This window comes from Cotesia glomerata, linkage group LG5 (genome assembly GCF_020080835.1).
Source record: "Cotesia glomerata isolate CgM1 linkage group LG5, MPM_Cglom_v2.3, whole genome shotgun sequence".
NCBI classification, from domain to species: domain Eukaryota; kingdom Metazoa; phylum Arthropoda; class Insecta; order Hymenoptera; family Braconidae; genus Cotesia; species Cotesia glomerata.
The window spans coordinates 12820878-12892966 of record NC_058162.1 but is presented as its reverse complement, the minus strand read 5'-3'; the positions used below and the strand labels follow the sequence as shown (position 1 = coordinate 12892966).

Sequence of the window (72089 nt, the reverse complement as noted above, 5' to 3'; positions counted from 1 at the left end):
TATGCACGGTGGTGTTATAATTTAACATTGCCATTGGGATATACCGATCCCAGTTACTGAATTTATCTACGTAAGCCCGGAGGTAATCGACTAAAGGCTGGTGAGATCGTTCCAAGGCTCCGTTCGATTGTGGATAATAAGAAGAAGTTGTTATTGGGGTTGGCCGATTTGGTTTCGGCCCTTTCGTTTATGGCTTCACCGTTTTCATCTACGATTTGGCCACTAGCATGGTCATAATGGATTCCCATGGCCGCTAATTCATCGGGAATGAGGACTCTTCCGAAAATTGGGGTTCGGGGTTCCGGACCGTCTCCTAAATATCCCGCGAATCGCGATCTGTTTACGTTACGGGGAGTGAGAGTATTTATGTTTGACTCATTTTTATCGTATGTATCGGTGACGTTTCTGAAATTGATGTCGTCTGCTGAGGTCGATGGTGCTGGCTCTATGATGGTGGGATGCTCCGCCGCGCTGGGATCTTCGCTTTTCTCGGTATCTTCTGGACTAATATCGCTACTTGATTTTTCCTCAGGGTTTTCGCTGTTGTCTCTGAGAAATTCGTCGACATTAATTTCGGTTGCGGTGTCATTGTCTAAGGAGTCTTCTTCATTACGCCAGAGTGGAGGCATTTTACTTAATGCTAGGCGTATTGTTTTCGCTGTCTCAGAACTCGTTCGTTTTATTTCAGCTAACTCTTGGGGAGTATAGTTGAATATCGCTTCTTCTCGACGGATTTTCTCTAGAACTCGCTCTCGATAGGTGTTTTCCTGTGGTGGCCGTCTTTTGAGGAGTTCGTCGAACATTTCTACTAATTCTTGAGTTGACCGTCGTTGTTTTTGTGGAACCCTCTTTTCGGCTTTATCGTCCTTCTCCGCCTCGTCATCCCCCTCTTGGCCAATGTCTGGTGTTTGGTTACTCGTACTTGGTCCTGGAAGGAAGACTTCGTCGTCCCCCTCCTCTTCATTTCTGGTTTCTTGAGACTTCGGATCTTCTGAAGTTAGGTCGAGATCGCTGGTCTCGTGATAATTCACCTTTGGTGGGACTCGCGTTTTTCCCATTTCTCTTTTTCTAAGTCGAGAGGCAATTGTCTCTCTTACTTCAGGAGCGCTGCTGACTCGTGGTCGATTTTTAGATTCGATAGGGCGACCGGGGCGTTTGACCGATTGGATCGCCTCTTCGTCCGAGAGGTTTTTGTTTGACCTTTTTAGTTTCGTTAAAGCAGAAATCGGTAACGCTAGAGAGTTATTTTCGGTATTATTATTTATTGAAAGTTCTGTGGATTCTGGACGCCCTTCTGGGTTATAAGAAAGCCCTTCCGCGTATTGCTCGGTGATTTTATGGCGGACTACGACGTTAAATTTGTATCTACTTAATTTAGAGCGCCATTTAGCTTGTCTTTCGGTGACAGTTGCGCTATCCCTTAACCAGGTAACGCAAGGGCTACTGGTTATTAGAGTAAAATGTTTTTGTAGATACGGTCGGAATTGTTGAATTGCGTAAACTACTGCCAGGCATTGTTTTTCTACGTCCGTATATCGGGTTTCGGTGTCGTGAAATACTCTTGAAACGCAAGAGACTATCTTTTCTCCATCTCCTTCTGGATCGTCGTCCCCCACTGTCGTTGCTTGACTCAGAATTCCGGATATTCCCGAGTCCGACGCATGGACAGCTAGGATGAAGGGTTTGTTAAAATCTGGGTATTTAAGAAAAGAGTCTTCGCAGAGGGCTTTTTTGATATCGTCAAATGCCGTTTGCGCTTCTTCGGTCCATATAAAAGGTTTTGTTTTTCGCGTAAGATCTGTTATGGGCTTAGCCCTTTCAACGAAATTTTGGATAAACCTTCGATAATAATTGGCGAGTCCCATAAATTTTCTGGCTTCCGTATGGTTTCTAGGTCGCGAGGCATTTTTTAGTGATGAAACCTTTTTCGGGTCTGGTTTTATGCCCTCTTTCGTTATTACGTGACCTAAATAATCTACTTCTGGACAGAGAAATTTACATTTTTCAGGTTGGAGGGTGAGACCCGCTTCTCTTAATCTGTTGAATAGTCTTTGAACTCTCACCCCATGTTCTTCTAGGGTTTTACCATAGCTAACTAAATCATCGATATAAATAAATAATTCTGTCCCTTTTAACCCGCTTAAGGTGGAATCCATCATTCGTTGGAAGATAGACGGAGCGCATTCTAGGCCAAACGGCATGCAACAATATTCCCAGTGGCCATCTGGGGTAGAAAATGCCGTTTTTGGCGCGTCAGCGGGGTGCATTGGGACCTGGTGGAAACCCATGGCGAGATCGAAGACGCTGAAGAAATTAGCGTCGCCTAACTGGTCTAAAATATCGATAATTAGGGGTAAAGGATAGGCATCCCCTCTAGTGATTTTATTTAATTGCCTAAAATCGATAACCATTCTATATTTTTTTATAGAAGGGTCATTAGATTTTTTTGGTACAATCCACAAAGGTGAATTGTACGGAGAGTTAGATTTTCGAACTATTCCCTGTTTTTCAAGATTTTCAACCTGCCTGGCGATTTCTTCCCGATGTTCTGGGGGAAATCGGTACTGTTTTATTCTCACCGGTTCATTGGTGGTAGTTTCAATCCGGCAGGTGAAATTTTTCGAGCAACCCAGTTTGTCTCCAGGGAGATGAAAGACATCGTGGTTGTATTTTATAAGCTCTTGAACTTGCTCTTTTTCTTCTTCATTTAGATGACCTAGGGGTATTTTCTGAAGTATGGTCTTAATACGTACTTCCGGATTGGCTATACGACTAGAATTTTCGATGGAAGGGTCATCGGACTCGTCCCCGTCTGAACTAGGGTTACTGAACTCGAAATCTTCAAGTGCTTGGGGTCCGATGTCTATGTCGACTGGATTTGAATTAAGATTAATGACCATACACGTGGCATACCCGTCCTCTACCTTGACAACGGCCTCAGGTTCATTCGAGGAAGATATCCCTCGCTCTTCTCGAAGTCCTGGACTGGTATTGCTACTACTATTTTCATACGAGGTGGTAGTGTATAGCTTGAATAAGGCTTTGTTTCAAGGCTAAAGGAGGTTGTTTTTGTTGGAGAAGATAATAGAACTAAGGTTTGATTGTCATAAGAAATTTCGGCTTTTTCGGTTTCAAGGAAATTGTTTCCCAAGATTCCCACTCCGGGGAATGGTAAATCCTCCCGGCAAACTTGAAATTCGACTTCGATGTTGAGAATTTTTAATTTAGCTACTCCTAGAGTCTCAAAGGTACTATCGCTGAGACCTCGGAATTTCCTAGCTTTTCCAGTGTCGATAATTGTTTCAGGTTTTAACGCGGATACATTGATGAGGCATACGTCCCCACCTGTATCGATAAGGAATCGCTGGAAATTACCTAGGAGCAGATTACACGAGATGTATACCTTTGGCCCGGTTCCTAGAGCGAGGATCTTTTGCTCGGGGAACCTTCGTGGGTTGATGATCGGTATTGGTTGTATAGGTCTGTTTTTCATTACTAGAGTGTTCCAGTAAAACGAGATGGTTACGCGATTTTGAATGAAAAATTCGTTTCCGAGAATAGCTCTATAACCGCCGGGTGGTTTTGGTACGAGATGGAACGTGATTTTAGCTCTGAATATTTTTAGGCTGATAGAACCGGTTATAGGCATTGAGCCTGTAGCAATACCTCCGACTACTCCCGTGTTTTCGATGTTACAGAGGGCTCCGTCGCATAGCTCTTCTATGCAGAGTAAGTTAAGGTCGGAACCGGTGTCGAGGAGGGCGTTTACTCCGCCTTTTCGAAGTGCTGGACTTCGTAGATGGACTGTTGGGCCTCTTCCTGTTGTTAGACACTTTGGTTCGTCCTCGCCTGGGCTCGTAGCTCTCCTGCGGTCATCATTTGAGGGCTCTGCTGCCCTGCTGGTGACATCGTGTTGCTCTGGATTGATGGTTGTTCCGGTCTCGGTAGAGACATTGGTTCCGTCATAGTCGATTGGTGTTCTAAGACCTGCTTCTGAGAATTTTGCAGAATTGGTCGAGGGTATTGATTCTGATAATTTCGATATTGACTCCTTGGATACTGCTGATAATTGCTGGGAGTCCTCGTTGAAGTAGACGGAGACTGGACGGGCATACTCGCCATTGCCTCCGGTTGACGAGCGCCCGATCCGTTTAAAGGATCGTACGCGTCTCGACGTTCTCCTTTTGGGCAGAATGGACAGTTACAAATTATCGTCGGGTCCGATTTGTGCCGTAATTTTGCTTCTTCCGAATCTTCGTCTTCTTCAAAGCGTACCGCTCTCTTTGTAGGACTTGGTACTCCCGGATGATAACGATTTTGGTTATAATTTTGAAAAGGTCGCGGTTGATAATAATTTTGTGTCTTAGGCATATATTGCGTGTTTCGCTCGGTTCCGAACGCGAAAGTAGAGCCCATCATTTGTTGTTCTACTCGATAACTTGGCCCGTAGTGACTGTCAGGAGCGTAGTCTTCATACGTGTCAGGGAATGGGTCTTCGTAATAGTCAGTAGTGTGTAATGGTCCAGAGGAGCTTGTCCTTGGAGGTTGACTGTATTCTTGGTATGTTAAAGTACGAGGCAGTTCGCGATAATTACCCCGATCATCATAATCTCGAGAAGATCTCGGCATTTGCGGGTAATGTCTGTTACCGTCTTGTCCAGATCGTCTGTGAAATTCTACTGAAGGTGGGAGAGTTTCTCCCGGTATGAGTCCGTCGTCTCTCGTAGGTCGTCTACGTTCTGGTCTTCTGTACGCATCATTTTCAATTGCTTTGTACATATCGTCTAGAGTTTCGGCTTTTTTTATTTTGCATAGGCATCTTAAAAAGTCTGGCAGATATTCGTACAGTGTAGTAGCTGCAGTCTTTTCGAATGTTCGTTTAACTACAGGTCTGTCATCTTCGGGAGCATTGAGTTCGATACGACGAACCATCTCGCTTAAACGATAATAAAAGTCTTCGATATTTTCGGAATCTTTTGGGGTTGCAGCGGCTAAATTTTTCTGCCAGGTGATATATGGGTCGCCCCTTTTGAGTTTTCGACCTAAAACGAGTAGGATATCTTCAACTGAGCTTAGTTCAACATGTTCGACCAGTCTTTTGGCTCGTCCGTATAGTTTTTGGGCTACACGGCGAGCAAAGAAGTCTTGTTTATCTGCTGGGATACTTGGTAACCAGTTTCTGACTATCTCGTCGAATAATTCAAAATCTTTGACGGCGTTTGGACCTTCTCCGTTGAAGTAGGGAAGGGCATCATGAAGTTCTTTAGCTAGGGTTTGTATCTGAGCATTAAGGTTTTCCTCGTTTATAGAGGCATCGATACGGAAAGTTCTCCTAGCCATGACTCCAAACGGAAAGTCGTTTGAACAAGGGACGAAAAACGTTCCTGACTCGTCCTCGAAGAGTTCCACGATTACAGGGTGGTCTACTTTGAGGGAAAATTTAGCTATTCCGGGTGAGGTTTGAATTTGAACGAAGTTTTAAGAAGAAAGTTTTCGCTCAAAGAACTCAAAATAAAGAAAAATAAAAATTGAATTGTATATGACTTAAATCGTGATGTATTTTTATCGGTCACTAGGTAAGTAGGTCACAGCTGTAGAGTACAATAACCGGAGAAAAAGATTAGTTATCGTGTGTATAGAGTTGCAGTATGTTGAGTACGGACGGATAGACACGGAAGAGTTGAAACACGTGTGTTTACTATAAGCAATTTCAAGGTAGTAATAAAAGAAGAATCGAATATTTTAATCAGACGGCAATAAAAAAAAATTTTTTTTTTTTTTCAGCGAATTTAATATTTAAATAAAAAAACGACAAAACACAAAAAAACTTTTTCTTTCTCTCCCGTTTTTTTTTTCAAAAAAAAAGGAAAATTTTATGTCAGCAAAGATGATAAAAAAAATTAAAAGGAAATTCTAACAGCTTGACCAATTCTTAGTTTCTAGCGCAAAAAAAAAAAAAAATTTTATTTTATTATTAATTTTATAAGATTGGAGTCAGTTTACACCAATGTATAAACGCTTAAGCTTGAAGCTAAATTTAAATTTTTCTTACTTGGCGGAATGTAAGATAGTGAATTAATGTAAGAGTTTTATAAAAATTTATAACGACAAGAAAGATTCTTAACAATTTTCTTTTTATATGAGCTCTTTCTGAGTTTGACTTTCTAAGATTTGAGAAAAAAAAAAAATAAAGGATGATCCAACAAAAATTTAAGGTTTTAGTTTCGGGGTGGAGATTTAGGGTCGATTGGATGAAGTTTGTACTCGAACGGCGCCTTGATAGGGGCTTGGGTTTGGCGAATTTTCAATATTGTTTCATAAAGTTCCGCGGCGGCTGTGATGTTTTCTATAATTTTCGGCCCACCAGCCTTTTTATCGGTTACGTTTCTCGCGGCCTCAGTATCTTCCTCCCAATATTTAGTTTCTATCAAGGGGCGGTGATATACCCTTCCGTTGATAAAATCTGAATGAACTTGTTTTAAATGGTGTCGATAGCCCGACCGTCTACTCTTTCCCATCGGCTTTTTAAAGTCTCAAAAAGATTTATTAAACGAAATTTTATTATTATATACCCGGGGGAAAAAAAAATTTCTATAGGATCGAAAAAAAAATTATAACAAAGAAAAAAATTTTTATAAATTCAATTTTTTTTTTTTTTTTTTCGATCCCGAAAATATAATTCGTTAGTTCGGGGGGGGGGGGACAAAACACCTTCTTACGATTTTCGGAATTGTATACCCAAAAACTATTAATATTATAAACGAGGGGGAAAAAGAATTTTGGGAAAAATTTTCAACAAAAATATTCAATATATAAAAAAAATTACATACAAAAAAAATTTTTGTTATTCAAATATTAGCATCTCGAGTCAACAGAAATTCTGAAGAGAAAAAAAAATTTTATATATATAAAAAAATTAAAAAAAAAAAAATTTTCGAATATTTAAGTTTTTTTTTTTTCTGACTTATTTTGGTAAAAAAAAATTTTATTTTTAGCCAAGTAAATGTGGTCAAGGGAAGGTGCTAAATTCAAAGCACCCTTCCCAAGAGTTGAGTTTTGTGAAAGTTTTCTCAGCTAAAGAAAGTGCTGTTAAGCACCTTTCCGGAACTGGAAACCTTCGTGTAGAGAAGGTGCTAAATTCAAAGCACCCTTCTCGTAATGTGTAGGTATAAGTGTAAAGGGTTCAAAATAAATTTTAGCCAAAATAAGTTCTTGTTAACTAATTTCTAGAAATAGATTAAAATGATGAAAGGCAAAAATAAACTTTTATAAATAAAATTTGAATAATATAATTTATAATAATACCCGTAAACTGCTTAATTAGCAAAATAATTCTTTAAACGGACGTACAATGTTTTTGCTGACAAGAGATGCACGTGGGAGTCCGCGTGATGCAAGCCGCACCTCGAATAAAGAAACGTCAGCGAATCTTTATTCTATTATTTAGACTAAGAGAAGAAAATTATTATAAAAGGTGAAAAAGATGGATTTTAAGATCGAAATTTAAATTACCCGCGCAGATAGAAGACTTCTCCATGCGCGAAAGCCACAATAAAATAGAAGCTACGTGACTGCTGGTTGACTAGCGGGGACTTCTGCAAACTCAGCACCGCAAGCATTTAAGAACGAGAAACGGAGACCACTCCCCGTCTTTGTTAATTAATTCGACTTCCGCGTTTAATTGACGGGCCCGTGCCTTGTAGAGTCCTTTGCTTTAATTTGCACTGCACTTAAAGGAAGTTTAGACGCGGTTTAACCGGCAGGCCACGTATTAATTTTAAGTATCTTAGAGAGTCGTATTCTCAAAGTTCTAATTTGCCCTGTACTTAGGCGAGAATTCGGCCAGTAAGTAAATCATAGAGAACCGTATTCTAAAAGTTCTAATTTGCCCTGCACTTAGGCGAGAATTCGGTCATTAAGTTTATTCAAAATTTCCTAAAAGCTAGTTTTGCGCACTTTACCCTACGGGGGACTGGAGGACGTTAGCTCAACCAAACCAATAAAATTCATTAAAATAAATTACGTTAAAATTAAAATTGTGAAAGTGTAAGTTTTGTGGTTATAAAAATAAATATCAAAAGAAGTGAAATCAGTTTCGAGTTAATTCATTTCTTAAAAATAAGAAGCCCTTAAAGTAAGCAGCCCCAAATCCATCCAACTCCATCCGCTGCAAGGACCAACCAGAGGGCCAATTCAAGGAAAAGGCGCTAAAAGCGGCCCCGGGATCACGGATCCGGTAACAAAAACAATCCTGCAAAGAGTAAGTACATCTATTCTTAATAAAATCCGTGTTCAGTCTCAAACGAAGGCGTGGTAAATTCGTCCGTCGAAAACGTCCCACATAAATAATTAAAACAACGGAATTAAAACTCCGTTGCGTATTCTTTAAACCGTTAGTCCAAACCTCCACCGTTTACGCTACCACTTAAACGCCCTTGGACATAACAACGCTAAAGATAGTGACGGAAGTATGAAGGACGCAAGAACGAGGATAAAGGCGGAAACGCAGCAAGAGTGGCAGGACCGATGGACATCGGGAGAGACAGGAAGATGGACAGCGCGCCTGATCCCAAACATCAACGTCTGGCTTTCTCGAAAGCACGGGGACATGGACCTCTTCCTGACCCAGCTATTGACGGGAAATGGGCAGTTCAATGCCTATCTTTTCAAAATGGGTTTGCACAGCACACAGCAAATACTGCCCAGACAAAATTGACAACGCTGAGCACACGTTTTTCGAGTGTGATCGGTGGAAGGACGACAGAATAAGCACCGAAGAAACAATAGGCACAAGGCTCTCCCTTGAGAGCTTGGTAACCTGCATGATCAAAAGAGTAGAAAACTGGTCAGCTGTTGCAGCCTACGCGCAGCGCTTTTTAAAAGAAAAAATCGCAGAAAGAGATTAGAAACCAGTAGTAACAAGAAGTAGATGTCGTGAGACACAACATGGACTGGATCGAAGTAATGCTAACGCGGTCCTGATCCAGTCTTCCCTGTAATATCGATTGGGAAAGGAGAGAAGAGGATGTTTAGTCGGTATTGTTGCAAAATAATATTGACTTCTGAGTCCGACATACCCAGGCACCAACACCTAGTCCTGGCACCAACACCAAGTCCTGGCATACGTAAATGTATTTTACCTCCTCTATTAAATTAAAAAAAAAATTAAAAAAAAAACACTCTCACACACACAAAAACACACACACCTGCGGCAGAGGAGGAACTGTTACCAGGCGCGTCTCCCCGTAGCAGATGGGAGAACGCTCGTTGTCCTTGGATGACGCTAAATCTCTTAGTCGATGAGGTACAGAGGGTAGGAGCAAAATAAAATACGCTCTCGTGGACAAAACTCCCCTATAATGGGTTGGTCACACTAACTGACCTAACAAGATGATCGTTCCCTGCTGTAACTCACTGGGATTGTCCGGAACCCTTGTCGATTATTTCTGACGATGCGGGCCTCGGCTGATGTGAGCTTGCTCTGCCGAGGTGTAAGTTGCAGCAATGGATCAGGAGCCAGTCACTTCCTTGATCAGGAAGTACGCAGTGAGTGTTAGAGATCGGAGTCTTCACCGCCCTGAGCGAGTCTAGTCCGTCCGTGTATTCCGGGACTGGCTAAGTGTCGACTAGGCCTTAGGGAACTGGGGTAGGAGTACTATCTCCGAGGGTACACCCGTTTCTACCTATGACAACCCGCTTCACTCCTTACGATGCGCTGGTAAATCAAAAAAGTATGATTAATTTACAGGAAACAAACAAGAGTAGTAACGGGCTTCATGCCCAACAAGCAGCGATTGAAGCAAGCGCTGAAATGAAGAAAACGCAAGCGCTGGAGCGCCTTGAAAAGCTGACCATTGAGCTGCAAGAGTTTGTCCAAACAAAGGTCAATATCCACAAGGAAGTAATGACCAAGACAACCGGTGTAGTCAATGCTCTTGGACGATTTAAGATACTGGACGAGGAATGGCAGTCATCACGACGACGCATTCAAAGTGAAGTTGAGACTGAAGAAGCAATGGACACTGGAGCCGATGGTGACGGCGAATCTGCTGAGGACAAAGGTGAAAATGGCACAAGGTCTGGAAAAAGAATAGACCGAAACTCGCCAGAGCCAACCGACAAAGTCACAAAGAAGAAGGACTTGAAAAAAAGCCCTCCGCAACGAGTGGCAGAGCAGAGTGACGATGCCCTATAAATTTAAATAACGTTGTGAAGCAGGAAAGAATGGGAGTTACGGTAATTATTACGTGAAGCGTTACACATTCACGTAACAGGATATTGGTAGGAAAGGATTGAGAAAGGAATGTGGAGAGGATCATCTTAATGTGAGTTCATAGAATATGCGAGAAAAAATTATTAGATAGCTCGGACTGGGATTCGAACCCAGAACCTTCCGAAGACATGTCGGCTACTTTACCATTTGAGCTATCCGGTCTATACTAAATTTCCTTTCAATTATTCTATATACATTAAGTCACACCGTCCATCTTACGGCAAGCATTTTTCACAAATATAAATAATGCTGTGAAGCGGGAAAGAATAGGAGTTACGGTAATTATTACGTGAAGCGTTCCACATTAACGTAACAGGATATTGGTAGGAAAGGATTGAGAAAGGAATGTGGAGAGGATCATCTTAATGTGAGTTTATTGAATATGCGAGAAAAAATTATTAGATAGCTCGGACTGGGATTCGAACCCAGAACCTTCCAAAGACATGTCGGCTACTCTACCATTTGAGCTATCCGGTCTATACTAAATTTCCTTTCGCTTATTCTATATACATTAAGCCACGCCATCCATCTTACGGTAAGCATTAGGGTTTAGTCAGTAAGGGCGTTAGCGTCGAGTTTTAGTATGATTGTGCGTCGAATCGTCACGTATCCAGGCGAAACAGCTATGCCTAGAATCCGTAAAAAGGATTCCCTCGCCTAAAAAAAACACACACACACACACGCACACGCACACACACACACACACACACACACACACACACACACACACACACACACACACACACACACACACACATAGTGACACCCTCGCGGGAATAGTAAAAAAAGCTTCTTAGGACCTCAAAACGTCGAGATCTGCTGAAAACTCGATTTTCGAAAAACGGGGTAAAACCAATAACTTCCCGATTTTCGAAAATTTTCAATTTTCTTAGCGGGAAGTTAAAAATTAAAAATTTTGAAAAAGTTCTCCTTCATGCCATTTTTAGCTAAAATTTTTTGTCAGAAAATTTATAAACTATAATCATGAAGTTTTAATGCCTTAAAATGCATCTTTTTATATTTGCAATGCGATCATTTTTCACTGAGATAAAGCAGGTCAAAAATCGGGAAAAATTCAGACTTTTTTTTGGGTAGTATGCATAGAAAATAATTCCAACCTCTAAATGATCACGGTTTTTTCTCACTATTAAATTTTTCATTTTCCATTATAGATACAATAATTACTAAAAAATACTATAAGTTTAAAAAAAAATTTGCCATATAAGTTCACTCTCATACTCATTAGGTCAAAAGTGAGTTTTTCTAGCAAAATTGCTCGCAAAATTTGACTTCTTCAAAGCTGATACTTATTTTGTGAAAAAATTATTTTTGACTTTTTTTAAGGAGTACCCCGTTTTGCCCTCAAAAATAAAAAATCTTTTTCTAAACGGCAGTTCAAAATTAATGCTATTTATCTCAAACAGAATTAAAATGAAGACGGTTTACAACATTTGGGTTCTCAAAAACTTAATATTTCCTCAGATAAATTCCGTTTTATCCTCCCTCTTCGCCGATACTTTTTTTGAATGAATTGTTTACTGCTTAATTCTAACGAATCTATGATGGAAAACCATTGCTCCAAAGTTACATCTATATCATGTAAAACCGTAACTCAACACTGACGCATCCTAATAGAAAAAAGTATGGCAAAAGAATTGAAAAGTATTAGTTTTTTTATAGCTGGTTTCTATTATCTTCAATTTTTAACTTCCCGCTAAAAATCTCAGATTTTCAAAAATCGGGAAGTTATTGTTTTTACCCCGTTTGGCAAAAATCGAGTTTTCATCAGATCTCGACGTTTGAAGGTCACAGGAAGCTTCCCTGACTACCCCCGCGATGTTGTCACTATGTCTGTATGTATGTGTGTGTGTGTGTGTGTGTGTGTGTGTGTGTGTGTGTGTGTGTGTGACTATGTGACTCGCTTATAACTTTTGAACGGTTGAACCGATTTCATCGCGGTTGGTGCCATTCGAAAGGGCTTCGCCATACTTAGATTTCCTGAGAATTTGAACCGATTCGGACCGATAGATTTTGAGAAATTTTGAAAAATCTCAAAAAAAATTAGAAAAAAATCATTTTTGAAAGTGGTTTTTTTGGAATATCTTTTAAACGGCTCGATCGATCAATTTCAAAAACTAATCAGCTCTTAACGTCAAAAAACCACGCCGATCGGCGCTAATCCGGTCAAAATCGGTTGATTCGTTCGAGAGATAGCGTGAACGAAATAAAACCGAAAAGTGTTTTTTCACATAACTTCGTCATTTCTTCTCGGATCGTTTTTGATGATATAGAATAATTTCAGAAGTTAAAAAACCGCGTCGATTGCCGCCAAAAACGTGAAAATCGGTTGATTAGTTCGAGAGATATCCTCGACGAAATATTTGGAAATAAGGATTTTTTCAACATAACTTCGACATTTTTTGGAATAACTTTCAAACAGCTCTACCGATCGATTCCAAAAACTAATCAGCTCTTAACATCATAAAACCACGTCGATTGCCACCAAGCTGGTCAAAATCGGTTGATTCGTTCGAGAGATATCGTGAACGAAAGAAAACCGAAAAAAGTGTTTTTCAGAGTTACTCCGAAATTTCTAGTTTGACCAATTGAAACTTAGAAATTATTTATAAGGCTTAAAAAACTACGTAGAATGCCGCCAACCGCGTAAAAATCGGTTCATTCATTCAAAAGTTATTGCGGTATGAACATTCAAAAAATAGTGTTCCATGAAACTTCTATCAGACTTTTGAGCTCAAAGAGCTCAAAAGCATAGAAAAGGTATCTTTTTGAGCTCGGAGACCTTAAAACAACACACAGATTGTACTTTTGAGCTCGAAGAGCTCAAAAAAGCGGCCAGGTATTAACGGAATTAGCGGGAAGTTGCAGGGATGGCCTTTAGGGTCAACCGTTTTCCTAATTTTTTTTTTTTTTTTAACAGGTATAAAGATGATTTCAAAATGAAATCAGCCTTACGTACGATCGTGACTTTTCACTAATTTAAGAAAAAAAGTTCAGAGTTACATCAGTATTAGGTACAATCAGAACTTTTCAGTGATGTAAAAAGATGACTTTAAACTTATGTCAATATTACGTACAACTGTGACTTTTAACTGATGTAAAATAGGGACTTGAAACTCACATCAGTATTTCAGTATCACAGGTTTTGACATCATAATAAGATCATAGGAAGGTCAGTTTTACGTCAAACTTATGTCAAAATCTTGTGACATTCTTATGACATTCGACTGACGTCAGATGAACATCATGTGTTCACTGAGTTATCCTTTATCATAGCATATATGAATACTACTTTATCAACATCAGTATTTGAAATGAGAATAGTTAATAGTGCTAAAGTGAATTTAGCAACATTTTCAAATCTTCTATTACCGTCTGAATCACGATCCTCATAAACATCTGATCAAAATAAAACTGTTTCATTCGCATTATCCTACTGCTTATTAGATAACATGTTCCATTCTTTGATAATATTATCTTTCGATTTATACAACGATTCCCTAGTAAATTGTTCCAACAATTTGTATGTATCAGGTTTTCTTTATGATCCAGCGTAAGTCTGTGTCAAGGCATTCATTGATTCCAATATATAAATTTTCATAGGCAGTCGTTCCTGAATTTCGGTACTTAGTTTCACTTGAAAATCTTCACACCGTGCTCGAATATCAGATATTTAATTTGATGGAACTGATTTAGCTACTTGATTAAAGTTATATCGAAAAAAATTGATCATGTATGCATTAGATAATCTTAAAACTTGAAAGTAACTAAATCGTCGTCCTCAAATTTCTGCAGTTGAGATGGAACAACAATTCTCTGCAGAATACTCTTATATAATAAAAATAAGTCTCCTAGCAGTTTAAATATATCGACGTTACTACTTTGAAACAGCTTATTAAAATTAGTTAATAATCTCACATGAGAATACAAAAAAACCATAAATATTTTATACGCTGGACGAACCACAAAATATCCCCGACAAAATATCCCCGCGACAAAATATCCCTGGACAAAATATCCCCGAACAAAATATCTCCGCGACAAAATATCTTCAGACAAAATATCACTGCAATCGAATATTAATAAACGAAATATCATGAGAATTATTTATGAAACGATCAATATCGAACAAACTTTTTTGTGTGTAGTAAACAATTCAAAATTTGTCTGTATTTATCTAAAAATAGGCCAACACATAAGCTTGCGACCGTGTTGTTCCCTTTTATCATGGTTTTTGTGTGTGTTTATTCGGACTCCTCGCCTTTATTAATCCTGCAATATTTCTCATGACAAAAATTTCTCATCACAAAAATTTCTCATCCCTAAAATTTCTCATGTAAATAATTTCTCATCCCTAAAATTTCTTATACCAATATTTTCTCAAACACTATAAATTTAACATAATCTGAAAGTGTGTTTATTCGACATTAGACCAAGACAAACGTGGTTAGTCGAGTTGCACCCTTTCAACATGGATTTTGTGTGTGTTTATTCGACATTAGACCAACACAAACGCGGGTAATCGTGTTGCGCCTTTTAACATGGTTTTTGTGTGTGATTATTCGACATTAAACCAACACAACCGAAGCATTAGCATTATAGCATTAAATTAAACATAAGATAAATTACGATATAATAAGTTTTGTCCTTGAGAAATTTTTTACTTAAGAGATTTTCTACTTGAGAAATTTTACTACATAAATTATGTCATGAGAAATTATTTCGTGTTGCGCCCTTTTATCATGGTTTTTGTGTGTGTTTATTCGACATTAGACCAACACATAAGCTTGTTACCATGTTATGCCCTTTTATCATAATTTTTGTGTGTGTTTATCTAAAAATAGGCCAACACGTAAGCTATAAATATTTAAATAAATTTTTGTATAAGAAAATAATATCGATTAAATTTTAACCTTGAGAAATTAAGCCTTTAAGAAAATATTGTACAAGAAATTATTTCTGAGAAATTTTTGCATGTTAAAAAAGAGATGGTTACCATAAGCTTGTTATCGTGTTGTGCCATTTAATAATAGATTTTGTGTGTTTATCTAAAAATAGGCCAACATATCTAGTGTCGAGGATATTTTGTCTGGAAATATTTTGTCCGGGGATATTTCGTCACGGAGATATTTTGTCTCAGGGATATTTTGTCCGGGGACATTTTGTCGGAGATATTTTGTCCGGGGATATTAACGCGTATCACCAGTAAATATATTCTAATTTTAATTTCAATCTTTAATTTCTCACTTAGAAAATTGCAAATTTTCTAAAATCGAAAAGTTATATTGTTTCACATATATAATTATATTATTTAATTTTAAAAATGCTTATCGTAAGATGGACGGTGTGGCTTAATCTATGTAGAATAAGCAAAAATAAAGTTTAGTATAGACCGGATAGCTCAAATGGTAGAGTAGCCGGCATGTCTTCAGGAGGTTCTGGGTTCGAATCCTATTCCGAGCATTATTAAATTTTACACCATTTTTTAAATATGGTTTTAATACAGTCATTTTACCACATTATTACCATAAGAATGCCGCATTTTCAGCGTAAATATTATAAATTTTTAGCGTAAATGTATCGCATTTTGAGCGTAAATATTCCTCAAGGGAATTATTACCCGAGCGTCACTCAGAGACCTTGTGGTGTAAATTTTGTGATAATTTATTTGTTTAACATTCAATTTACTCGGTTATTTATTAAATTATTGAATATCTGAAAACACTTTTGGATTGTACATTTTATACCGAACAATTTAATCAAATAAAAACCGAAGGTAAATTTTTCACAAAAATCCATTATCTTCTCGGGAATTCTAGTCAAGCGTCAGTTAAAATTTTACAACGTAGATAATCCGTACCCAAGGTCAAAACGATTAAGTACTAACGAATATTTGGCGTCCATTTTAAGTACGTAAATTCTTGTTACTTATTTTGCTGAATATTTTATTATAAACAATTTAATTATTATTTATTAACATTATATGATTGCAAATTATTATTAATATTATGACGCATTTAAGACTGGTTTACTCGTAGAAATTCTTTTGGTAATTTATTTTTGATATTGAGATAAATTAATACATAATTATTTAATTGAACTGAAAATTTCTACGTGGTTGATTTATTAATTTGAACTTAAGTTTTGGGAATTAATTAGATAATTAAATTTATCATTTTATTGCAAATTCTTTGTAAATTATTTATCAGCGTGGATATTAAATCCGAGAATATTTAGTTAAAATTTGTAACAGGCCGCTTTTAGCGCCACCTGTTAAGGTGTTGTTTCTCTAATTTTACCTTTTGAATTTAATTTTAAAGGAAAATTTAATTGAGTTCTTTTTTTTATTTTATTTTATGCCCATTGGTTGGATTCGCCGCGACCGAGTCGCCCTCGCGTGTAGAAACTCGAACGAAGCTCGATGGCGCGCGAAACCAAAATCTAATGCGATAAAATGTCATTTGAGTTAGTAAGTAAGTAGCGTTAAGGTAGATTTAAGTACTTAATTATTGTGACGGTACTAACGACGCCGGCCACGAACCCGCGAAGAGAAACAACGAGGATCATCGAAGTGGGTAACCTGCAAGATCATCAACGACGGAAGGATGGCTGTCTCGAGAGCGAGTGAAACGACGGACTGAGTGGAACTCGAAGTGAGCACTCGACGCATGCGTGAAGGGTAAAGCTAGCTGTCGAGCGCTCCAATGCTCCCGCCAATATATCAGTCAAAAAAAATCGATATCGGAAAATTGGACTTACGGCGCCATCTCTGGAGTTCACAGCTAACGACGGACCCAGCAGAGAGGGGAGAAAGAAAAGAATGCGACACGTGCTGATGTTTTTCTTCTTCCACGTTTCCGACTTGCCGTGTGCAGACACGTTTTTACGACTTAGTTTTCTTTGGTTATTTGTTTTGGGGAAAAGCCTTGAGTAATTCTTGCGTTGAAAGTTACGTAGATTTTGTTTTATTAGCCACGACGTATTGTGCTGATTTTTGTTTGCCAAATAAAAAAATAAAGGCAGGGCGAAATTAAGTAGCGATTGCTAATTAATTACTCGACGAGAGCATCATAAAGTACGACGTGTTTTTTGGTGATTGTTAGTCGACGTGTCCGTGTTCCGAAGGATCAATAATTGTCTTCTTCGAGGAAGCCAGTATCCAAGAGTACGACGTGGAAGCCGAGAGCGACTTGGTGGCAGAAACAACCCAGGAATAACTTCAGGGCAACGCTGTGACCAGGGTGAGTGGGTTTGTCTCAATAGAAATAGCTCGTGGGATTCGATTTTGTTAGTTAAAACAGTTGGATGTGTTCATTACATCCTACTTTATTTATTAATAATTGTACTCGACACTAGTCGAGTCATCGTGTAAACACGTCAAGGCTAAGTTGAGTTAGTCAGCCGAGATAATCCCACGAGGTATTTAGGTACCGTCATAATTTATCGGTGTGTGTGTACGATCGAAAAATTATTATTGTTCGTTAGAATAATCACACTGGTTGATTTTTGTATTCCCGGAGTAATCGATGAGTTCGATTACCCATTGATCGAGCTTCGGGTCCGTGCGATTCACCTACGTTGAGTAATAGGTTCGCCTACGGAGAGGGAACCCGAGAAACGGCTACCGCGTCCGAGGCAGGCAATCTGACGTAAGTTGCCCACTCTCAGCGGAGCAGTTGGGACTTAGATTAAAATTTAACTGTGTGAGAATCAGTGACAGAGGACTGAGTTATTATTTAATTTTTTTTGTATTTAATTTAATTATTGAGTGAATTCGACGATTGAATATTATTATTTAAGGTTTAATTAAGTTCGGCGAATAAATTAGTTAAATCTTGAACTTTAATTGGCTATTATTAATTGAGGTTGGGTACCTCGAATATCGGGTTTTACTTAGGTAATTAATCGCTATTACTAAAGCAAGCGGAGATTTATTTTTTTTTTATGGTTGTTAATTTTAATTACTCATCATTAATTAACGCCGGTGATTCGATTCATGTCTCTGAGTTAGCAAATTGCTATTAACCGAATTTAGCAGAGATTATTTGTTTTTTTTTGTTTCTTTTACTGAAATTAACTGAATTGGTGCAGCGATTTATGTTTTATTATCTTGCTTAGTGGTATTTACGTGAGTTCAGCGAAGATTGTTACTTTATTCAGTTAATTAATCGCCGTTAATTAATTTGAGCAACGATTTAATTTTTTTTGTCGATGGTCATTAATTGGGCTGAGCGAAAGGCTCATTATAATTTTTTTTGAGTATTTAGCGAGTGAGTATTAAGTGGGTTATTACGAGTAACTCATTATTGCTATTGCGGCGACTTTGAACTTTTCCGTGTTCGGGTTGCGAACTGCGAATCGACGACAGCGTCGACGATTATTATTGTTATTAATTTTCCGTGCGTTTCTTTTCTTGATTGTCATTCTGAACCAATCGTTTCATTTATTGTTAATAAATTTATAATTTAAATTGCTCTATTGATTTTTTTTAATTAATTGCGAGCAATCCCGAATACTTTTCCCGTTCCTCTATAATTAAGTCGTACCCTTAAGGCCCGCCACCCGACGAAGAGAGTCCCGGACCGGAGTAGCCGGAAATCGACGTGATCGGAGCAAAGCTCCTGGCGCCCAACAACAGATAAGCAGGTAGGCCAGATTATTTATTTCGGACTTCGTCCTCGCTAACGCACGGGGACGAAAATACCCATTATAAATTATATGATGAAATTTAATAAGAATTTATTTATAATTAACATAATTGAATATCAAGTTCAGATTTTGATTTAGAATAAATTTATGCTTCGAATTTTAGTTCAGAACTTTAGTGGAATTAAATTATCGGTTTTAAAGTTTTATTTAATTTAATTGCTAGCTACCCTAGCGGATCCGTCTACACCGTGTATACTCAGTATGAATTCGGTGTAAATTCAGGGTAGTGTATACTTAGGTGAATACGGTAGGTGTACTAGGTGTTTATTGAATATACACAGTGTAGAAGAAGTATAAACCTAATATACCTGGTGTTAATTTCAAACATATACCGTCAGTTTACACCAAGTATACTCATCGAGTATACGCCGAATACTTTTTTAAAAAACACTGAGCTTACGCGATATTTATTTCTATTATATATTTCAATTTATACTGGGTATACACCAAAAAAAAATTTTAAGTTCACTACTGAACTTAAAAGTGCATATCTCTTCTAGTGTGCAAATTTTCTGAAATAAATATATATAACAAATTTGAGCTATATGTTTTTTCGGTGTGATAATTTTGACGAGAACGCTGTCAAAAAATATCCAGATCACAATAATTTCATTAAATTTCTAAAAAAATATACTTCGGTTTTCAAAGATTCTAGGTGATAACTAAAAATGGCGTTTTCATTCTGTGAAAGCTTGAAATATTACATCTGCTTATTTCGACTACGAGTATACTAAATGCATATCAAGTATACATCAAGTATACACCAAAATGACACCAAGTATACAGCAAGATTACACTAAGTATACACCAAGATTACACTAAGTATACACCAAAATTACATCAAGTATACACGGTCTATATACGGGGCATTTCACGCTAGATTGAAGATTTTTATTTTATTTTTATCGAAATTTTCAATTTCCTTATTTTTTTTTACATTTTTCAGATTTTATCGAAATACTCTTTCTGAAAAATCTTAAGATTTTTTTAGTTACCCGTTCAAAAAATATAAAATCTTCGAAAAAATTGCTTTTTCGGATTTTTTGCTCATAACTAATTTAATAATATTTAAATCAGAACTTCGTTCTCCAGAACCTTAGTTTTTTATATACTTCTCAGAAAAAAGTACAAAAAAATTATTTCAGAGATGCTCTCTGGCATTGCACAAGCATAAATTTCTTTCAATCAAGTAAAAATTTACAATAAAATGCTCTGAGATTCAGTAGATTATTTATGAATTTATTTCCTACATAGTAAAAACCTATACGTCATAGCTTCAAACGTATTTAACACTTTTTTATGTTGACTTAAGATAATTAACCCAAAAAAAAATTTTATCTACACATGAAAATGTTAAATATTTTACACAAAATATATTTGACGCAATCAAACAAAATTTTTTACGGTATAAGTGAGTGCATTTTTTTAAATTTCCATATCATAACTAGAAATTCGATTTTCAAGTTTTTATTTATCGTATAAATGTGACAAAGATAGTATAATTTATTTCAATGAGTGCGAATATAGAAACAAATATAGTGCTACCAGATGAGGTATCAAGGGTTTTATGCCTAGTCTTATTTTTGAATACCAATTACTTAGAAGGACATTAAACCAATGAGAAAAACTGAAGATGCTGCAAAATACGTTAACATCGAAGATCTAGATTTGTTAGCATTTAATAATGGATTAATTAATATACCGGGTAAGCTGGTTAATGTCCTGTTGAATTTTTTTGGTAATAAGAATCAGGCACATCGAAATTTTGATTGTCATTCCGGGAAAAAATGATCAGGACTAATCAGACCTGTTCATATCTGATCAGGCCTGAAATCCGACCTGATCAGGCCTCTTCATGTCTGAAGCATTAAATACGCTCAGACCTGATCAGATCTGATCAAGCCTGTTCATGCCTGTTCATGTCTGAAGCATTAAATATGTTAAGACCTGTCCATGCCTGTTCATGTCTGAAGCGTTAAATACGCTCAGACCTGATCATGTCTGATCTAGCCTAAAATAGATAAGGATTAAAACTCCATATATCAGCTGACAAGAACTGTTCATGCATGATTTGCCCTCTTAAATGATATTTTAAGTCTGGAAGAAAAATTTTATCGAACTATAGACTGCAGTTCTATTTTTAAAATTAATTTGTTCCGTATGACGTATCAGTTTCTATCCCCTTATAAATTTTAAATGTACAACTTTCATCAAAAATTTCGGCTTATATAAGCATGAACTTTTTAATTTTTATGCCAAAACGATGATTTTTAACGATGAATTTTGACGCAATGACATAAAATTTTTTGAATATGTTTCAGTGTTTACGATGAATTGTTTCCATTAAATACGCAAAGAATAAGATTATTTAGTAAAAGTTGGAGTTTGATAGCGTGAAAATACCAAAATATATCAGTTGATATCGATAGACGATAAGTCCTTTCAAGGTGTCTGTTATTATCTTAAGCTACACCTTGGCCCATTGCAGTAGTGACAAAGGCTGCTAAATTGTAGAACACACAAATAATTCTTCATTTTCTATACGTTTTAATTAAAAAAAACTTCAATTTTAAAAGAAAACAATAAAATTATAATTACGGAATAAACCTTGAAGAAATTTTTTTTTTTACTTTACATAGAACCATATGTTAATGGAGCGAAAAAAATACATAGCCGTCTCAAATAAATCACTCTAATATACACAGTAAAAAATTTTGCGTCTTTGCGTCAAAAATCTTAGTGTTAAAAATTTTTTTGTTAAATATTTAACACTTTTATGTGTAAATTTAACATTTATTTTGTTAAATCAACACAAAAAAGTGTTAAATATTTAACATAAAAATTTGTAACACAAAATTTTTTGACGCAATGACGCGAAATTTTTTACTGTGTATAATTAATTATTAATAATTAATAAATTAAGTATAGAATTCCGTTAACTATAAGGATAAGTTATGTATAAAATTTAAATTACTTAAAGTAGTTTGAAAGGTACAGTCGAGTTAAGATAAGTCATTGAGTCAACAGGTAACGTATCAGTCTGAAGAGCGCAACGTACATGGTTCGAATCCTCATCGGCACCAATCTTTTTTTTTCTTTAATGGACCTGATCGAGTCAGACATGAACAGATCTGATCAGACATGAACATGCCTGGCCAGGTCTGATCAGACCCGGTCATTTTTCATATCTGATCAGACCTGAAGACTCATGCCTGTTCATGTCTGATCAGATCTGATAATTTTTTCCCGGGATCTTAAAGGGTTAGGGGTAGTCGGAGGCACGAAAAAATGAGAATTTTCAGTATTTTTCTTTTGCTATTAAATCATATTATTTTACAAAAGTAGTAATATGGCATTATTATACAATGTTTTGACTTGAAGTCACGAAAATTTCAAAAAAAAAAAAAATTTTATTTCCAAAGTTATAGCTGTCTGTGTTGACCCAGTTCCAAAAAAGGTCCTTGCGATGACAATCATAAGTCCTTGGAGATTCATCTAAAATCAATCGGATGAAAAAAATTAGTTTTATAAATAGATAATCCTGGGCCTGGTCGAAGGATTTTTTTTTCAAAAATTAACAAAATGGCGGCCTCAGGAAATTTTTGTCTAGATTTTTGGGAAAAAATCAACAGTTAATTGGTCTTAAAAAATCGAAATTTTTGAAAAAAAAAAAATCCTTCGATCAGGCCCGAGTTTATTATGTATTCTAAAAGCTGTATAAATTTTATTAAAATCTACCGAGCGGTTTTCGAGTTACAGTTGTCACCAGTTCGAAAAACATAGTTTTGAGAAAAACGCGTTTAAAGTTTCACACTAGATTCACATACAGAAATACGAATTATTAAATTACTTACATCGAGTCATCTATTCCTGGGCCATATAATAGTTCTTCAGCCATTGTGGAAGTTTCCAAAACATCAATTTGCTGTTGCCTACGAAGCATTCTGCCTTCCCGAGTGTTATCGCTGGCGCGCTGATCTGCCACTTTCACATATGCAGCATCCAATTTTTCAGCATACCGATGGGAATTAGACCCACAATTAAGTCCTAGGGTATCCATAATCATTAATAATGAATTTGTACCTTCATTAAATATACAAGTAGCTATGTATGCAGCAATTTGTACGATAGTAAAACTAGTATTCACGGTTTTTGGGCATATTTTCCACACTAGTTGGTTAAAGCTCTCATTATTATTCTGATTGAATCCACCTACACATCTTGAAAGTAAATTATCATTAGTGAGATCGTCGTAAATCGGTTTAATAGCTTTTAAAACATCAGGAGGTAAGGGAGAATAATCTTGAGTATAAGTATCAAGCTCTCCACTTGCTTCAGCGTGCTGGTAAGACCACCAAGAATCTTCGCCTTTGGGACACATATCATGATTCGGATTTTCATCAGTCGAACCGTAGTGGTAAAAAGTTGCCATAATAGCTGATTTCATATCTTCAATAGAATCGCAATGACGACGTATTGATAAACTATAGTACACAGTTAATTTGTCTATTACTTTTCCTGTAAGCTTACCTCTACCACCAAGACCTTTTTGTTTAGTTTTCTAATTTAGTTTTAGAAATTGTAATTATATATATTTAGGTATTTATAAATTTAGGTACCACTACATACACTAAAGTCTTAGTTCATAGATGACAATAGAACCCTAAAAGGGGGTTTCTTGAAGCTGCCGCTAGCTATCTGCTCCCGAGCGCTTTGAAGTACCCGAGCTCTCTTTGTTATTTGTCGAATAACTCAAAAACTAATTATCGGATCGACTTGAAATTTTCAGAGAATATTTTTAAGATATTACACATAACGAAAACGCAAAAAAAAAATAATTGATTTTTTGAAAATTCTGACTACCCCTAACCCCTTAATAAGACTTTGATAAAAAATACAATTATTTACTTTATAAATTTTTTATCGCAAACTAATTTTTTTAAATAACTATTGAACTTGATCCAGTCATGGGACCATCCAAGCAATTTGTTTTTATTTTTTAAAATTAACACAAAAATATTGGAACGAAGTTCCTTATCGCGCGTTGCGAAAGGAGGCTAGATGGAAAAAATTAAGACCAAAAGTTGTAACGACGCTTTTTGCTATAGTTGTAAGCCGTGCGGCGTGCGCATGTTTCTCTCTCTCTCTCTCTCTCTCTCTCTCTCTCTCTCTCTCTCTCTCTAGTAGGTTAGCAGCTAAAAAACATTCCTTTTTCAAATTACCTCATTTTGTTACTACCTATATGGAGCATTCATTTATAGTAACTGTGATTCGTCTGTGGGAAGAACTACCCGATGAAATTGTGAATTCGAGTAGCAGTGAAGTGTTTAAAAATAAAGTTTTTGATTACTTACTGAATTTGGACAATTAATAAATAAAATTTATTTATCAGAAAACTTTATGTTAATTTGAAAGCGTTAATGTAACTAACTTAGTTTGATGCTTATATTAGTATCTAAGTTGTTAATATTTAGTTGAGAGCGTAAATATGGAGATGTTAGTTGAATCAGTTCTAATTATAGAATCAGTTCTAATTATAGTCTCTTAAGATTATACCTTATGTACTTATTATTATTATTATTGTTATTATTATGTAAGTTGTAAATATTTTTGTATTTAAAATTGCCATTTGGCCTGTGCCTTGGCATGATTAAATAATCAATCAATCAATCAATCAATCTCTCTCTCTCTCTCTCCGTAAGTACATAAACACGCTTAATTTTTCGCTCTGTCTTTGGAATATTTTTCTGCTGTAAATTGCCCCCGGGCATTTTTTGTTTCAGAAATATTGCAAGCAACAAATTGCAATCTGCAGATTGACATATAAATTTTCCTTATTTGTTCGTTGTGGATTGCAAAATAATTAAATATAAATTGCTCATCATTGAAGAGGTTAAGTTGACAGTGGTTTTAGTGTGCAGTGGGCTGTTAGCCAAATTAGCGTCAGTTGATGTCAACTCTCACTTGAGGTTTACCAGGTTCGATAGATATCATCCATTCGATTACTGCTCTGTTGGTAAATTGTTATCAAATTGACTCTCGGCATCAAATGACTATAGTTCAAGAACTTATAAAAGATCTACAGTGTGTTCTGAGCATCAAATTGTTACGGCCTGAGAATTTACAAAGTACCAACAGTGTGTGTATTGAGAAGTAATTTTACTTCCAATCTTCTGGTTATGCCATTGGTGCCTGACACATGTGTCAAATGCAAGAGACCTGTTAAATCATCTGTTATTTGTAACACTTGTCAACAGCATTTTCATCCTGGTTGTGCACGAGATTATGTAAAAAACAGGCCGCTCACTGATTGTTGCAGAAAAAAATTTAACTATCTCCTGGGAAATTTAGATGCAAAAACGAGACTTGCTTCGATAAAATCTACTAGCTCTAACACCTCCTCAGTTTCTAGTTTCAAGTCTGCCAGCTCTTCACCTCTTGATCATATGTGACGAACGAAGTTTATGCCACTACACTCTTCTTTTATGTGAGATAAATGACGGGGGCTGCTTTCCTTTTATTTATTGTATTACGATTTAACCACAAAATATAATTCAATCTCCACTTTGATAATCGGAACGATAACAGTTAATAGTAGTGTCAATAAGAGCAGGCTCCATCGTTTATCAAGTGAAACCAACAGATTCTTTAGTCACGTAATATAAGTGGTCATATATCACTTCTGACTTCTGTATCTTAACACGTAGTAACCTGTAACAATCGATACCCTTATGGAACCACAATATCGCGGGAATCGTATAAAAACCCCTTGAAGATGTTCACCAGTGCTCAGACTGTCGAAGGCTCTCGCACTCGTCAGTTCTAAATTTCTATGTTAAATTCTACCAAGAATCTAACATAGAAATAAAGACGAGTACAACTACTTGCTGGCCAACCTAATCTTTTCTTTGAAAGTTGCTTACTCTCGTTAAAGAGGCTTAGGTGCTCTGAGAGCTGGTGCTTTTACAATTAAAATTATAATTTAGGGTTTCAATACCCAAACCAATATATTTATAAAGACTCAAATTAAGGAGCTCCTATGAAACGTTGTGCAAAGTTTAGTTTGTTAAGTGTATTAATAATTATAATCATATTTGTGCATTATCCAGAGTTATTGAAGATTATATTCAACAGCATTTATCAATTGTCCTTAAATTTGTATCATCTATTTAAATAATTTGTAAGTACAAATTGAATATATTTGAAGTGTGAAACCAATCATTTTCTTTCTTCTCATTCATAAGACCTGATTTCCAACTTACAGTAAGAAACGAGGTATTCACGAGTACCTATAATTCACCAAACCCACCTGCCTCCTGTTTTTCCTTCAGTTCATTAACTACCCTTGACCTTAGCCACGGGGTCGCAACTAGGGTTCCCCTATGATATAAGCCGCTCGATATCATCGGGATAGATAAAGAACAATTATTCAACCGGAAAAGACGCGATCAATTAATTATTTCATAGCTTAGGAATTTGAGATAAAAACAGACTTGAAAGTGTAGAATCATCCGGTAATCAGAAATATAAACTCTTTATCTAAGTAAACCTTTAATAATTATCATTTTAACAAAACTCCGCTGTCTCGACCTATTCGATCGTGACAGTAGAAAATTTGGTGACAGCGGTGGGATACACTGGTGAAAGAGTTTCTTTCTGTGTAAAGTCATCTATTCTTAATTAAACTCAATTTTCATAACACTTATTACATAACACTATTACAACAGCCGGTTTTTGAGAATAAATTATTTTACATCAAATAAACAAAATATAATCAAAGCCCACACATTGAGTATTACATCACTTTCTTGCATTATCTGTTAAATCTGTCAATTGACCATCAAACAAAATATTTTTGGTTGATCTGTCGAGTACATTGGGTGTCCAAAATAGCAATAACGTTTTGGATTCTTGATGAGGATTTAATAGATGATTAGTAAGTTAAACGAAAAACAGTTGCGACGGCGCTTTATAGTTGCGTTGCGCTCCCTATTTCGTTTAACCAGTTGAATGATTAACCTGTTTAGAGCCTAAATCGTTCAACGAAAAAAAAAAAAAAAAAAAAATTTACACAAAAATTTACACAAAAGAAAGTTGCGACGGCGCCTAAAAGGTTGCGTTGCGCTCCCTGTATTGTTTGGATTAGTTGAATGATTAACCTACACTGTGCCTAAATCATTCAGTGGAAAAATTTGGAACTTAAATTGATTTTCTCTAATGTTTTTTTATTTTCACGAATGAGGAAAATCCGTGGTCGTAGAGCTAAATCAAAGATATTGCTTAGCAAACGATTGCGTCAAACACTGTATCCTTCTACTAAGGAGATTGAATCACATAGCGACTCTACACAGACAGATACTCAAACTAACAATACAACTATAAAAATCGATAACACACCATCATCATCATCAAGCAGTACAACAAGTACAGGAGAAATTAGTAATAAAGTAGAATTAATATATCCACCAATAGAAGAAAGGCCAGATATCACATCAGATTTTATATCTCAATTTATAGATTCCTTATTAGAACTTCATGAAGACGAATTAGAGCCACTGATAAAATTTGAATATTTTGATTATATAGAATTATTCGATTTAAATTATTTTGGTTGTTTCAACGAGAATAAATAAAAGAGATATTTATTAAACATTATTAATTGAATATTTTTAAGTCAAAAATATTTTATAAAAACACATTTTACACATAATGAAACGTAAACAATCGGGAAAGCAATATTATTTAAGATCTCAAACAAAAAGAGTTAAGAATATTCCAGAAACTGAAAACTCTAATAATCAGGTTTCAAGTACTAGTAGTGACATTAATTCAGACAAAACCAGAAATTTAACCTTGCAATTGAATCAACCTATTAGGGATAATCAGAAACAATTCTGTGATTTGCTCGCATCCGTTATTTTATTACGAATCAATATTAAGGAACTCTATCTTGTAATAGAACGCATGTTAAAATTAGATAAACAATAAGTTTTTTTTAAAAAAAAAAAATAATCGAATATTAAAAATCTAAACATGGAGCAAGCAATTCAGGAAATGTCTCGTCATTTCGAGATTACTGATCGAACCATGACCTCATTAGGAGAGAATCTTACCATGACACAAGCATTAGCAATGGTCCCCAATTTTGATGGGCAAAACATGCCATTACGTTCATTTTTGCAGGATGTAGAACAAGCATTACAATTAGTTACTGAGGAACAGAAACCTGCTTTTATTACTAAAGTTCGTACAAAATTAAAAGATACCGCACGAGATGCATTAGAAGATAAAGAAATAGTAACAATAGAAAATTTATAAGACGCATTAAAAGAATATTTTTCTAAAAAGAAATCGTATCCTCAATATTGCGCAGATATTCAGGCAGTTAGATTAAAACAAAATGAATCATTACTTAGCTATTATACGCGTATTAAACGAATATGCACAAGTGCAATGGCATCATTACGTGAAAGTTTTAATAATGAAAACGAATTATCGGGTATGAAGAAAATGTTAAACGGACTAGCCTTGGAATCTTTTAAACGCGGGTTACCAGACGACTTAATTTATGGTGTTAGCGTTCAAAATCCTGCAACCCTTGATGATGCATATAAAATTGCTTTACGTCTTGAAGAAGATTTAAAAGGGAGTTCTCACCGAAATTCAAATTACTTAGCCTATGCAGCAATTCAACCCAATAATACAGATTTATCCCGTAAGACACGTATGGTTAATTTTGAAGACGAAGATCGGCGAGATGCAATCCCATTTCGATTTTTCCGAGATGATGGGTATAGACCATCATCCCCTCGTAACAAGTCACCAATACGTAGCTCCTCCCCCAATTATGAACGACGCATTGGCTCACCCTTACGGTCCAGGAGTATATCCCCTCGTCAACCAGTTCCCTATTTTACAATGCCTGGATATTTCCCACATATGCCTTATCTACCTTCAATACCTTATCAGTATCCTCCACGGGAAATGTATTCACCCCCTGTAAATTATAATTTTCCGTATCAACCATTCTTCAACGGTCAAAACAACAATCCGCCTAATTATAATAACCCTCCTAATTATAATAGTTACTCAACCTATAACCCTAACTATAATCCTACTAATAATTACAATAGACCTAATAACGGCTACGATAACAATTACAATAATAGTAATAGAAACAACGGTAATTCTCAATCGCCGGTACCTAATAAGGATCATTTAAACTCCGATCCGATTCGCCAGAAGGACGCCTTGACGAATCAAACGGAAAAGCGTCCATCAATGGTCAGATTTTTAACAATCGAACAAATGTAATGTGGACAAGGAACCAAGGTGGAAGAGGGCCGGTCGTTACTTTAAATGCTCCTGAAATATTATATGGTAGTGCTCGCTTTTTAGTCGACACCGGAGCCGACTTTATAAATATTATTCATAAAGATGCTTTTAGCCCCTCGTACAAGAATCAATACTAGTGATTCTGTTTATCTTAAAGGAATCACCCTCAATAAAATTAACACGCTAGGAACCACTGAGATAACATTCTTTGATAGGCGAAATTTCATGTTCTCAATGACCCCTTACCTACTCAGACAGAAGGTATAATCGGCATTGATTTCTTAGAGAAAGAAAAGGTAGAAATATCTTTTCATCATAAAACTATAGTTGCTAGTTCAGAACCAATTATGCCTATTCCATTTGAAAATTCAATCAAATCATCCGAAATTGAACCTGAACCTTCAGTATTTACATCATTAAAAGCTCGAACTCGCACTGTGATACCAATTAATCTTATACCCTCTAGTTTAAAACTGGATTTTTACCTCGTATTGAAACACATGAAAATATTTTCATCGGAAATTGTATAGTAACCAATCGTAACAATACCTGTTATGTAATTGCTATTAATGCCTATGAAGAAGATGTTGACTTAGACATTCCTCCTCAGGAATTAATTCCTTTTGATCATGGTGAAGAATCTGAAGACTTCTTCGATGATTCAGATGAACCTGGTGAACAAGTAAATGATCAAGACAGATTCGCAAGAATCTGTGATAGTCTTCGACTTGATCATTTAAATTCAATTGAGAAAGAACATGTTTACGCTATAATTAGAGAATTTCCATATCTCTTTCATTTACCCGGTGATCCTCTATCGGCTACCACTGAAATAACTCATTCTATTCCAACTGTGGATGAAATCCCTGTATCTGTCAAACAATATCGATTTCCCCCTGTACACAAAGAAGAGATAGCCAAGCAGGTTGAAAAATTATTAGAGAACGGTACTATTACTGAATCCGTTTCTCCGTATAATTCACCATTGTGGATTGTACCTAAGAAACCAGATTCAAAAGGAAACAAAAGATGGCGTTTGGTCATTGATTATCGACGATTAAATGAAAAGACAAAAGGTGATGCATATCCTCTACCTAATATAATTGAAATACTCGATAGACTAGGTGGTGCAAAATACTTTTCTATTTTTGACTTAGCAAGTGGTTTTCACCAAATTCGCATGGATCCAAAGGACCAACCTAAAACTGCATTTAGTACTCCCAATGGTCATTATGAATATACCAGAATGCCATTCGGTCTTAAAAATGCTCCTACCACTTTCCAACGGCTTATGGATAAGGTTCTTTTGGGTTTACAGGATCAGGAATTGTTCGTATATTTAGATGATATCGTTGTCTTTGCATGTTCTTTGGAAGAACACAATGTTCGTGTTCGACGACTTTTCAATCGGTTGAAAAATGCAAATTTGGTATTACAAACCGATAAGTGTGAATTTCTGAATTTGGAAGTCGCTTATTTAGGACACATCATTGGTAACGGTGGTGTACGTCCAGATCCTAAGAAAACTGAAGCTATTGAAAAATTTCCAATTCCTAAAAACGCAACCAATGTTCGTCAGTTTTTAGGCTTGGCTGGTTATTATCGCAGATTTATAGAAAATTTCTCTGCTCGTGCTAAACCCCTTAGTAATTTTACTTAAAAGGACACTCCTTTTAATTGGGCAGATGAGCATCAAGCAAGTTTTTGATGACTTGCGCAAAGCTTTATGCACTACACCGGTATTGCAATATCCCGATTTTACAAAACCATTTATTCTCACTACTGACGCCTCTGACATAGCTATTGGAGCAGTATTGAGTCAAGGTAAAATAGGTGAGGATAAACCAATTGCTTATTTATCCCGCTTATTGAGCCCTCCTGAAATGAATTATACCACAATGGAAAAAGAATGTCTCGCTGTAGTTTATGGAATATTACATTTTCGACCATATTTATATGGACAGCATTTCACATTAATCTGTGACCATGAACCTTTAAAATGGATTGATTCAGTCAAACCGCCAGTTCAGCGATTGATTCGTTGGAGAATTAGATTAAGAGAATATGAATATACCTTCATTTACAAACCCGGTAGATTTAATATAAATGCTGATGCATTATCTCGCAATCCGGTGGTATTACCAGTTGTACCTCAGTCGCAGGCAAAAATCTCTGCTCGATTATCCACTTCTATCGCTCAACATGCAGAGCGAATGAAAGCTGCAAAGGAAGCTGCCCTATCTAATGTTAGTAGTATAGGTGACAGGTGAAGCTAGACAACGACATGCAATGATGAAACCACCACCTCCAATTAAACTTAAATCAGCTCTAAAGAAAATCGGACCAGTGCAAAGATCTCCCTATTCAAACAAAAAGAATCCCAACCTATTCCTCCGGTTGCACAGGGCAGGAATAGCGGGTTCCCTAGCCTTGTACCTAATCAAATTCCTCCATTGAAGGATCAGGAAACAGACAAGCCGTCATCTATCAAAGATTATACTAAAATAACTTATGTCGATGATTCTGATACTAGTGATACTTCCCCTGAAATGCCACCAAGGATGCCTCTTCTACCTAATGTCATTGAATTGACTTCAGGTCATTCATCTACTTCTGATAGTTATTATTGGGATCCCCGTGGTATAGATTCACTCCGCACTCCACGTAAATCTCTGGTTACCTTTCGCGATCCAGTAGGTAGTTCAACACCCTTTCGTGTTCGTAGTTCTACCGACACAGAATCGGATGATCTTAACGGAACCTATACAAAAGGTAGAGCTAGTAAACGTTGGGCTGGTTTTGCCAGTTATACCCGAACTCCTTTCTTCATTTCAAGATATCGAAAAAGAGGAGCTGGTGGAACCTCCAACCTTCGATACTGAAAAATCAATAGCCGACACTATTCCTAATGAATTATACTATCCTGGGATATCTGATGTCTCAGATGACCTAAACCTATCAATTCATACTTCTAATGAAAATCTAACGTATTTTAGAGATAATTATTTACACTTTATTCCTGCAGATTGTGAGCTCACTACTATAGTCTCTAGATTATTAATAGATACTGATAAAATAGATCCCCAAGATTTAAAATTGAAAAAGCCTAAACTAAATCAAATATTAATAACCAATAATGGTAAATATAAAATATTCAGCGCAGTAATTAAGAAAAATCATTTTGATGAATTCTCTCTTCAAAACTTTAAAACTCTACTAAATTCTTTTAAAGACGTTATCAAACGGTATAATATCAAGACATTACGAATTTCAAAAACAGGTGATATGCTTGAAGAAATAAATCAATCATTGATTACCAGTTTGCTTAAAGAATATTTAGGAAATTGTGATTGTTCAGTAACAATTTGCCATGGTAATGTTACCATACCCGAAGATGATATCCGAACAGACATAATTGCAGAATATCATGAAAGTCTAACCGGTGGACATAAGGGCATTACTAAAACATATCGCCGAATTCGCGAACGATTTTATTGGCCTAATATGCGTGATGATATTACTGAATATATTCGAACCTGTAAAAGTTGCCAAGAACAAAAATTGGTCCGTATTAAAAATAAGGAACCAATGATCATTACTGATACTCCCGCAGAACCCTTTGATAAAATTTCAATCGATACGGTAGGACCGTTACCCTTAACTCCGTCCGGAAATCAACATATTTTAACCGTCCAAGATAATTTAACCAAATATTGTATAGCTGTACCTATTCCTAATATTAAGGCCGAAACTATCGCCGATGCTTTAGCTCGTAATGTAATAATACAATTCGGATCTCCTCGAGTAATACTGAGTGACCAGGGTAGATCGTTTGTCAGAAAAATATTTCATCATTTAGCTAAATTATTTAGAATCAAACAAGTTACTACTTCTGGTTATCATCCTCAAACAAATGGAGCCTTAGAACGTAGCCACATAGTACTTACCGAATTTATCAAACATTATGTAAATAAATACGAAGATTGGGATAAACTTGTACCCTTCGCAATGTTTTCATATAACACGTCCATGCATGAATCAACTAGTTTTACTCCTTTTGAATTAATTTATGGGAAAAGAGCTCGTATACCTAGTGCATTTCCCCCTCCTGATAAAACCCAAACCTATGGATCATATCTGCATGACTTAATAAATCGGATGGATGATATGCGAAATCTAGCAACCCATCAATTAAATAAATCTAAACACCGCTCAAAACGAAATTATGACGAACACATAAAACCTGGTATCTTTAAAGTTGGAGATCAGGTTTATGCAATAAAAGAACCCCGTAAAGGTAAATTCGATTCTCATTATAAAGGTCCATATACTATAACAGAACTACTAGACAACAATACTGCCATAATCAAAGACAAAACAATAAACGCTCACTCAAACATATTGATAAATTAAAAATTTGTAACACACGAAAATCTTATAGTGATACCTCAGACTAATATGTATGTTCTATGTTCACTAGGATTGGAAGTCATGAATTTGATTAATTCTTGCTCTTGGATTCTATGGGTAATACCAACAGTTATGGGATTTATAGCCTACGACTGCAGCACTCCATTAATAAATATAACCTCATTATCATTAGTAGACATCAAAGATTGTAAGCTACCTATAGTGGAACCAACAATCACTAAAACAAAAGTGCAACTGTTACAATCAATAAAGGTTACTCATGTACAAGTTATTCAGTGCAAGCTTTTAATTTATAGGAAAATTAGTTATTGCGGTATACTTAATCATTTATTCGGAGTTCCAAATGGTGACGTCGAATTTATTAAAGAAATATCGCGTGAACAATGCAAAGTAATTCATGAACTTGGTATTTACACTCTTCACGATACCACACACTCTCAAATTGTTAGAAACGGTACCACTAGAACCCCAATTAAATTGGTAGGATCATACACTACTAGCGGTAATTGTAAAACCGGATCTTATACCGACGATTACGGAAGTTGGGATGACGTAGTTGTAACGGGTTTTGCTACCTTTGAAATACAAGATTATTTAGCATCTGTTAATTTAGACCAAGACGAAATCATATTAAGATCAGGAGTTCGTTGTCTCCATCGACGTGGTGAATGTATTGATTCGGAAGGTGGAAATACTTATTGGGAAACACTACCCCGTGATCACTGTAATTCTCGTAAATTCTCTATCCTATACGAAGGCGAAGCTAATAAAATCTATTCTCCTGCTAGTAAGAATGAGGTTTACTCGGTTATCAGTGATGGCATTACTTTTGCATTGAAAGCAACGGACACATTCGTGAATTGTATATCTACTTTAATTCGTACCGAACATCCTAGACTTTTTATTCTTGATATTGAAAAGGGTAGTTTCTTTAGAACATCAAATAAAATAGACGCAAAATCTATGGATCTTTTCACTTATGTTAATACTAAATTCGTTTACCTTGAACAACATTTCCATAAACAATTAGTTGAATTATATAATGACATAATAAAACAATCTTGTGAAATAGAAAGAAGAGTTTTACAAAACGCTATCATAATCGCCACATTAGCACCCGACGAATTCGCGTTACAATTCCTCAAAGAACCAGGATATATTGCTCATGTATTGGGAGAAGTGATAAGGTTCGCAAAATGTACACCTGTAGAAGTAAAATGTAGAGAAACTGAACATTGTTATCAGGAATTACCAGTAGTACGTGGAGAGAGCGAAGTTCCATATTTTATGTTACCAAAAACACATATATTAGTAAAAACCGGTACTCAAATAGACTGTAACCCTCTTTTAGCACCCGTCTACCGTTTACAAAACGCTTGGTATGAGTTTACACCTAGACCTTCGCTAGTACCTACTCCACATCATCTTTCAATGACTACCAATTATTCCTGGACTTACGTTTCAGCACAAGGTTTAGCAACAGGTGGTATTTACTCTGACGCCGATATTGAAAGACTAACTGATCACTTAATGTTCCCCATCGAACGCACCGCAATATTACACACAATAGCTAGGGGAGCAACTGGTCAACAAATAGCAGATAGTTCTATAAAAATTAATTCTTTAATCGATGAAGCCGCATTTAGAGAAACCCTAAGTAAAGCATGGGGAAAAGTTTATAACTTCTTTAATACCATTGGAACCTTTAGTGTAACTGTAGTTGGATTTTACTTGACCTTTAAAGCTATTAAGTTTGTTTTAGATACCTTAATTCATGGTTACGCATTGCATGCAATATACGGATGGAGTATTTGGCTAATCGGTGCATTATGGGATTCCGTAACAAACCTTCTATTACATCTCCGTTTTAATGGTGAAGACCAACCCGAAACTGAGACCAAAATATGTAGGGATGATAGTAAAAATTCCGAACGTCGAGAACGACTCTATCCCTATATACCACATAGTATTACCAATGAGCCTATTACTCCTCCCACATGTCCTACCATTACACAACTTACATATTCAAATGAAGAAACCAAATCAATAAACAATCAATTATTACAAAAACACGATTAAATTTTTCATTTTTCTATATAATTTCTTTTACTTTCTTTTAGAATATTCCCCAAAATGGAGAAATTCTATCTGGGAATTCTTCTCATCATATCAGCTGTGATCTTGACTACTAATGGAAGTGCTGTGAATTTCCGGCCATTTGATTTTAAAACTGGTATTTACTTCGAGTATTTGGAAAACGTCCGGCTCACCAGAAACAACTGGAAATTAGTAACACTATTTAACCTAACTGATCTTGAACTTAATTGAGACCAACAATTTCTAATCTACAAATAGATTTGATTGATCAACAATGCGAAGCATACATTAATCTTTCAGATTGCCGTCAGTATATCGAACTAAATCTCTATAATCATATGATTCAACAAATAGACTTGAAATTAACTGAGCTAAGTCGATTATTACAGGTAGACAATGAACAAACAATACCCATAAACTCTGATAAAGAGGTCATATTCCGTAGATATATTATGGATTTAAGTAACATTTTTCCAACGATATTAAATATACATACTCATATCTATAAGTACAGCCAAATCATTGACGCTGAACTTTTCTTTGAACAAGCACGTTTATTTAAAGTCAAAGGGAAATATGACAATCTAGTGCAAGACATCATTAAGCTCCTTAATCAGACTAATCCATCACCTCCAATATACTTTAATTATCTAAGAGAATGGAATATTTATATCAGAGAATACTTTTCTCAATACCTTGATCATGCCAATAATGTAATAGAGACAGTAACTTATGCCATGTCGGGAAAATTAAGTCCTCGAGTTCTAAGTCCTCGAGTACTTTCACAAGCCCTAAAGGAATTTCGAGCAAACTGTACAAGTTGCAATTTACTAATTGATCCTGATGATATTTATTTAGGAAAAGTTGAAGTAAAATTCGACCTTTTTCAAAATTTCTTGTTCTTTTCTATAAAAGCTCCTCTTTTAGACTCTGTTGAATTCAGCCTCTTAAAAGCTCATCCTTATCCAGTTCCACAACAATGTGGAAACAAAACAATGTCCGCGTTCATACAACCTAGCTCTGATTATCTATTAATGTCCTCCAATAACCGATATTCCCCCATAACCCGGGATGAACTAAACCATTGTTATAAGTTCAAAGATTTCCTAGTATGCAAACCAAATTTTGTCTTTTTCGAAAATACCTCAAACGCAATTTGCGAAATAGATTTATTGACCACTCATTCACGAAGCAACTTACCCTCTCAATGCATTATTAAAATAAATAAAGATTTCAGACCATATTGGAAATCATTGGAAAAAGCAACCGGTTGGTTATTTTCCGTTTCACATGTTGAATTACAGGAAATAAGTCATTACAAAATAGTAGATAAAATAGAGATTGTTGATTCAGGAATACTTACTTTAACCGATCCTTCCCACTCTTTAATAATTAATGACATTAATTTAATTGGATTCTTAAATGACTCAGAAGTCATCACTTCCCAATCTACATATGAATTAGACTTAATACAGATTCGACCCAATATTTGTGAGCTAGAATTTCCTGAACCAACCACCTCTATCCCTAACCAGTTATCATATGATTTTACTTTAAACAAGATTTTACATAAAATTCAGAACGTTGTCATCCATAATCATCCTAATCTCAATACATCATATCTTATTTTTGGCATGCTCCTAATTATTTCTATTATTATCACTAACATATTATATTTTAATTCCAGGAAACCAGTTGGAAATAGTCTTATTGAATCATACAGTCAGACTGAACCTACTTTCATTGAACCTGAAACGCATATATATGACATTCCTTCCAGTAGTGTAAGATCATTAACAACCTCACCAACCAATCCCGAGGATGAATCTAAATCTATCTACGTAGAAATGCGTGATATTCGACGAACCCTAACTTTACAACCCATACCTGAAGAAATTTAAATTCTAGCATCTTTCTTATTATTCTCCTAATCCTAAAATGTACCCTTTCAAACAAACTAGAGGTATAACTAAAGATTTTGTTGATCTCATTGTTCGAATAGTCGGTAACGATTTGAACCTACCCGAAATAGATTTACCTGAATCATCCTTCAACACTCATGGTAACAGGGGTTACCTTGCAGCATATATTATTTCTGTAAATGAAGAAGTAAAAACAATAGTAAAAGACAAGATTGAGCAATATATGCCAGAATATAAAAGGGAACTACGTTGGAAAAAGCAATATTACCAGGATCCCCTTTTTCCTAATAGATTATTACCCAGATTATTTAATGAAGATACTCCTGTTCATATTAGAACACCCTATGATAATTATGTATTACACATACTTAAAGAATTTGTAGGGAGTGTTTACAAATGGAATCTTCCTTCAGCTGAGTTAGTAGCTTGGGATTTCTTTGTTGAACTTCCTAACTCTTTGGAATTATTTTATCAGCCATTTCTCTCGGGCCGAACAAGGCATAGTCCTCGTAATTATAGAGAAGAAATCTTATATTGGTTTTCTAGACGAATGCATTATATTCAAAATCCTCATGATGAACTAGTTCCTTCACCCCCTAGACTACCTTATTACAAATTACTTAATTTGGAAGTACTCTTTTTAAATAACCGCCGATTGAAGAAACCAAGAAATAGACGCCCGGTAAAGCATTTCCAAAATTGGCCATTCTGTGGACAAAAGAGAAATCCTAAAGCCTTCCACCAAGATTGTACAATAACACTACCCATTTATTTGCCCCAAGAAATTGAGGATAGTTGCAAAAGATACGGATTATCTTGTTGTAAACAGCTTCTACCAGCGGTAGAATTAGGTTATGCTTCCTACTGTACTAAATGCATTGATTTGAATATTTATTCTTATGATTTTGGCATCCACTATCCTCGAATAGATGAAGAAGTACATTGTAACAGGGTAAATTACCCTTAATCGATAAGTCACCAGAGATCGATAACTTTTCGACTAGCATTTGAGCGCATCGATCTTCGGGCCTAGAGAGAGAGCAGGAGGGGGTATTTTTGGGGTCGTTATATAGACGAGCCATGCGTGGTGTCCGGGGAAGTAGTAAAGTGTTGGAACGAGTAACATCAAGAAGTCCAAAGAAGGAAGCGAGTATCAACCATAGAGTTTCTTCAACCAAATTTACACCAGGTATTGGACTTTGGTAATGATGAGCCTTGGGGCCATATACCCGGCTCATCAAACACACTACTTCTCATTTTATTTATTCAAGTTTGGATAATTCAATTGTTTAATAATTTTGCTTAATAATAATTAATTATTTTAATCAATTTAATTTGTTAGCTTGTGAACAATTCCTCCTGGGGATTTTACACCCGAGGAATGTTCTAGACCTCCTGGGTTTAGGTCGTGAGTATCTAAATTGTTAATTCAGCTGGTTAATAATTATTAACATCTTAAGATTGGCTAAATTAAATTCATCTTTTGATTAATCAAATTTAATTAATTTCTGAACATCGAGAAATATTCGAGTCGGCAGCTCACGACCAGTCAAACATTAGTACCCGAGGTCAAGCCAATAACGAACAACGTCGTCCATTTTTTTGAGCGCGCAAATTCCTTGAGAATTTGATGACGCAGTAAATTTATAAAATCAATGCGTGGACTATTTTATAATTTATAGCAATTGAATTACCACGTAATTAATTATTTTTACATTAATCATTTTTTATTGATTTATATTTTTATCATTTATTGAAAATCACTTAATTATTTATTGGAAACAATTTTAATTACCGGAAATTGAATCATTGAGAAAACTGCGACGCATTTAGTAATTGAACGTCGTGGATAATTTTCTGTAATTACTTTACACCGAGGCGAATTATTAATTATCCAATCGTCATTCTCAAATTACTAGAAAATAATTATTCCACGTGTTATTAATTATTGAGAATTAATTTACTAAATTTCGGAGCAGATAAGACTGATGTACCCGTAGATAAACTTTCGGCAAATAATTTGTATATTGAGAAATTACTAATTAATTATCTAATTTGATTGCCAATTTCTACTTGGGTTGTCTTATATATTGAAGTCATGTACTGGAAAATTGTCAATAATTTAATATCATTGTTCCGGTAGAAATTGTTATGAAACTATTTATTGTGTGGATTACGTCCGAGTAAAAATTTAGTTAATTTTATAAAGAATGTTCTTCGAAAGAATTTAAGTTAATGCGCAGAGTTAAGCTCGTATTAAATTTGGAATAAAAAGAAGCGTCGGTTTTAAGCCGGGATTTTAAGAAGTAAATTTTGTTAATTCGTGAGAATAATTTATGGTTTTATTGTAAGCTAATGACTGAACAATTTTAGTGAAAATTAACGTTGTAAAATTTTGGAGTAATTTTGTAATCCAGAAAATAAAAGTAAAGTAGAGTCAGTGTGTGTGAGACGCGTGGGATATGTGTGTGGAGATTGTGCGGGTTAAGAGTGTGCGATTGTACGGGTTCTCTGCTTGTTGATGGTTTGCCGAATAGAGCAATTCGTACAGTCCTAGAAGCCGTTGTATAGTCGCCAAGTGGGGTACAACGGTAGTAAGATAGAAACTGCAGTATAGTCGCTCCATATGAGGGTACTGTGGGATTAAGAATTTTCTTGGACGACCCCTACTTGTTGATGGTTTGCCGAGTAGGGTAATCAAATCTTAGTGCGACGTTTTCTACTTGTTGATGGTTTGCCGAGTGGAAGACTAGCGTTAAGTTGGAGTAGCCGGTTTTAGCCCGAAATCCTCCAGTAGTTGTAAGTGAAGTAGTTGTAAGTGAGTACGTGCAAGGGCACGAGTTGTGAATGAGTTGTTAATTTTGTTGTTGAATAAAAACCGGTTAATTTGTTAAATAAAAATTTATTCATTTTCAGAACAACCTTCCTCCACTCTCTCTCCCTGTAGATTAATAAGCTCAGCTCTGGCATCCGGTTCCAGGAACCGAGAAAATAACCCTGGTGGCGCCCTGAATCAGCATTAGAGTCATTTATTGTTGAATATATTGTTGTTGTTAAATTTTTGTCAGGGGCCTTAAGTACGGAAACGGGTCACCCGTTACACTGGCGCCCTAACATTGAAAAACCCAAAGAGAGAGAGGGAAGGCCGGAAATAAATAAATTTTTATTGAATATTTAAAAATTAAATAAATAATATCAGTCATTAGCTATTTTTAGTTTGGGAAAAAGTTACTCGAGTTTAGAGTATAGTGAAACTTAAGTTTATTGAATTTTATCAAAAAATATTTTTTTTAAGTATTTATCTTTTTCTTAATTCTGTAATTAAGAAATTAAAATTTATTATAACAGGAAGTGTCATCAATACCCAATAGCTTGTGGTAGCATAGCCTACGTGTCACAGCTATTCAGGGGATTAAAAATTTACATTAACAAAGACAACATACCCAATAGCTGTGGTAGTATTAACTATGAGTCACAGCTATTCAGGGGATTAAAATTATCTACAACAAAGAAAGTATACCCAGTAGCTTGTGGTAGATTTTTTTACGAGTCACAGCTACTCAGGGGATTATCGATTATAATAATTACCAAATAAAACTCGGTAAAAATTAACACCTTGCAATAGAAATTTTTCTACGCAGTAAAGTCGAAAAATTACTCGAACAAAATTTTACACGACGCTACCGAGGTTAGTGACGTCAGCGCCTTTGTCTAGTTCGGAAAATTTTTTTTGGCATTGTCTTCGCGCACTTGGTAACAACGTAGTTATCGAAACTTGCATTTATTATAAAATTTAATCCGCTTACTAAAATTTTACTTTCTTTTAAAATAAAATCATACAATAATTTTCCTTATTTTAATCTTTTGAGTATTTCGGCAAATTAAAATTAAATTTTCTAGTTATTATCTAAATACAATTGCAATAGTTTAATTTGAATATTGAAATAATTATTTATAATTATTATAAACTTAAATTTCTCCTCGATAACACTAATTTTTTTTCTCTCGATTTATTTTTGGAAAATTTTATTTTGAAATTTAATTCCGAAATCGTTCGATTTTTTTTAGAAATTAATTTTTGAAATTTTTTTTTTTTTTTTTTAAGAAAATTATTTTTCAAAATTTTATTTTAACAAATTAAGAACTTAAATGCTGTTAGGATTCCATTTTGAATTTTCTTTGGTAGATTATATTTTTTATATTTTTTAATAATTATTATTCCAAAATATTTCAGAATTTTTTTAGAAATCTAGCTTTCGAAATTTAATTACAAATTCTATTTTGAAAATTATTTGGAAATTTATTTAGATTTGGATTTTTTCCTGAAACTTATTTTGGAAATTTAAGTTCGAAACTAAATTGATAAATTATTTTCAATATTATGTACAAATCTAATTTATGTAATTTATTTTTTTTTTGTAGATTCAAATTAAAATTTTTTTTGTAGATTCTATTTTACAGAAATCTTATTCGATAATTTACAAATTTAAAAATTTTTTTTTACTTAATGTAGTTATTCTTGGGCAATTTATTTTCGAAATTTAATTAGAAATTTTTTATTCTATTTCTTTAATATAATTTCAAAAAGTAAATATCCAAAATGAATTTCGAAACAATTTAAGTTACTAAATAAATTTCAAAAAAAATAAAATTCGGAAAAAAAAAAAAAAAACTTTTTACGGACGAAACAAATAATATTTTACAATGTTACCTCCAAGTGGACCGAGAACTAGGTCTCAAGGACTCGTTGAAGAGCCAGAAAGTGACTCTCGTTGAGTTTCTTTAGGAAGAGGCCGAGGTAGAATATCACCATCTACCACAGTTAACCCCGGAACCAATGTTGGACAAAGACCCTTGGGGGAGCATACTCAAATACCCAGGTCAAGCGTAGTGCCTGCACCTATGGGGGAGTTGACTCAATTATACCCGGGTCTTACTCAACAGAGGTCCGCGGGGAGCATACTCAAATACCCAGGTCAAGCGTAGTGCCTGCACCTATGGGGGAGTTGACTCAATTATACCCGGGTCTTACTCAACAAAGACCCTTGGGGGAGCATACTCAAATACCCAGGTCAAGCGTAGTGCCTGCACCTATGGGGGAGTTGACTCAATTATACCCGGGTCTTACTCAACAGAGGTCCGCGGGGAGCATACTCAAATACCCAGGTCAAGCGTAGTGCCTGCATCTTCGGGGGAGTCAACACAAGTGATCACGGGTCTCAATCAACAACGATCCGCGGGAAACAGGGTCACACATTCGAATATTGTCGAGGTCCTAGGAGGCTAGTTTGTAATATCTGCTATAAAGCAGGACAGGTGAGACAGACTTGTCCTTTAGCTGCTCTGGCGAATTTTTTAACCTCTATCAGACTTGATAAATCCTGGGTCAATTGTACAACATCAAAAAAATAGTTAGTGATAACTCGTAGTTTCCCACGTGCTTACTAACAGAACTGAAGACTGAGGAAACAATTCACATTATAGAGAGACATTCGATTACCACTCTGTTCTCGTGGGCCAGATTCGGCGAATGATTATGGACTGTTAATTTTTGTTTCTGATGAAAAGATACATGGTTAATTTTGTTACAAAAAAAAAAAAAAAAAAAAAAACTGAAAAAAATAAAAGTGATCATCGCATAGCGATTTGTTGAACCACTCTGTACAGAGGAGGTGTTGAAAGTGAGTATCCTATGACAAAACCCATTACTGGGTCTTTCAATTAGAATATTGGAATCGTGTATATTTTTCACCAGAACAAAATTCAAAAAAACTCAGAAACAGAACAAGCATCTGTCCCTGAGTTGTTATATGAAGCTTAGAACCATCACTGGACCTCTCAATTAAATTGTGGTAATCCTAAATATTTTAATTTGAACAAGATCCTGAAAAAAACTCAGAAACAGAACAAGCATCTGTCCCTGAGTAGTTTTACGTAACTGGAAATCATCATTGGGCCTTTCAATTAAACTATTGAGATATTGGATATTTTTATTCGAACAAATTCTGGAGTAATCTCAGAAACAGAACAAGCATCTGTTCCTGAGTGAGAATTAGAAGTTGAAAACTCAGTGTGAACCAGCAAAGAGTCAACAAGTAGATTCACCGACCATCAACATGTCTTCGTAAACATCATTGTACTATTAACGCTCCAACAGACACTAGATAGAGATAGTGAGAGATCTTTTATCAAATAGGAGAGGGTACGAAGATATTCAAACATTTGGTTGTTGGTGATCTACAAGAGTATCTGACCAAGAAGGAGTGCTTCTTGTTAATCACTCTGATGATAAAAGTAAGAGTGGAGCACCTTTCATAATTCGAGTCAGACAGCTGGAGAACCTTTATTGTGTATTTTACCCGACCTAGGTTATTCCTTGGTCCTGGGGATGGACTTCGTGGTGAAATTCAGGTGTACGAGATACCGATCTCGGTGTCATCTAATTTATAAAAAATTCGGAAAAGACACAGAGCATGTGACTTTTGTCTCAATTGTCAGCTCCGTGATATAAAAACTAGATTTACAACTACAGTAGGAGCACCTAGCTGCAGTTTGGTAAGGGGGAGGCTGAGATGCTATCTCAAGCTCACGGAGCTGATGACCAGAAGTGTCCAAACTGTTCGAACGAGGCGGGGTCGGAGACGTCTTTTAAGTCAGTGGAGGCTTCAACCAACGCTGTGTCATCAATTGAGCCCATATCTGAGCCAAAACCCAGTCCAACTTCAACGCGGTCTACACCAGTATCACCTAGAAGTCTAAAATTTTTTCTTTTGAGTCTACAGAGTCGACAGGAGGTCCAAAGCGTTATACCCGGACATGAACTGAGGTGTCCCAGGGTGCTATTCCTAGTCAAGTTTAGTTCCAGCAAACAACTCTGTTAAACCAAGGTCGACAGTGTCTTCCAGAGTTTATTTAGGTCACAAGTTCCAACGCACGGCTACGTCAATGTACCCAATACCTGCGCCTGGTGGGCCATGAGGAGGACGTGTACTTGTTTCAATGGACCTCGTCATCTGTTAGTTTTGTTTTCTTTTGGTCCTGGAGAGGTTGAAGATCGATACACCCAACTGCTGGTCTGGTAAGGGGGAGTGTAACAGGGTAAATTACCCTTAATCGATAAGTCACCAGAGATCGATAACTTTTCGACTAGCATTTGAGCGCATCGATCTTCGGGCCTAGAGAGAGAGCAGGAGGGGGTATTTTTGGGGTCGTTATATAGACGAGCCATGCGTGGTGTCCGGGGAAGTAGTAAAGTGTTGGAACGAGTAACATCAAGAAGTCCAAAGAAGGAAGCGAGTATCAACCATAGAGTTTCTTCAACCAAATTTACACCAGGTATTGGACTTTGGTAATGATGAGCCTTGGGGCCATATACCCGGCTCATCAAACACACTACTTCTCATTTTATTTATTCAAGTTTGGATAATTCAATTGTTTAATAATTTTGCTTAATAATAATTAATTATTTTAATCAATTTAATTTGTTAGCTTGTGAACAATTCCTCCTGGGGATTTTACACCCGAGGAATGTTCTAGACCTCCTGGGTTTAGGTCGTGAGTATCTAAATTGTTAATTCAGCTGGTTAATAATTATTAACATCTTAAGATTGGCTAAATTAAATTCATCTTTTGATTAATCAAATTTAATTAATTTCTGAACATCGAGAAATATTCGAGTCGGCAGCTCACGACCAGTCAAACATTAGTACCCGAGGTCAAGCCAATAACGAACAACGTCGTCCATTTTTTTGAGCGCGCAAATTCCTTGAGAATTTGATGACGCAGTAAATTTATAAAATCAATGCGTGGACTATTTTATAATTTATAGCAATTGAATTACCACGTAATTAATTATTTTTACATTAATCATTTTTTATTGATTTATATTTTTATCATTTATTGAAAATCACTTAATTATTTATTGGAAACAATTTTAATTACCGGAAATTGAATCATTGAGAAAACTGCGACGCATTTAGTAATTGAACGTCGTGGATAATTTTCTGTAATTACTTTACACCGAGGCGAATTATTAATTATCCAATCGTCATTCTCAAATTACTAGAAAATAATTATTCCACGTGTTATTAATTATTGAGAATTAATTTACTAAATTTCGGAGCAGATAAGACTGATGTACCCGTAGATAAACTTTCGGCAAATAATTTGTATATTGAGAAATTACTAATTAATTATCTAATTTGATTGCCAATTTCTACTTGGGTTGTCTTATATATTGAAGTCATGTACTGGAAAATTGTCAATAATTTAATATCATTGTTCCGGTAGAAATTGTTATGAAACTATTTATTGTGTGGATTACGTCCGAGTAAAAATTTAGTTAATTTTATAAAGAATGTTCTTCGAAAGAATTTAAGTTAATGCGCAGAGTTAAGCTCGTATTAAATTTGGAATAAAAGAAGCGTCGGTTTTAAGCCGGGATTTTAAGAAGTAAATTTTGTTAATTCGTGAGAATAATTTATGGTTTTATTGTAAGCTAATGACTGAACAATTTTAGTGAAAATTAACGTTGTAAAATTTTGGAGTAATTTTGTAATCCAGAAAATAAAAGTAAAAGTAGAGTCAGTGTTTGGTATTGAGACGCGTGGGATATGTGTGTGGAGATTATGCGGGTTAAGAGTGTGCGATTGTACGGGTTCTCTGCTTGTTGATGGTTTGCCGAATAGAGCAATTCGTACAGTCCTAGAAGCCGTTGTATAGTCGCCAAGTGGGGTACAACGGTAGTAAGATAGAAACTGCAGTATAGTCGCTCCATATGAGGGTACTGTGGGATTAAGAATTTTCTTGGACGACCCCTACTTGTTGATGGTTTGCCGAGTAGGGTAATCAAATCTTAGTGCGACGTTTTCTACTTGTTGATGGTTTGCCGAGTGGAAGACTAGCGTTAAGTTGGAGTAGCCGGTTTTAGCCCGAAATCCTCCAGTAGTTGTAAGTGAAGTAGTTGTAAGTGAGTACGTGCAAGGGCACGAGTTGTGAATGAGTTGTTAATTTTGTTGTTGAATAAAAACCGGTTAATTTGTTAAATAAAAATTTATTCATTTTCAGAACAACCTTCCTCCACTCTCTCTCCCTGTAGATTAATAAGCTCAGCTCTGGCATCCGGTTCCAGGAACCGAGAAAATAACCCTGGTGGCGCCCTGAATCAGCATTAGAGTCATTTGTTGTTAATTAGTTGTTTTGTTTAATTTTTGTCAGGGGCCTTAAGTACGGGAAATAAACCACTCGTTACAACATATTAAATGTGATGATTGTAAAGAATTGCTTTTTGAACTTTCTGACCTTGGCTCGTGTTTATCATGCATGATCCCTCATAAGTATTATGAAGATGAAGATCTAATGACTGGTTATCGTACCTTGAATAAAGTAAAAACAGCTTTGAATATAATATCTTTATTTGTTCATCGTAAACTGAATACTAATGATAATGATAACGACAAGAATAATGATTATTATTTTGATTATGATTATTCTTCTTATGATGAGCTTTATCTTTAATCATCATTATTCTTTTCCTTCCTATAACCTAATATTTAAACACTCATCATTTCTTTTTTTTTAGGTAGTTACCAGGAGAGAGGAAAGGATTTGAACAATCTACATATTTATTATATTTATATGCATGCTTAGTCGTGTTTTGTATGTTTCCTTTGTACACGTATATCTATGTTAGAAATTAAACAACATGCCAAGAAGCTGCTAAGGACTTTCACTGAGAAATTCATGGGGACCACTTGGATTGTAGCTTGCTACCCCTACGCCCCTGATTTCAAATAAATCATTAATTGTGTGATTCTCCAATAGGGAGATTTATTTAATAAGAATATTTATCCAGCTATTAGCATGTGTAATCTAGTTATATGTTCGTACCATAATCTAGAAGAATTATAATCAACCAAAAATATATAATGAAATACGTATTATAATACTATCTCTCAATATAATTTTTCTAGATTAAGAATGCCTGTGTGGAACAACCAGTAGTATAGTATACCTAAATATAAAATAAAAATTATCAACTGACTTCAAACAATTGAGACTGACTTACTAAGACTGTTACTAAGAGAGAAAAGAATTAATAATAATGTATATTTGGTCACCTTAAAAATCATATTACTTATTCTCTGTTAATTATTCAATTATATTTTATACATATATACTATTTATTGATTCTTAACGTAATAAATTTGAAAATTCCAATGCTATGAAATAAGGAATCTTCAAATCTGGTCATGACCTATGCAAAGAAAGGGATTACTCGTTATGAATATATAAATTTTATAAAGAATTTTCTCGATGTTTTTACAATTGATCTATTTATATATTATATTGTATATCTTAAGCAATTATTATCCAAAGAAATTATATTGAACCATATTATCGAAGCAATGTACAATTTATACCAAATAAGTATCAGTACAAATAATCCATAATAGTAAAATAAGTAACAATGTTTCATAGTGAGTAAGAATTCCCTAATCAAAATCGATTCTTTTCTTAATAAGCTTCAAGTTTATAAATTAACAATATTACACACTACACTAAGCTACTTACATCACGTGTATGGCATTATAATTAAAGACCTCATCAGTAATTGGGACGACTTCAAGCACGGGCTAAACAACCTCAAATTTCTCCTTGCTGTCTCTACTTACGTCCTCCTTTTGGCAAACTGGAATTGCATGAAGCTGAGCCTATGTCACCTTCTTCAACAATTAATCAAAGTGCCCACTGATTATTTGTTAGTTCACTATCAATAAAATTGGTACAAAGAGCAATTGCCACTACAGACAATTCCAAAGCTCTGTAGAAGGCGACGCTGAAATGCCTTTTACCACAATCATGCTCAACAAGCACCGTGAACACCAATCATGGCCAAAAAGAATCTCTAATTTCTTAAAGGTTCGAAGAAATTGCCAACTATCTCCAACTACCTGGATTGATCAGCTACATCAAACCAAGGGGTGGACTTGCAGAGAATGCAGTTACTCAATGTTAATGGCAGGACACCTATACAACGTCTAGTCAATCGTCAAATATCCCTCCGAATTATAACTAATTATAAAAGCCATACATTACGCATTAAAATTGTAACACAAAACATTTACACTTTCTGGTAGTGGCACAAACGATCACCATTCACCTGTTTTAAGCTTAAATAAGTTAACCTTAAATAAGAGTCTTCGAGGACGAAGACGACTCTAGGCAGGGAGGTGTGACGAACGAAGTTTATGCCACTACACTCTTCTTTTATGTGAGATAAATGACGGGGGCTGCTTTCCTTTTATTTATTGTATTACGATTTAACCACAAAATATAATTCAATCTCCACTTTGATAATCGGAACGATAACAGTTAATAGTAGTGTCAATAAGAGCAGGCTCCATCGTTTATCAAGTGAAACCAACAGATTCTTTAGTCACGTAATATAAGTGGTCATATATCACTTCTGACTTCTGTATCTTAACACGTAGTAACCTGTAACAATCGATACCCTTATGGAACCACAATATCGCGGGAATCGTATAAAAACCCCTTGAAGATGTTCACCAGTGCTCAGACTGTCGAAGGCTCTCGCACTCGTCAGTTCTAAATTTCTATGTTAAATTCTACCAAGAATCTAACATAGAAATAAAGACGAGTACAACTACTTGCTGGCCAACCTAATCTTTTCTTTGAAAGTTGCTTACTCTCGTTAAAGAGGCTTAGGTGCTCTGAGAGCTGGTGCTTTTACAATCAAAATTATAATTTAGGGTTTCAATACCCAAACCAATATATTTATAAAGACTCAAATTAAGGAGCTCCTATGAAACGTTGTGCAAAGTTTAGTTTGTTAAGTGTATTAATAATTATAATCATATTTGTGCATTATCCAGAGTTATTGAAGATTATATTCAACAGCATTTATCAATTGTCCTTAAATTTGTATCATCTATTTAAATAATTTGTAAGTACAAATTGAATATATTTGAAGTGTGAAACCAATCATTTTCTTTCTTCTCATTCATAAGACCTGATTTCCAACTTACAGTAAGAAACGAGGTATTCACGAGTACCTATAATTCACCAAACCCACCTGCCTCCTGTTTTTCCTTCAGTTCATTAACTACCCTTGACCTTAGCCACGGGGTCGCAACTAGGGTTCCCCTATGATATAAGCCGCTCGATATCATCGGGATAGATAAAGAACAATTATTCAACCGGAAAAGACGCGATCAATTAATTATTTCATAGCTTAGGAATTTGAGATAAAAACAGACTTGAAAGTGTAGAATCATCCGGTAATCAGAAATATAAACTCTTTATCTAAGTAAACCTTTAATAATTATCATTTTAACAAAACTCCGCTGTCTCGACCTATTCGATCGTGACACATACATTTAAAGCTCGTGGATCTACCTCACTTGTTCGCTTATCCACAGCTCGTGTATCAACCTCATTGAAATCACCCGTCACACCAAATACACCGATATCTCCTGGTCCAGACTCAGTATTTCATTCATCTATTCCATCACCAGAAATGTTGCAGCTACCTTCAGACTGGTTTGAAAAGTCACTTGATGATAAGATGACAACTATGATGGAACAGTTCCTATCATCGAACATGTCAGTGAATAAGAAACTTGAAGATCTTAGTACGCAAATTACTGATCTCAAAAATTCACAAGCTGCTACTGTGGCTGACCTTTCGGAAGTTAAGATTAGTGTAAAAACAAATGCTGAGTCAATTTCGGAGTTGAACTCGGAAATTAAAAAATTAAAAGAAGATTATAAATCTAATATGAATACAATGCATAATAATCTAGCAGATCTGAACAAGATAGTCAATCTTGAAAACAGAGAAACTTCGTCTACTTCATCTCTATCAGGAAGTACAACTGAGTTGGTAATTGCAGGTATTCCCAATTCGGTGGCTGATAATTTATCGCCTTCTGAAATTCAGTCTGCTGTTTTAAATGCCCTAGAGTTGCCGCATCTGGTCAGTGACGTTTTGAGCGTTCGCGAATTTCAAAATAAAAGTAGACCGAGACAAGATAAGGTTAATCATTCTTATCTTGTTGATTTGAAGTCTTCTCGAGTGCGTGATTTCATTATAAGTTCGAAACGCAAGTCAAAAAATCTTTTAGCTAAAATTGTGTTTCCGGACTATGTTGATCAAAACTTCAAAGGTGCTATATACGTCAATGAATTTTTACTGCCTGAGATATATAAACTGCTTTTACAAACTAAAGAAAAGGCTAAATTAAAAAAGTTCAAGTATGTTTGGGTGACAAGCGGACAGATTTTTGTGAAGAGAGATAACGGCTCTGAAATTCTTAAAATAAATTGTGTTTCTGATCTTGCTAAACTTGATTAACGTTTGATTTAACTTATCCAAGATAAGTAGAAACTTATCTTGGAACTATCTCATTACTCAAACAATCAGTAAAGTGAATTCAGCTCTGCATTGTCTCAAAGTTAGAAAAAACATCTTCTCAACTCCTATCAGAAAATTATTAGTATCTGCAACCATCCTTCCGCTCATTGATTATTGTACTGTTGCATTGATAGATTCATCATGGATTCATCATTTGACAGCAATTTAAAACTTCAGCGAGCAATGAACTGCTCAATAAAATTTATCTTTAATCTCAAGAAAGATGAGCATATTACACTTTATTGACGAAAGCTGAGATGGCTATCGGTGAAGTATCGACGAATGTATTACATGAGTTGTTACTTTTACAAGCTACTTCAAGTTGGGAAACCCAATTACTTATGAGACCTGTTCACAGAAGACATTGATACCAGACGCTCTAATAGGTTAGCAGCTAAAAAACATTCTATTTTCAAATTACCTCATTTTGCTACTACCTATATGGAGCATTCATTCATTTATGGTAACTGTGATACGCCTGTGGGAAGAACTACCTGAGGAAATTGTAAATTCGAGTAGCATTGAAGTCTTCAAAAATAAAGTTTTTGACTATTTGCTAAATTTAGACAGTTGATAAATTAAACAATTGATAAATTAAATTTGTTGATTATAGTACTTTTTATACTAATTAAAGGATTTAAATTGAGACAATAGTCGAATCAGTTTAAAAAAGTTTAAAATGTTTAAAAGTTTTTGAAAGAAAGTAAATTTAAAATATTATTTTTGCAATATTATTCTAAAATTTAGGTTAAGAATTATGTACTTACATTTACATTTAATATTATTAACTTCTAAGATGAAAATATTTCGTATTTAAATTGCCATTTGGCCTGTGCCTTGGCATAAATAAAGTCTAAATCTTCTAATCTTCTTCTCTCTCTCTCTCTCTTATAGAAAGCAAGCCAGTTCCTTGATAGCCACACTTACTACAAAAATACTTGTAGTATAGGAAGTTTAGTCAAAGTTAACGTTAAGTTTACTTCAAGAATTGTACAGTAAAACTTATATACAATTGGTGTTGAAATTGTATAGCAACTTAACGTTCATCTACTGCCGCAATTTGAATCTAAGTTTTAACCAAATTTTAATCTATAAAAAAGTTATTGTTAAGTTGGGAAATTTTTTAATAAAAAATTACTGTAACTTCAACTGTAAGATTTAAGAAAAATTAATGTTACTTCAAGTTATATTTATTTGGACCTTCAAATTGATTAGAAAACTCTGATTTAAAAAAGTTTTTTGCAAGTTAATTGTCAATGAGCGTGTTCAGCCGAACTAAGTCCTCAGTAAACTTAGTTAGCCTAAGTATAGTCAAAGCATTCCATGCTATACATATATCTATCTACTATACTATACATATCTTACTAAGTTTATTCAGGACTTAGTTCGGCTGAACACGCTCAATCACTTCTTATAAAAAATTGATGAAAAATAATAGGACGATAAATAAAAATTTTAATGCTTTGTAAATAATTTTATAAAAGGTTTCAGAGTGTTTTTATACGTTTAAGAAAATTAAACATCATATAATTTCAGATATTTATTTTTATTAATAAATTATTAAAACATTTTTTTACATTTTTAGAGCTAAAAATGAAAATTAATCTGGCTGACATTTGATAACTTTAAGAATTTTTTTTAACAACTCAATTATGGTAAAAAATAATTAGAAAAAAAATTGACATGTAGAAATTTACAAAAATTAATAATGCAATATTTAACAATATTTTATAAATAATTTTTTGGAACAAATAAATTTGTTAAAAAAAATTAGGAAAACGGTTGACCCTAAAGGCCATCCCTGCAACTTCCCGCTAATTCCGTTAATACCTGGCCGCTTTTTTGAGCTCTTCGAGCTCAAAAGTACAATCTGTGTGTTGTTTTAAGCTCTCCGAGCTCAAAAAGATACCTTTTCTATGCTTTTGAGCTCTTTGAGCTCAAAAGTCTGATAGAAGTTTCATGGAACACTATTTTTTGAATGTTCATACCGCAATAACTTTTGAATGAATGAACCGATTTTTACGCGGTTGGCGGCATTCTACGTAGTTTTTTAAGCCTTATAAATAATTTCTAAGTTTCAATTGGTCAAACTAGAAATTTCGGAGTAACTCTGAAAAACTACTTTTTTCGGTTTTCTTTCGTTCACGATATCTCTCGAACGAATCAACCGATTTTGACCAGCTTGGTGGCAATCGACGTGGTTTTATGATGTTAAGAGCTGATTAGTTTTTGGAATCGATCGGTAGAGCTGTTTGAAAGTTATTCCAAAAAATGTCGAAGTTATGTTGAAAAAATCCTTATTTCCAAATATTTCGTCGAGGATATCTCTCGAACTAATCAACCGATTTTCACGTTTTCGGCGGCAATCGACGCGGTTTTTTAACTTCTGAAATTATTCTATATCATCAAAAACGATCCGAGAAGAAATGACGAAGTTATGTGAAAAAAACACTTTTTTCGGTTTTATTTCGTTCACGCTATCTCTCGAACGAATCAACCGATTTTGACCGGATTAGCGCCGATCGGCGTGGTTTTTTGACGTTAAGAGCTGATTAGTTTTTGAAATTGATCGATCGAGCCGTTTAAAAGATATTCCAAAAAAACCACTTTCAAAAATGATTTTTTTCTAATTTTTTTTGAGATTTTTCAAAATTTCTCAAAATCTATCGGTCCGAATCGGTTCAAATTCTCAGGAAATCTAAGTATGGTGAAGCCCTTTCGAATGGCACCAACCGCGATGAAATCGGTTCAACCGTTCAAAAGTTATAAGTGATTCACATACTTACACACACACACACACACACACACACACACACACACACACACACACACACACACACACACACACACACACACACACACACACACACACACACACACACACACACACACACACACACACACACACACACACACACACATACATACAGACATAGTGACAACCTCGCGGGGATAGTCAGGGAAGCTTCCTGTGACCTTCAAACGTCGAGATCTGATGAAAACTCGATTTTTGCAAAACGGGGTGAAAACAATAACTTCCCGATTTTTGAAAATCTGAGATTTTTAGCGGGAAGTTAAAAATTAAAAAATAGTCAAGTGACGGCTTACTTTAATGTCATAGCTAAAAACAAACAACTTTTAAATTAAATTAACTCACTCACTTTATATTCATAACTGCAAATACAATTTTACATTTTATACATAATAGAAATAATATGTCAGAAATAAGTGACTAAAATTGCAGTCGCGTCAAACGTCTCGAATAGCTCATCTGGTAAAGAGCTTGCCTCGTAACCAATCTACCCGGGTCCGACTCCCCGGTCGAACTGTAAAATATTGATTTTTTTGTTATGTACGCAGTAAAAAATTTTTACTGTGCTTCGTTTTTTTACCGGTAAATTACTTACCGATGTAAAAAAGAGACAAATTCTGATAATCTGCCATATCAATAAGTGTTTTGTCCATTTTCACTAAAAGTTCATATTAACCCTTCAGAACATACGTCTCCCGTACAACAGTCACTGCTATCGTGATGAGAGAAAATATCATCACGCCTATTGCGCAAGCGTCAAGAGCGAAATTTAAAAAATATTTAAATAATTTTAGGTTATATATTAAGTAAAATATAATATTAAATATTATTTATTATTATATTTATTGATAATAATATGATACCTATGATCAATCTAATTAACATAGTAATTACAACAGTTTAGAAGTAAAATATTATAAAACATTGTATCAATGTTTAGTCAACGATAATATAATTTGATCATTAACTAATTACTAATTTTTGGCGATAAAGACAAGATTGATTTTTTAATTATCACATATTGATTTTAGTATTATAAGTCGTTTCTTGAAACAAGATTTGACTGGCAACCACAGCAATAACGAACCGTATGCTTATTGCAAATTGGAGCATTACAGAATTTACAACTTTTAGTTGTATCACTATTCGCTATTCTAGGGAATTGATAACACAATACACGTTATGGACGTTGAAGATTCATTGGAGACTTAATTTTCCCAGTTTTTATTATTATTGATCTCAGTTCAAGTGATAGATTCGGTAATTGAAGACGATTCACTAAATGTGGTTGGACTTGCTGAGAGTAAAGTTGTTTTAAAAATTCTTGCCGAGGTATTTTATGACCAGTGTTTTCTTCATAAATAATTTTTGCATTGATACCAGCAATGTTGAGAAAAGCATAAAAAATTACCATCGGCCAGCGTTGTGTTTCCCGAGCAACATCGTACTCAGGGTTACCAACTTAGGGGTTTTCCCCCTAAATTTAGGGGTTAAAAAAGTCGAATAGGATTTTTTTAGAGGTGTTATATTTTTAGGGATTTTTTTTTTCAACTTCGAATATTCACTTTTGTAGATTAAAAAATCAAACAAATAAAGATGAGATGTTATAAGCCCGGGACTAACTAAATCTAGCCAATAACATTTATTTTTGATATGTAGGGGGTTTTTGCACTACCACTACATAAATATATAAACAAAGGTATACTTTGGCAGGTTAATAACGTTTATTAAATAATTAGAATAATTTAACGAGATTTAACAAGTGTCCTGTGATTACTTAGATAATTGTTATAATATGCGCCTACAGCAGTAGCGTATGTTTGTAAGTAAGTTTTTTTGCCACCGTGGCTTCTTCCGTGACTTCTTCAGGTAGGCTTTGAGACGTAGCACGATTTGCGCTGCGTGAGGAATGTTTCGTCGGTAATAATTTATCATGCCTAGGAACCTGCGAAGTTCGCAGACAGTTTCTGGCTTATTGAAGCCCAGGATATCGTCAACACGTTCTTGAGTGGGCGCATAGCCGTGCTCGTTGATCGTGAATCCCAGGAAGTTTATTTTTGATTGATCGAAAAGACATTTCTTGAGGTTGATGATGAGGTTGTGTTTTTTAAGGAGTTCAAAGACGGTGCGGACATGCTCAAAGTGTTCTTCCTCGTCGTCTGAGAAGATCAAAATGTCGTCTATATAGACGAACACGAAGTCGAGGTCCCTGAAGAGGTCGTCCATGTATCTTTGGTAAGCTTGCCCGGCGTTTCTGAGACCATAAGGCATACCTAGGTGCTCATATAAGCCCCACGGTGTGATTATGGCAGTTTGAGCGATGTCGTCCGGGTGGATTGGCAGCTGCAAGTAGGCCTTTTCCATGTCAAGTTTGGTAAATCTTTTTTTGTTTTCTAAACGGGGAAAAAGATCCTGTATTAGCGGTGGTGGATAATTGTCAAGCTCAGTGGTCTCATTTAATTTTCTGTAATCGCCACACATCTTCCATGAGTTGTCTTTTTTACGAGTCATGTGGATTGGACTCAAGTATTTGCTTTTCGATGTTCGTAGGATGCCAGAGTCGAGAAGTTCTCGTATTTGTTGTTTTGCAAAGGCAGCTTTTTCCCCACCGAGCTTGCGTGCGCGTGCTGTTACAGGTGCACCACGTGGGATGATTCTGTGCGCGAATTCCGTCGATGTAATACGAGGCTTGCTTATGGCCTTCGTGATGACGACGTATTGTTTCAAGAGTTCAGCATATTTAGGCGGTAGGTCTGCGCTGATCGTTGAAATAGTGTGATATTGCGTAGCACTGGTGTGACCTTTCGATGTTAGCTGCGTAGTTGGATCGATCAGCTGCTGATTTTTTAGGTCTATCAGTAAGTTGTAATGCGTGAGAAAGTCGGCACCAATAATTGCAGTGTCGACATCGGCTACGATGAATGACCAAGAGAAATCTCGGCATAGGTTGAGCTCCAGGTTGATGATTGTTGTGCCGTATGAGCTTATTTGTGAAGAGTTTGCTGGGTATAATATTAATTGTTCTGCCTTTTGGTTTTTGCGGAAGGTTTTTGCTATAAGTATTGATACTACCGACCCGGAATCAATTAAAAATTTCTGGTGTGTATTATTGTCGATGATGTGCAGGCGGAGCTCTTTTGGACACAGAGGATCGCTGTCACTCACTGCTACTAGTGTTGACAGCGGCTCTAGTTTTCCTGGTTTTGTGTCGTCGTGTTCAGCGTGGATGTAAGTGTGCATGGCAAGAGACAACGACGAGCGGCGTTTCCGTATTTTTGATGATAGAAACAGATACTATTCCTGGTTGGCGTTGGTGATCTGCGTCTCGATCGGTTCTGGAAAGGAGGTTGACCAGTTGCTTGCTGAATTTGCTACTGTTGTTGTTGCAATTGTTGTTGACTGATAAATTGATTGTTTATCAGTTGTTGTGTCTGTTCCTGTTTTGCTTTCAGGTTAATAATTTCCTGCATGCAGGTAGCCAGAGTTTGTTGTAGTTCGGTGATCTTCAGCTCGAGGTTGTTCTGGCTCTGTTGTGTTGCTGGGCGTACTGAAGTTGCCATAACCTGTGTACTGGGTATTAATTCTACGAAGCGGTCAGCGAATTCCGCGATGGTATCCAGCGGGAGCTTGCTGGTCGTGATCAAATGCGGTCTAACCTCTGGAGGTAGTCGTTCTAGCCATAGCTGCTGCAAAATTCTGTCGTCGATTGAATCGTATGCTTGCTCGCGCATTATGCGCAGTAATCGAGACGGGGTTCGACCCGCGATGGTGGTTTCCTACAATAATTTGTGTACTTGTTTTTGCCTGGAATCAGTAAGGCGTGAGATAATTGCATTTTTAAGTGTTTTGTACTTATCTGTTGCTGGTTCCTGGTGAACGACGTTTGCGAGTTGTTCGATGATATCTGGATCCAGCGCTCGTATGACGGTGAGGTACTTGGTAGTATCATCGTCAGTGTTCGTCGTGGTGAACTCGGCGTTGACCAGGATAAACCATAAATCAGGTCTGGTTTTGTTGAATGGCGGCAACTTTGGTTTCACGACCGTTAGTTGGTTTTGGCGGGAAAGTCCAGCCAGTAATTGTTCTAGAGTAAATGTCGGATTTTGATTACCTGAAGCGTGTTGTTTCGTTTTAGGTATTGTGCCCGTGCTGGTGGTGTTGTTGTTGGGCAGAGGATCCATTGAGAAGAGGTTCTTGAGAATGTCTCTGGAAGCCGTGCTGTCCAATATTAGCGAGTCTTTGTTTTTGTAGATCGGATTACCTTGAGGATCATAACAGAGTATGTTGTTGGCTTCATCAGTTGTTTTTTTATCAGGAGTGCGCTTGGTACCCATTTTCGTCGATTATTTATCACAGTGTCTTGATAATTGCATGTTTGTTGATATGACGCCGGTATTTTTCACTTCGCGTTTTTGGCGGGATGCCGTATATAACCCTTTGCACTATCACGTCGGGATCACCAATTGTAGGGGGTTTTTACACTACCACTACATAAATAAATAAACAAAGGTATACTTTGTCAGGCTAATAACGTTTATTAAATAATTAGAATAATTTAACGAGATTTAACAAGTGTGCTGTGATTATTTAGATAATTGTTATAATATGCGCCTACAGCAGTAGCGTGTGTTTGTAAGTAAGTTTTTTTGCCACCGTGAGTCTTGGCGCTGCTGTTGCTGAGTTAGTTCATCTGCTGGTTGTAGGTGCCGTCGAGGTGCGTTTGATTGCGACTCCTGTTGCTGTGGCGTGACCGAGCTTATCGTGCCACGGCAGATATAGCGGCTTAGTGACATCTAGTAGTAGGCTTGTTACTAAGAGTGCGAGTTGAATAAAACACAAATGTCACTATGGCGTTTACCGGTGTTTACCACAAACATTAAAATATTTATGAGGGTTAGTGGTTATTGTTTACCAAAATTACTTTGATTGTCATTCATTATTGTTTATTAAAATGTCTAAAACTATAGATAAGAAAAAATATCTACAAAAAGACTCTAAGGCTTGGGAAACAGATTCAGACTTGAAAGGTAAAGTTATTCTATTATATTTTTGTAATTTATAGAAAGGACTAGGATGATCGCAGGTAGTTGAATAACCACTTAAATGTTTAACTTTGAATTCAAACAGAGAATACGTTATTTTTAACCTCCTGGCCCTGTTTATAATAAATTACGATAAAGAATATTAAATTTAAAACATTAAACTCAACATTCATGATCGTTTACCATAGAATTGCCGACATCGTCGAATTGCAGCCGTATTTGTTCTTCAATAAAGTTCAAAAAAGGTATTTTCATTCTATTTAAGTAAAGAATCTACCACCTCTGTTATAGCTACATGCACGTTTGTTGGATTTCTGGTGTGGACTTCTATATACATTCACTATTTATTATAAAAAATTATGTGGCATTGGTTTTATCATATTAAGAGTTATTTCTTCAGATTTTTAAAAAGTTATTTGGTCTCTGGTGAGGATATGTTCATATTTATACTATAAATTATTTTTTTAAATATTGTGTTTTGTTATGATTAATACTTTTCTTACTGTGAATTGCTATATCTGTAAACTTACTCAAGTCACGTATTGTTATTTACAATTTATTCTTTTATTACAGGTTGGTTGGGACCTGACAATACGAATGCTAACATGACTTATTGTCGCTATTATCGTGTGACTTTAAAAGCTCACAAAAAGGATTTAATTAGTCATGCGAAGACTGACAAACATAAAAAATTTACGCAATGAGAAAAATCAGGCAAACCAACAACATCGATAACAAAAATCTATAAACCAGAGTTGGCAGAAAGTACGAAAATTGCTGAATTAAAAATAGCTGCCTTTATCGCTGAACATTGTTCTTTATTAACAGTTGATCACTTAATAAGTATACTGCCGCAACTAGATTCTTCCTCAGACGCTTTCAAGAACCTTAAACTTCATCGAACTAAATGTTCAATGTTGATAAAAAATGTGCTTGGGCCATCAATGCTGGAAGATCTGATAGAAGAGATCAGAGATTCTCCCTACTCAATAATAATTGATGAAAGTACTGATTTATCAACGCTCAAAGTTTTATGCATTATGGTACGTTTTTTTTCTCACAAAAAAAAGACAAGTTGTAACAACTTTTTACCGAATCATAAAAATAATAAAGTGTGACGTGGAAAGTGTACACCAAGTAATTGTGGATCAATTTAAAAAAGACGGCCTAAAACTTGAAAATCTTATCGGAATCGGGGTTGATGGAGCTAATGTGATGATTGGAAAATATAATTCTGTTACTGTTTTATTGAAAAAAGAACTGCCAGATTTGAAAGTTGTTAAATGTATTAGCTACTCCTTACATTTATGCGCGGAAAAAGCATCGGAATAACTTCTTCGACAACTTGAGTTTCTTGTAAGAGAAAAACATAACTGGTTTTCATACAGCCCGAAATGAGTGGATGAGTATAGAAAATTGTATGAGACGATTAATAATAATAAAGATCCAAAAAAAATTCAAGGGCTGAGCGGAACCCGCTGGCTTGCTCGCTACCAAGCTATATGCGTCATATTAGAACAAGCATGAATTGAAGCTACTCTTTTCAATCGCTAAGTCTAACGATAAATGTTACATGGCAGAACAGCTTTATGATATCATGGACCGACTACCTTATAAAGCTTTTTTAATTTTTTTAAGGAATGAATTAAAAAATGTGACTCAGTTAAATTTACTTTTCCAAAGTGACAACGTTGAATCTACGAAACTATTTGAGGACTTATGTTTGTTGTACAGAAATTTACTGCAAAGGCTTGTTGTGCCATCTCGTTTAGAGAAATTAGTGGATTCGGAATTACTAGAGTTTAACTTCAAAGACCATCTGATGCATACAGCTTCAATGTATTTTGGGTTTGATTTTCAAAACATTTCACAACAACTCGTGCCCAGGGACTTGTTGGATGTTAAAGAAAGGTGTAAAAATTTTTTTTATTGTTTAGCAGAGCAAATCCAAAAAAGGTTTTCGGAAAATTTGTCAATTTTAAAAATAATTGCTGATTTACATCCGAAAGTCACTACATCTCAGGTTAAACCTGATATCAAACCAATATTGAATCATGTACAGTGAATTCATCTTTACGGTATAAAAAATGATATCGAGTCTGAGTGGCACCAATTAAGTAATAAGCAGTGGGTAAATACTTCTAATTCGGCAGATTTTTATTATGAAGTATATAATGATTTAGATGCAGCTGGCTGTAAACGTTTTGAAAATGTCTCGAAATTCGGACTGGCATTTGTTACAGTACCGATTTCAAATGCAAATGTTGAACGTGCCTTCTCGATCTATAATATTTTAAAGAATAAGTTGCGTAATAAACTTTACATTGAGATGTTACAAAGCATGCTAATGGTTCGATTCACGCTGCAACGGAATGGAGGGTCTTGCACAACTTTTCATCCTTCTACGAAAATATTAAAGTTATTTAATGTAAACATGTATGACTTTAAAAATACAGAAACTGATGATAATGAAATAATTGAATTATTAGATAATTTATGAATAAAAAATATTAAAAAATATTTCTGAATGATATTTATTATTTCCAATTTAATTATTTATTAATTATTTAAATGATTTAATTTGGTATTCGATTATTAATTTATTATTTATAAATGATCATGTAATTAATTTAATAATATTTAATTATACATTTTATGAATAACATTTATTTATAATAATGTTTTTTTTAGGGGAATTTCGCCGTAATTATTGGGATTTTAGGGGTTTTTGGTTGGAGCTTGAGGGAGAAAAAATTTTGAGAGTTGGGAACACCGATCGTACTCACCCTGCAGCTGTTCTACAACATCCACACCAGCTTTAGTATGGTTGTAAAAAGTTACAACTTCTGGCTTCAATTTTTCCCCAGTTTCTTCATCAATTTTTGTCGAGTTGTGTAGAGTAGAGTACATCAGAACGTTCTTTGATTTTTTTGGCACGTATGACACTAACATGCTCGTATTACTAAATAAAAATTTACTACTGCAAATAGGCCGAGTTTTAATTTCAGTCATTTCTTTTAGAATTTCACGTTTATTTTTTCGTATGGTTCCAACAAGAGTTGTGTCATTTTCCAACAAATGATTTGCAAGAGGTACAGATCAAAAGTAATTGTCGCTGGTGACATTTCTGCCAGTTTTCAATATTGGAGAAGTCAGACGTTTAACAACATCAAATGCAGAATTAGACTTTTGGTAAGGTCCTGATGGTTGTTTCCCGCAGTAAATTTCCATATTGTAGGTGTAAAAATTTTTCGAATCAGTTATAGAATAAATTTTTATACCATATCTTGCCAGTTTATTGGCAATATATTGCCGAAACTTACAACGACCTCGAAAAGCTTGCAGCATTTCATCAATAGTTAAAAAAGCACCTTGTGTATAATTTTCTTGGCATCGTTTAATAAAATTTTCCGAAAATTCTCGGATAGGCGCCAAATTATCTAATTTTTTTCGCTCATCACGATTATGAATATTGTCGAACTTCAATGCTGACAAGAGATTGTAGAATCGTGTCCTTGACATCATCGCACGGAAACAATCTGGAGCCGAACCATCAGTTGCCCATAACTCTTTTAACTTCAATCGCGAAGCTTTATGTACGCCTATCAGATACAATAATCCAATTATAGCCCGTATTTCATCCACGGTTGTCGGTTGAATTTCTGTTTTACGTTTTTTTGATAAGCGAACACTTTTCAAAAAAATATTCGTATAATCAACAATTTGCTCAAGTGTTTCATTAGGTATAAAAAGATTCCAGCAATCCAGAGATGTTTTTGCACCCTTGGCGCATTTTTCAACTCCAGGTAGACATGTAACAATATTCTGTCGTTTGGTACGAACTTTTTGATTAGGCGGATTATGGAACCACTTCGTAGCTATATCTTTGCCGAGCACAAATTTTTTATTTTTCATTTCATTCTTCTGTGGACAACTATCATTGTCATCTGTGTCATCAATATCGCTTTCTGATTATTCAGTACTGGAGTCGTGGTTACTATATTCCGATTCAGCGCCAAACATCTCGTCAAGATCAGAGATACCGGTCTCATTTTCGTCTCCAGAATCTGTTTTTGATCCATATTTTTACCTGGTAATTTAGAATAAAAAATTTTTTATTTAATGTATAAATTGTATCCGTTGAGATGTGAATAAAAAAAAAAATTTTTTTTTGAGTAGATTTTTACAAAAAGCCAAGAAGTGATTATAGTGACAAATTATTATCATTTGTTAAAAAATTGTTATTTAAAGTATTAAAATTTTTCAAAACAAAATATTTGAGCTAATTGAATAATAATAATTTATCATTTATAAATATTTATAAATGTTTTTAGGTTACACATGTATTTATGACAGAAAAAAATTAATACATAAAGTTAAAAATTTACTTACTGTGATTATTCACTTAATGAATAATAGCGCTTTAAACAAGGATAATATTTAAAATAATTATTAACTATTACATTTTTTATAATTAAAATACTGTTATATAAGTACACTTGTAAACAACTTTCAGAACAATGTTTATTTGTATATCTATATGAGGGTGCTTCAAAAAAACTTTTTAATTTTTATTTTAACTCTTACCCTCTCAAATGTTTCTATTTGATATAAAAAAAATCCTCACCAAACATGAGCCCTATAGCTCAACTCTAAGGGGTCGCTATTTTTATTTTAGTTTCCCATTTAATTAACATGGGAAAAATTCTTTTTTGTTTTAAATTGAATTTACGCAATTTTTTACAAAAAACGATTTTATATTCTTAAAGTAGAGTCTTTGAGCTTTACAAAACTCTAAGACAAAGTATGATTATCGCTACAAAAAGACTAGTTACAGCCATTTAAAAATGACTGAATTTCGAAATTTAAAAAAAAAGTTGGCAGTTGGGTCATTCCATGTCAAATCGACAAATAGTTGGAATTGATCTCTTTCGATTTGGACAAATTTTGGTCAGAAATTTTCGTTTATCATAAACCAAAGTTCTACCAAAGGAAAAACAATAAAAATTTTTTTACAAAAAATATGCAAATTCAAAATTTCGCAATTTTTTCCGTTTTTCAATTTTTTTTTTGTAACATCTCGAACACTATTGTAGATATAGGAACGGCCTTTATTTGTTTAAAAGGGGACACTTAGGGTTGTTGAAAAAAAAAAATTTCAAAAATACCAAATTTGTCAAATTTTGAATTTTTGAAAATCGTTAAAAATGACGATCGAAGTTAAAATTTTAGCTCAATTTTTTTTTTGTATAATTCATTGTACTCACCTTAAAAGATTCTGAAATTTTTAGAAGGGTGTTTTTTTTTTTTTAAAAATATCAATTTTTGAATTTCAAAAAAAAAATTTTTTTCGTTTTTTGCAACTTTCTAATAAGGTAGAGTTATGCAGACACATAGTATTGTAATTTTGAGGATTAAAAATTTAATGCATCACGTGGAAATATTGAATAATAAATTAATTTCAAATTTTTTTTATTTTTGGACATAATCTCAAAGTCATCCTTAACGCATGAAAAATAAAAAAAAAAGTTGAAATAAATTTATTATTCAATATTTTCACGTGATGCATTCAATTTTTAATCCTCGAAATACTATGTGTCTGCATAACTTTACCTTATTTGAAAGTTGCAAAAAACGAAAAAAACATATTTTTTTGAAATTCAAAAATTGATATTTAAAAAAAAAACACCCTTCTAAAAATTTCTGAATCTCTTGAGATGAGTACAATGTATTATACAAAAAAAAATTAAGCTAGAATTTTAACTTTGATCGTCATTCTTAACGATTTTCAAAAATTCAAAATATGACCAATTTGGCATTTTTTAAAATTTTTTTCCAAATTTTTCTTTTCAATAACCCTGTGTCCCATTTTAAACAAACAAAAGGCCGTTCCTATATCTACAATAGTTTTCGAGATATTACAAAAACAAAATTGAAAAACGGAAAAAATTGCGAAATTTTAAATTTGCATATCTTTTGTAAAAAAATTTTTTTTTTTTATTATTTGGCAGAACTTTGTTTTATAATCAACGAAAACTTCTGACCAAAATTTGTCCAAATCGAAAGAGATCGATTCCAACTATTTGTCGATTTGACATGGAATAAACCAATTGCCAACTATTTCATTAAATTTCGAAATTCAGTCATTTTTAAATGGCTTTAAATAGTCTTTTTGTAGCGATAATCATACTATGTCTTAGAGTTTTGTAAAGCTCAAAGACTCTACTTTAAGAATATAAAATATATAAAATCGTTTTTTGTAAAAAATTGCGTAAATTATGTGTAAATTCAATTTAAAACAAAAAAGAATTTTTCCTATGTTAATTAAATGGGAAACTAAAATAAAAATAGCGACCCCTTAGAGTTAAGCTATAGGGCTCATGTTTGGTGAGGATTTTTTTTATCCCTGGTGGTTTCGGCGACACGGTGAAAGCACGGTCGAATGACGGTTGTTTTACGGTCGTTTCACCGTATAAAGTTCGTTCTTACCGAGCGATCTGTCAGTCAGCTTCGGATACCGTTGTGAACGATATCTACTATAAATTTATTGAATATTTACGGTGCATACGCAAGTGAATCTACGACGTTATGACCGACACTGTACGCTCAATATACTGTCCAAATACGGTGATTTTACGCTACTATCACGGACAATAAAATAAAAAAAAAATATTGCGGACAGTCTAGACCGAGACTCGAACCCGATTCATCTGGTCGCGCGCCCAAGACTCTACCAGCTAGGCTATCTAAGACACTGCACGAAACATTTGATTCAGTCACATCATAAGGTATTAAAACGAAGTCATTTTTTTTTCATTGCACAGATAAAAATAGCTTAAATAAAGTTATATTTTTTCCATGACTTTAAAATAATAATCGTAATAAATGATTCAAATTTTTGATGATTACGAAATTCTTAATTTCGAAATTATAGTGAAATTATTAACTGTATAAAAAAAGATCTGGAAAAGAAATTGCTAAAAATTGAATTGTTAAAAAAAAATATCTCATAATAATTTTTCTTGATAACAAACAATTTTTCCGTAATTTTGAAATTAAAGTTTTCGTCTCTAAAAAAAAAAAAAAAAACAATATTGATTATTATATTTTTCATAATCAAAAGGTATTATAGTTTCTCATTTAAAACTATAAAAAAAATTCAACACTTGTAAGCCATAAACTCTTCTGAAAAGTATTGAAATGATGGATCTCTGTTGATTGCCTGTAATCTGATTAATTTTTTATAATTTTACTTTGAAATAAACAAAATTACAATAATTTAATATTTTTTTCAAATTTTTCATCCCGATTAGTTACTGAAAATTTCTCATTTACCTATTTTTTTATACACTTTGAATATTTTTAATGAAATAAAAAAAAAAAATAATCAGCACTTTTTCATTGTTGACTAGTAAAAAATTCCTGACTTACCGACATTATACGCTCGTTTCACCGTCGTTTCACTCACAGACTACTGTGCATCTACCACCGAGTTACGGTTTTCTGACAATTTATATGTTTTCGAATGACTGTCAAATGACAGACAATCGATCGATGATCTACGATTTTTACTCAGGTAAAAAATCGGAGAAGTCAAGTAAAAATTTGGTTTTTCGAATAGTGAAGTATGATAACTATACAGAATAAAAATCATAAAGTAACAGTGAAAAACTTTCACAATGATACTCGTCGTTCACTGTCAAATGACGGCCGTTCGATAGTCAAGTGACGGTCATTCGACGATCATTTGTCGACACTGTGAATTTATGGTACATTCACCGTCGTTTCACGATCATTTTACCGTGACCACGAATCCGCCAGGGATATCAAATAGAAACATTTGAGAGGGTAAGAGTTGAAAAAAAAAGTTAAAAAGTTTTTTTGAAGCACCCTAATTTATATACATTCAAGATAGCGGCTAGAAAACACGGAGACAGCCGAAATGAAACAAACTCATACGAACGGCAATTTTTTTTATGCCTGACTTTTTTTTTCTCTATTTTTCAAGTTTAAAAAATTTTGTTTTATTAGTATCATTTAGAGCATTAAATTTTAGAAAGTTAAAAAAAATTTCAGGGGGTCATTCCATTTGAATTTAGAAAAAAAAAAGTTTTAAAAAAAGTGTAAGAGAATCTCTCTACACGATTGTTCCGAAGGGTTAAGGTATTACCCTCGTGACTTCCGTCGTCAAAAGTTTATGCGAGAGTGTACGGTACACACACCGAATAGTCATTATTGACAAGCCTAAAACTTTTTGCTATTTATGTACTTATTTCAGCCAATCACGAACGAGAAACTGATCATTTGAAAAGTCTGGCAACATCACATGAGCGTCAATATATGTTATAGTGGTGATACTGTAGTGTTTTGTTGGATCAGCTGTAGACTCACCTCTGTTTTTATACATGCGTTTATTTATTTATTTACTTACATTTATTCGTGAATATAATTACAATGTCTAAAAAATTGACTTATAAAGGACGATTCATAGAAAAAGTCCTTGAAAAACGACAGAAATCTCTAGCAAATATGAAAAGAATAATATAATAATGTAAATAATAAATAGAAAACAAATAATTGACAATATTGTTTTCTTTTTTCAGAAAAATCAGTAACTAATTTTATTTTATGTTGATGTATTAACTGATTTTAGTATTTTTTTTATTTTTTCATCTAACTATTATTTTTATAACTTATGAAAGATTAATAAATATTATTAATTTTATTATTAATAATTATTAATAATTATTATTAATTAATAATTAATAATTAATAATTATTAATAATTAATAATATTATTAATACTTTTTGAATTTTTATAAATATAGAAAAATACTTATTTTCATAAAATAATCATTATTTTTTTTAAATAAATAAAATTAATAACAATAATCTTACACCTAACTAAATTAAACTTTTCAAATTTGTCAGCGCATGCGCGTCTCATACTTCTTTCGCGGCTCACAAAACTTGCGCTGTTGTTACAGCTTCATTAACGTATCCCCTTCTCGGCTAAAGTCTGGTAAATTTTTCATTACTTATTAATAAATATCTCTGAAACTGTGTGGTAATTATCAATGAATTTTTTTTTTTAAATTGTTTAGTCGTTAGTTAACGTTACTCTAGTTTTTTAAAAAGATCCTAAGAAAAGTTTCTGAGATATAATAATGCTTGTAGGTAAACTTTTCGATATCCCGTATAACGTAATGTATAAGAGCGTTCAAAACTCAAACTTTGAAATTAAATATCTCGGAAACTAGATGGTCAAAAATTCTCAAATTGCGCCAATCGATGCAGAATTATATAAATATTAATCTGCCAAACTTTAAAAAAAATTCTAAGAGAACGACTCTGGCGAGGGTAATACCTTAAGACTTGTAATACAAGATATTGAAAAAAGTTAAAGTGAATTTCCGGCACTATATTGTACATAAGTTGGATTGCCTTCTAATGTTAACTTTTACGATTGGATGGCTATCAGGGTTATTTTCGTTTCGTCTTTCTAAATAAAATAAAATTTTATTACAATTCCTTCACTAATTAATCGAAAGGAACTTCGTTCCATCCGGGTGTCCCTTGACACCTCACAAGTTTTTTTTTATTTCTATGAATTTATATGAACACCAATTTTCGTCACTATACATTTAACCGTAAGTTATTTATAACTTTTATTTTTATACTGTATTATTGTAAATAATGGCTAAATATTAATAATTTCTTCTTTAGTTTATAAATTCTTGATTAAGAATAGTATTTTCAAATCTTCTTTTCAAGTCAGGGATAAGCAACATCAACAAAATTATTTAGTTATCCTTGCGTTTTCTTTGAAGTATAGCATCTGTTCGGTGAACAAGGCCCAGTAGCGATTAACTCGCTCCTGGGGAACTCCCAAATTCAAGAGACGCACCTGTCCACCGCTAGTTCCCGCAAAATCGAACCGCCAATGTAAAATCAGCCTCTCGATCACGCCATGGATCGACCGCTTTATTGGCTGATCGCTCCCGCTAGACATGCGCAATAGCCTTCTTCCCCAACTCAACGAGGAAGAAGACGAACTATTATTATTTCTTTCGCTTCCACGCTTTCGTTGCAACAAGTCGCCATTAATTCCGCTTTGCTTTCGCTTATTGTTAATTCACCGCATTTCGCTATTTTTATAATTTAAATTGCTTAAATTAACCGCTAATAATTTGCTTTAGTTTGTTACAGATAAATTGTGTTATTTGTGCATTTATTTCACCGCTTTTACAGTGCCGGCAGAGTGTTCACCCACGTGTCAACCGGCATCGCTTGCGCTACCCACGCTGTGTATTATAAATCCGCTTTTATTTAAACAATCCGCTATTTAACATATTGAATATTAAGTGTATTTAGTGTAAATAAATTTATAGTGTTCATTTTGATAATAATTTACGCGTTTTAATTGTGATATCCAGACCTAAACCTGATCCCCGCTTTTTCCGCTCTTTCAGCATTTTACAGCATCTAAATGTTTGCAAATAAATTTTGTAATGGAATTAAAGATAGAAAATATGCATGTCGGAACAGTATTGCAACAAATATACGTACAACTGGATTCTAATAATTTAAACACTGATAAACTAAGTGTTAAATTATATAATGAACCCTTTAAACATGAGCATTTCTTACATCGCTCTCATGATGTGACCTTTCTACAAAGACACATTTTTTTTTGCTTAGAAATGACTGATGAATGTATAAAAAAAAAAAAAACGAAAGGTTTAACTACAAAAAATGCGTACCTGGTTAGAATATTTCTATTCAGAATATTTTGCAGTCCTTCAAATGCATGCAGTTTATTTTAGAGCTTATTGAATAATTTAATAACAGATCAACATTGTTTTAATTAATTTTTACCGTTTACTCTTAAATGCGTGTTTTTTGAGAGCGGATATTATATTAAAATGTCATAGTACTAGGAAAATCTAGAAAAAAAATACCGATTAAACTGGGAGTATATTTTTTTTTTTATCGTTTCGCGGCTACGAGTTGATCTAAATTAGTAAAATAAAAGTTAAGAAATCTCATTAGTAAATTTTTTAACACATTAATTTGTAAGGGTTATTTAAACTTAAAACTGTCTCATTCATGCTGATATTTACTTTTCAACTTTTTTTACATTAATGATTTTTCTTTTATTGTTTAAAGGGATCGGTAGGTTCGAATTAATATTAATACGATGCAATGCAAATTTTCGAGGCCAAAATGATATAATTTTTTTATTACTTATATATTATCAATCATTGGTATATTACAATAAATACATTGTTAATCAGTTTCCCAACAATTAGCAAGCTTGAATGCATACTAGGGTGCTTCAAAAAAACTTTTTAATTTTTTTTTAACTGTTACCCTCTCAAATGTTTCGATTAGATATAAAAAAAATCCTCACCAAACATGAGCCCTATAGCTCAACTTTAAGGGGTCGCTATTTTTCTTTTAATTTTCCATTTAATTAACATGGGAAAAATTCTTTTTTATTTTAAATTGAATTTACGCATAATTTACGCAATTTTTAACAAGAAACGATTTTATATTCTTAAAGTAGAGTCTTTGAGCTTTACAAAACTCTGAGACAAAGTATGATTATCGCTACAAAAAGACTAGTTACAGACGTTTAAAAATGACTAAATTTAGAAATTTAAATAAATAGTTGACATTTGGGTCATTCGATGTCAAATTGACAAATAGTTGGAATTGATCTCTTTCGATTTGGACAAATTTTGGTCAGAAGTTTTCGTTTATCATAAAACGAAGTTCTGCCAAAGGAAAAACAATAAAAAAATTTTTTTCAAAAGATATGCAAATTCAAAATTTTGCAATTTTTTCAGTTTTTTAATTTTGTTTTTGAAATATCTCGAACGCTATTGTAGATATAGGAACGGCCTTTTGTTTGTTTAAAAGGGACACTGAGGGTTATTGAAAAAAAAACATTTTGGAAAAAAATGTCAAATTTTGAATTTTTGAAAATTGTTAATGACGATCGAATGAGTTAAAGATCACAAAAGATACGAAAAAGTCAAAAAAATACAGAATTTTTATAAACAAATGCATGTAATAGCTAATAAACAATAGATACGAACTTGATCTTAGATCCATCTGAAAGAAAAATTCATTCTCTATAAAAAAGACCTGAATGTCCTTTATCGTATCTCTGATAGTTTAAAAGATATATCAATTTTTTAATTGACAAATCAAGTAGTGGCGATAATTACCGTACCGTATGATATTAAAATTAATTATAATAAATAAAAGAAAATTTTTTTTGGAACTTTTTTATATATGGCTGTTTTTATAATTTTTTTCTGCTTCAGAAAAAAAATATAACGTTGGTCAATATTTGTTTATAACAAATTGTTAAACTAATAAACAATTAAATAATTAATAAAAAAAATTTTTTTTTTTGCCAAACTATTTAAAAGTGTAAATTATGATTTTTAAAAGCAAAATTTTTTCTTAACTAATTGTTTAAACAATCGAAATATGAAAAAATCGTTTTTAAACAATTAAAAATTAAAATTAATAAAAATTTTTTTTAAAAATCATAATTTTTGTGGACAACCAAATAGCAAAAAAAATTTTTCAAAATATTGAATTTCTCTATTTGTTTAAAACAATTTTATAAACAAATTACGTAAAAATTCATAACCTATATTAATTACTGCCATTGCTTAATGTGAAAACAGGCATAGCTAAATATTAGTTGAAAAAAATTTTTATCAACTTTTTAGATTTTTAATTTTTCAATAGTTATAAAAAATCATAATTAACAAATTAATAAACTTTAATGAAAATTTATCGCAGGATCTTATAAAGTATATATATCAAAAGGGCTCCACGAAGTTTAAAATTTATAGGCCAATTATTTATACCTTTTATCCCATTGTTTATGCCAACGGAGATTGGGAAAAAATTTGTTAGTTAACAATTAGATAACTTTTTCAAAAATGGTGATTAAACTTTTTTTTTCTTCGCGGCTCGATTCTTTCAAGTG

General features: G+C 34.3%; 2 protein-coding genes across 2 annotated transcripts; one reads left to right on the top strand and one right to left on the bottom strand.

The window, feature by feature from the left end:
* Positions 1-25034: 25034 nt before the first annotated feature.
* LOC123265216 (serine-rich adhesin for platelets-like) lies at positions 25035-51355 on the top strand. The gene is made up of 2 exons (XM_044728872.1): positions 25035-25444; positions 50178-51355. The coding sequence occupies exons 1-2, from the start codon at positions 25180-25182 to the stop codon at positions 51158-51160; spliced, it is 1248 nt and encodes a 415-aa protein (XP_044584807.1). The 5' UTR covers positions 25035-25179; the 3' UTR covers positions 51161-51355.
* A 10500-nt stretch (positions 51356-61855) lies between these two features.
* Positions 61856-63602, bottom strand: LOC123265218. The gene is made up of 2 exons (XM_044728875.1): positions 63467-63602; positions 61856-63164 (listed from the first exon to the last, which is right to left on the bottom strand). The coding sequence occupies exon 2, from the start codon at positions 62987-62989 to the stop codon at positions 62174-62176; it is 816 nt and encodes a 271-aa protein (XP_044584810.1). The 5' UTR covers positions 62990-63164; positions 63467-63602; the 3' UTR covers positions 61856-62173.
* Positions 63603-72089: the final 8487 nt, after the last annotated feature.

Coding starts and splice junctions, on each gene's coding strand:
- LOC123265216 (XM_044728872.1), top strand. CDS start 25,180: ATGCCATTGGTGCCTGACACATGTGTCAAATGCAAGAGACCTGTTAAA. Junction 25,445..50,177: donor CAGCTCTTCACCTCTTGATC/ATATGTGACGAA, acceptor CGATCGTGACAC/ATACATTTAAAGCTCGTGGA.
- LOC123265218 (XM_044728875.1), bottom strand. CDS start 62,989: ATGAAAAATAAAAAATTTGTGCTCGGCAAAGATATAGCTACGAAGTGG.